We start from the raw sequence: 72089 nt of genomic DNA, 5'->3' as shown, positions 1-72089 counted from the left end.
CTCGGTCTCTCTCTCTGGTGCCGTGAATAAATTACAGCGAGCCGCGCTGTGTGTGTGTGTGTGTGTGTGTGTGTGTGTGTGTGTGTGTGTGTGTGTGTGTGTGTGTGTGTGTGTGTGTGTGTGTGTGTGTGTGTGTGTGTGTGTGTGTGTGTGTGTGTGTGTGACGTGCGCTGCATCTGCTGGTTATTGCAGTTCTGTTTTCGTCACATACACAGCTTAACTTCAGGAACGTTACACTCACCGATCCAGGTGATTGCAATAATAATCACTGTAGGCCTAGTGCATTGCATGTAAACGTCTGTCAAACGGGATGGTTAAAGTTGATATCGGTTTTAACTTTCTCCCCAATAATGTAATCCACATTTGTGCATAGGCCTATAGCCTACTGTAGGCTTTTTTGACTAGATTTAGAAGACATTTTCAAGCTCTTGCTACTGAAATGACCGATTATTTTTATGGAGAAATCATTTACATGCATCTCAATGGGATACAGTTTGCCCTCACAGAGTGGAGTGGGTGGGGCTTAAATAGTTAAGGACTAACACAAACATTAAATGCCATTGATAATGAATGGTCAGTTTCTAGTGTTTATCCCAACACAAACATTAAATGCCATTGATAATGAATGGTCAGTTTCTAGTGTTTATACCAACACAAACATTAAATGCCATTTATAATGGATGGTCAGTTTCTAGTGTTTATCCTAACACAAACATTAAATGCCATTGATAATGAATGGTCAGTTTATAGTGTTTATCCCAACACAAACATTAAATGCCATTGATAATGAATGGTCAGTTTCTAGTGTTTATCCCAACACAAACATTAAATGCCATTGATAATGAATGGTCAGTCTCTAGTGTTTATCCCAACACAAACATTAAATGCCATTGATAATGAATGGTCAGTTTCTAGTGTTTATCCCAACACAAACATTAAATGCCATTGATAATGAATGGTCAGTTTATAGTGTTTATCCCAACACAAACATGAAATGCCATTGATAATGAATGGTCAGTTTATAGTGTTTATCCCAACACAAACATTAAATGCCAGTGATAATGAATGGTCAGTTTCTAGTGTTTATCCCAACACAAACATTAAATGCCATTGATAATGAATGGTCAGTTTCTAGTGTTTATCCTAACACAAACATTAAATGCCATTGATAATGGATGGTCAGTTTCTAGTGTTTATCCCAACACAAACATTAAATGCCAGTGATAATGAATGGTCAGTTTCTAGTGTTTATCCTAACACAAACATTAAATGCCATTGATAATGAATGGTCAGTTTCTAGTGTTTATCCTAACACAAACATTAAATGCCATTGCTAATGGATGGTCAGTTTCTAGTGTTTATCCTAACACAAACATTAAATGCCATTGATAATGAATGGACAGTTTCTAGTGTTTATCCCAACACAAACATTAAATGCCATTGGCCAGTTTCAAGACGAGTGTTGAAATAAAGCCACTGTTGGACTTCATTTCTTTGTAGGCATTTTGAAAAGCATGTTGTACTTTTTACTTGTACTTTGTACTTGTACTTTGTAATTTTTACTTTTATACTTAAGTACATTTTACACCGGGTACTTTTTGTACTTAAGTACATTTAATTTGAGGTACTTTTGTACTTTTACTTAAGTAACTTTCTCAATGGGTACTTTGTACTTTTACTTAAGTAATTTTCAAGTAGAGAATCAGTACTTCTACTTAAGTAAAATATTTTTGTACTTTTTCCACCACTGGCTATAGCCCCTACTGTACGGCATACTATAGCATGCCGTTTTTCATCATTTTTGAGGATTTGAAAAAAATGCAAAATTTCAAAAAGCATGGGTTATAGCCCATCGTTTTTTTAATTTTTGAAAAAAATGTTATCCTCGTTTTTCATCGTTTTTGAACATGGGCTATAGCCCCTACCGTACGGCATACTATAGCACGCCGTTTTTCATCATTTTTGAGGATTTGAAAAAAATTTAAAATTAAAAAAAACATGGGTTATAGCCCATCGTTTTTTGAATTTTTGAAAAAAATGTTATCCTCGTTTTTCATTGTTTTTGAACATGGGCTATAGCCCCTACCGTACGGCATAATATAGCACGCTGTTTTTCATCATTTTTGAGGATTTGAAAAAAATTCAAATTTTCAAAAAACATGGGTTATAGCCCATCGTTTTTAGATTTTTTGAAAAAAATGTTATCCTCGTTTTTCATCGTTTTTGAACATGGGCTATAGCCCCTACCGTACGGCATACTATAGCACGCCGTTTTTCATCATTTTTGAGGATTTGAAAAAAAATCAAAAAAAAAAAAAAACATGGGTTATAGCCCATCGTTTTCTTAATTTTTGAAAAAAGAATTATCCTTGTTTTTCATCGTTTTTGAACATGGGCTATAGCCCCTACTGTACGGCATACTATAGCATGCCGTTTTTCATCATTTTTGAGGATTTGAAAAAAATGCAAAATTTCAAAAAGCATGGGTTATAGCCCATCGTTTTTTTTATTTTTGAAAAAAATGTTATCCTCGTTTTTCATTGTTTTTGAACATGGGCTATAGCCCCTACCGTACGGCATAATATAGCACGCTGTTTTTCATCATTTTTGAGGATTTGAAAAAAATTCAAATTTTCAAAAAACATGGGTTATAGCCCATCATTTTTAGATTTTTTGAAAAAAATGTTATCCTCGTTTTTCATCGTTTTTGAACATGGGCTATATCCCCTACCGTACGGCATACTATAGCACGCCGTTTTTCATCATTTTTGAGGATTTGAAAAAAAATCTAAATTTAAAAAAACATGGGTTATAGCCCATCGTTTTTTTTATTTTTGAAAAAAAAATTATCCTCGTTTTTCATCGTTTTTGAACATGGGCTATAGCCAGTGGTGGAAAATAACGAAGTACAATTACTTCGTTACTGTACTTAAGTACACGTTTTGAGAATTTGTACTTTTATTTACTATTTTTATTTTGCTGTACTTTTACTTTTACTTAGTTACATTTACAAGTAAAAAATCGTACTTTTAATCCGCTACATTAAAATTGGACACCTTTCGTTACTCGCTACACATTTCCGCGCAAAATATGAGAAATATGCGGGGCTCGCTTGATCGCCTCACTCATTCGTTCACATCAAGGGGCTGCTTCAAAACGCCACTGAGAAACTTCCACTGACATGAATAGCGGAGGGGCGGAGCTTCGCGCCAGTTCAGTCTCTATCCTTTTAATACTCTATCTATGGTTCACATTCACGCAGAAGCATGTTGGTGCTGGACAGAAGCGCCCGTCTATCTCTCTCGGTCTCTCTCTCTGGTGCCGTGAATAAATTACAGCGAGCCGCGCTGTGTGTGTGTGTGTGTGTGTGTGTGTGTGTGTGTGTGTGTGTGTGTGTGTGTGTGTGTGTGTGTGTGTGTGTGTGTGTGTGTGTGTGTGTGTGACGTGCGCTGCATCTGCTGGTTATTGCAGTTCTGTTTTCGTCACATACACAGCTTAACTTCAGGAACGTTACACTCACCGATCCAGGTGATTGCAATAATAATCACTGTAGGCCTAGTGCATTGCATGTAAACGTCTGTCAAACGGGATGGTTAAAGTTGATATCGGTTTTAACTTTCTCCCCAATAATGTAATCCACATTTGTGCATAGGCCTATAGCCTACTGTAGGCTTTTTTGACTAGATTTAGAAGACATTTTCAAGCTCTTGCTACTGAAATGACCGATTATTTTTATGGAGAAATCATTTACATGCATCTCAATGGGATACAGTTTGCCCTCACAGAGTGGAGTGGGTGGGGCTTAAATAGTTAAGGACTAACACAAACATTAAATGCCATTGATAATGAATGGTCAGTTTCTAGTGTTTATCCCAACACAAACATTAAATGCCATTGATAATGAATGGTCAGTTTCTAGTGTTTATACCAACACAAACATTAAATGCCATTTATAATGGATGGTCAGTTTCTAGTGTTTATCCTAACACAAACATTAAATGCCATTGATAATGAATGGTCAGTTTATAGTGTTTATCCCAACACAAACATTAAATGCCATTGATAATGAATGGTCAGTTTCTAGTGTTTATCCCAACACAAACATTAAATGCCATTGATAATGAATGGTCAGTCTCTAGTGTTTATCCCAACACAAACATTAAATGCCATTGATAATGAATGGTCAGTTTCTAGTGTTTATCCCAACACAAACATTAAATGCCATTGATAATGAATGGTCAGTTTATAGTGTTTATCCCAACACAAACATGAAATGCCATTGATAATGAATGGTCAGTTTATAGTGTTTATCCCAACACAAACATTAAATGCCAGTGATAATGAATGGTCAGTTTCTAGTGTTTATCCCAACACAAACATTAAATGCCATTGATAATGAATGGTCAGTTTCTAGTGTTTATCCTAACACAAACATTAAATGCCATTGATAATGGATGGTCAGTTTCTAGTGTTTATCCCAACACAAACATTAAATGCCAGTGATAATGAATGGTCAGTTTCTAGTGTTTATCCTAACACAAACATTAAATGCCATTGATAATGAATGGTCAGTTTCTAGTGTTTATCCTAACACAAACATTAAATGCCATTGATAATGGATGGTCAGTTTCTAGTGTTTATCCTAACACAAACATTAAATGCCATTGATAATGAATGGACAGTTTCTAGTGTTTATCCCAACACAAACATTAAATGCCATTGGCCAGTTTCAAGACGAGTGTTGAAATAAAGCCACTGTTGGACTTCATTTCTTTGTAGGCATTTTGAAAAGCATGTTGTACTTTTTACTTGTACTTTGTACTTGTACTTTGTAATTTTTACTTTTATACTTAAGTACATTTTACACCGGGTACTTTTTGTACTTAAGTACATTTAATTTGAGGTACTTTTGTACTTTTACTTAAGTAACTTTCTCAATGGGTACTTTGTACTTTTACTTAAGTAATTTTCAAGTAGAGAATCAGTACTTCTACTTAAGTAAAATATTTTTGTACTTTTTCCACCACTGGCTATAGCCCCTACCGTACGGCATATTATAGCACGCCGTTTTTCATCATTTTTGAGGATTTGAAAAAAATTCGAAATTTCAAAAAACATGGGTTATAGCCCATCGTTTTGTGAATTTTTGTAAAAAATGTTATCCTCGTTTTTCATCGTTTTTGAACATGGGCTATAGCCCCTACCGTACGGCATACTATAGCACGCCGTTTTTCATCATTTTTGAGGATTTGAAAAAAATTCGAAATTTCAAAAAACATGGGTTATAGCCCATAGTTTTTTTATTTTTGAAAAAAATGTTATCCTCGTTTTTCATCGTTTTTGAACATGGGCTATAGCCCCTACCGTACGGCATACTATAGCACGCCGTTTTTCATCATTTTTGAGGATTTGAAAAAAAATCGAAATTTCAAAAAACATGGGTTATAGCCCATCGTTTTGTGAATTTTTGTAAAAAATGTTATCCTCGTTTTTCATCGTTTTTGAACATGGGCTATAGCCCCTACCGTACGGCATACTATAGCACGCCGTTTTTCATCATTTTTGAGGATTTGAAAACATTTAAACATTTAAAAAAACATGGGTTATAGCCCATCGTTTTTTTAATTTTTGAAAAAAATGTTATCCTCGTTTTTCATCGTTTTTGAACATGGGCTATCGCCCCTACCGTACGGCATACTATAGCACGCCGTTTTTCATAATTTTTGAGGATTTGAAAAAAATTCAAAATTTCAAAAACATGGGTTATAGCCCATCGTTTTTTTATTTTTTGAAAAAAATGTTATCCTCGTTTTTCATCGTTTTTGAGCATGGGCTATAGCCCCTACCGTACGGCATACTATAGCACGCCGTTTTTCATCATTTTTGAGGATTTGAAAAAAATTCAAAATTTCAAAAAACATGGGTTATAGCCCATCGTTTTTTTATTTTTGAAAAAAATGTTATCCTCGTTTTTCATCGTTTTTGAACATGGGCTATAGCCCCTACCGTACGGCATACTATAGCACGCCGTTTTTCATCATTTTTGAGGATTTGAAAACATTTAAACATTTCAAAAAACATGGGTTATAGCCCATCGTTTTTTTAATTTTTGAAAAAAATGTTATCCTCGTTTTTCATCGTTTTTGAACATGGGCTATAGCCCCTACCGTACGGCATACTATAGCACGCCGTTTTTCATCATTTTTGAGGATTTGAAAAAAAATCAAAATTTCAAAAAACATGGGTTATAGCCGATCGTTTTTTTTATTTTTGAAAAAAATGTTATCCTTGTTTTTCATCGTTTTTGAACATGGGCTATAGCCCCTACCGTACGGCATACTATAGCACGCCGTTTTTCATCATTTTTGAGGATTTGAAAAAAATTCAAAATTTCAAAAAACATGGGTTATAGCCGATCGTTTTTTTTATTTTTGAAAAAAATGTTATCCTTGTTTTTCATCGTTTTTGAACATGGGCTATAGCCCCTACCGTACGGCATACTATAGCACGCCGTTTTTCATCATTTTTGAGGATTTGAAAAAAATTCGAAATTTCAAAAAACATGGGTTATAGCCCATCGTTTTTTTTATTTTTGAAAAAAATGTTATCCTCGTTTTTCATCGTTTTTGAACATGGGCTATAACCCCTACCGTACGGCATACTATAGCACGCCGTTTTTCATCATTTGTGAGGATTTGAAAACATTTAAACATTTCAAAAAACATGGGTTATAGCCCATCGTTTTTTTTATTTTTGAAAAAAATGTTATCCTCGTTTTTCATCGTTTTTGAACATGGGCTATAGCCCCTACCGTACGGCATACTATAGCACGCCGTTTTTCATCATTTTTGAGGATTTGAAAACATTTAAACATTTCAAAAAACATGGGTTATAGCCCATCGTTTTTTTTATTTTTGAAAAAAATGTTATCCTCGTTTTTCATCGTTTTTGAACATGGGCTATCGCCCCTACCGTACGGCATACTATAGCACGCCGTTTTTCATAATTTTTGAGGATTTGAAAAAATTTCAAAATTTCAAAAAACATGGGTTATAGCCCATCGTTTTTTGATTTTTTGAAAAAAATGTTATCCTCGTTTTTCATCGTTTTTGATCATGGGCTATAGCCCCTACCGTACGGCATACTATAGCACGCCGTTTTTCATCATTTTTGAGGATTTGAAAAAAATTCAAATTTTCAAAAAACATGGGTTATAGCCCATCTTTTTTTTAATTTTTGAAAAAAATGTTATCCTCGTTTTTCATCGTTTTTGAACATGGGCTATAGCCCCTACCGTACGGCATACTATAGCACGCCGTTTTTCATCATTTTTGAGGATTTGAAAAAATTTCAAAATTTCAAAAAACATGGGTTATAGCCCATCGTTTTTTTTTTTTTGAAAAAAATGTTATCCTCGTTTTTCATCGTTTTTGAACATGGGCTATAGCCCCTACCGTACGGCATAATATAGCACGCTGTTTTTCATCATTTTTGAGGATTTGAAAAAAATTCAAATTTTCAAAAAACATGGGTTATAGCCCATCATTTTTAGATTTTTTGAAAAAAATGTTATCCTCGTTTTTCATCGTTTTTGAACATGGGCTATATCCCCTACCGTACGGCATACTATAGCACGCCGTTTTTCATCATTTTTGAGGATTTGAAAAAAAATCTAAATTTCAAAAAACATGGGTTATAGCCCATCGTTTTTTTTATTTTTGAAAAAAAAATTATCCTCGTTTTTCATCGTTTTTGAACATGGGCTATAGCCCCTACCGTACGGCATATTATAGCACGCCGTTTTTCATCATTTTTGAGGATTTGAAAAAAATTCGAAATTTCAAAAAACATGGGTTATAGCCCATCGTTTTGTGAATTTTTGTAAAAAATGTTATCCTCGTTTTTCATCGTTTTTGAACATGGGCTATAGCCCCTACCGTACGGCATACTATAGCACGCCGTTTTTCATCATTTTTGAGGATTTGAAAAAAATTCGAAATTTCAAAAAACATGGGTTATAGCCCATAGTTTTTTTATTTTTGAAAAAAATGTTATCCTCGTTTTTCATCGTTTTTGAACATGGGCTATAGCCCCTACCGTACGGCATACTATAGCACGCCGTTTTTCATCATTTTTGAGGATTTGAAAAAAAATCGAAATTTCAAAAAACATGGGTTATAGCCCATCGTTTTGTGAATTTTTGTAAAAAATGTTATCCTCGTTTTTCATCGTTTTTGAACATGGGCTATAGCCCCTACCGTACGGCATACTATAGCACGCCGTTTTTCATCATTTTTGAGGATTTGAAAACATTTAAACATTTAAAAAAACATGGGTTATAGCCCATCGTTTTTTTAATTTTTGAAAAAAATGTTATCCTCGTTTTTCATCGTTTTTGAACATGGGCTATCGCCCCTACCGTACGGCATACTATAGCACGCCGTTTTTCATAATTTTTGAGGATTTGAAAAAAATTCAAAATTTCAAAAACATGGGTTATAGCCCATCGTTTTTTTATTTTTTGAAAAAAATGTTATCCTCGTTTTTCATCGTTTTTGAGCATGGGCTATAGCCCCTACCGTACGGCATACTATAGCACGCCGTTTTTCATCATTTTTGAGGATTTGAAAAAAATTCAAAATTTCAAAAAACATGGGTTATAGCCCATCGTTTTTTTATTTTTGAAAAAAATGTTATCCTCGTTTTTCATCGTTTTTGAACATGGGCTATAGCCCCTACCGTACTGCATACTATAGCACGCCGTTTTTCATCATTTTTGAGGATTTGAAAACATTTAAACATTTCAAAAAACATGGGTTATAGCCCATCGTTTTTTTAATTTTTGAAAAAAATGTTATCCTCGTTTTTCATCGTTTTTGAACATGGGCTATCGCCCCTACCGTACGGCATACTATAGCACGCCGTTTTTCATAATTTTTGAGGATTTGAAAAAAATTCAAAATTTCAAAAACATGGGTTATAGCCCATCGTTTTTTTATTTTTTGAAAAAAATGTTATCCTCGTTTTTCATCGTTTTTGAGCATGGGCTATAGCCCCTACCGTACGGCATACTATAGCACGCCGTTTTTCATCATTTTTGAGGATTTGAAAAAAATTCAAAAATTCAAAAAACATGGGTTATAGCCCATCGTTTTTTTAATTTTTGAAAAAAATGTTATCCTCGTTTTTCATCGTTTTTGAACATGGGCTATAGCCCCTACCGTACGGCATACTATAGCACGCCGTTTTTCATCATTTTTGAGGATTTGAAAAAAATTCAAAATTTCAAAAAACATGGGTTATAGCCGATCGTTTTTTTTATTTTTGAAAAAAATGTTATCCTTGTTTTTCATCGTTTTTGAACATGGGCTATAGCCCCTACCGTACGGCATACTATAGCACGCCGTTTTTCATCATTTTTGAGGATTTGAAAAAAATTCAAAATTTCAAAAAACATGGGTTATAGCCGATCGTTTTTTTTATTTTTGAAAAAAATGTTATCCTTGTTTTTCATCGTTTTTGAACATGGGCTATAGCCCCTACCGTACGGCATACTATAGCACGCCGTTTTTCATCATTTTTGAGGATTTGAAAAAAATTCGAAATTTCAAAAAACATGGGTTATAGCCCATCGTTTTTTTTATTTTTGAAAAAAATGTTATCCTCGTTTTTCATCGTTTTTGAACATGGGCTATAACCCCTACCGTACGGCATACTATAGCACGCCGTTTTTCATCATTTGTGAGGATTTGAAAACATTTAAACATTTAAAAAAACATGGGTTATAGCCCATCGTTTTTTTTATTTTTGAAAAAAATGTTATCCTCGTTTTTCATCGTTTTTGAACATGGGCTATAGCCCCTACCGTACGGCATACTATAGCACGCCGTTTTTCATCATTTTTGAGGATTTGAAAACATTTAAACATTTCAAAAAACATGGGTTATAGCCCATCGTTTTTTTTATTTTTGAAAAAAATGTTATCCTCGTTTTTCATCGTTTTTGAACATGGGCTATCGCCCCTACCGTACGGCATACTATAGCACGCCGTTTTTCATAATTTTTGAGGATTTGAAAAAATTTCAAAATTTCAAAAAACATGGGTTATAGCCCATCGTTTTTTGATTTTTTGAAAAAAATGTTATCCTCGTTTTTCATCGTTTTTGATCATGGGCTATAGCCCCTACCGTACGGCATACTATAGCACGCCGTTTTTCATCATTTTTGAGGATTTGAAAAAAATTCAAATTTTCAAAAAACATGGGTTATAGCCCATCTTTTTTTTAATTTTTGAAAAAAATGTTATCCTCGTTTTTCATCGTTTTTGAACATGGGCTATAGCCCCTACCGTACGGCATACTATAGCACGCCGTTTTTCATCATTTTTGAGGATTTGAAAAAATTTCAAAATTTCAAAAAACATGGGTTATAGCCCATCGTCTTTTTATTTTTGAAAAAAATGTTATCCTCGTTTTTCATCGTTTTTGAACATGGGCTATAGCCCCTACCGTACGGCATACTATAGCACGCCGTTTTTCATCATTTTTGAGGATTTGAAAAAAATTCAAAATTTCAAAAAGCATGGGTTATAGCCCATCGTTTTTTTAATTTTTGAAAAAAATGTTATCCTCGTTTTTCATCGTTTTTGAACATGGGCTATAGCCCCTACCGTACGGCATACTATAGCACGCCGTTTTTCATCATTTTTGAGGATTTGAAAAAAATTCTAAATAAAAAAAAACATGGGTTATAGCCCATCGTTTTTTTAATTTTTGAAAAAAGAATTATCCTTGTTTTTCATCGTTTTTGAACATGGGCTATAGCCCCTACTGTACGGCATACTATAGCATGCCGTTTTTCATCATTTTTGAGGATTTGAAAAAAATGCAAAATTTCAAAAAGCATGGGTTATAGCCCATCGTTTTTTTAATTTTTGAAAAAAATGTTATCCTCGTTTTTCATCGTTTTTGAACATGGGCTATAGCCCCTACCGTACGGCATACTATAGCACGCCGTTTTTCATCATTTTTGAGGATTTGAAAAAAATTCAAAAAAAAAACAAACATGGGTTATAGCCCATCGTTTTTTTAATTTTTGAAAAAAATGTTATCCTCGTTTTTCATCGTTTTTGAACATGGGCTATAGCCCCTACCGTACGGCATACTATAGCACGCCGTTTTTCATCATTTTTGAGGATTTGAAAACATTTCAAAATTTCAAAAAACATGGGTTATAGCCCATCGTTTTTTTTATTTTTGAAAAAAATGTTATCCTCGTTTTTCATCGTTTTTGAACATGGGCTATAGCCCCTACCGTACGGCATACTATAGCACACCGTTTTTCATCATTTTTGAGGATTTGAAAAAAATTCAAAATTTCAAAAAGCATGGGTTATAGCCCATGGTTTTTTTAATTTTTGAAAAAAATGTTATCCTCGTTTTTCATCGTTTTTGAACATGGGCTATAGCCCCTACCGTACGGCATACTATAGCACGCCGTTTTTCATCATTTTTGAGGATTTGAAAAAAATTCAAAATTAAAAAAAACATGGGTTATAGCCCATCGTTTTTTTAATTTTTGAAAAAAGAATTATCCTTGTTTTTCATCGTTTTTGAACATGGGCTATAGCCCCTACTGTACGGCATACTATAGCACGCCGTTTTTCATCATTTTTGAGGATTTGAAAAAAATTCAAATTTTCAAAAAACATGGTTTATAGCCCATCGTTTTTAGATTTTTTTAAACAAATGTTATCCTCGTTTTTCATCGTTTTTGAACATGGGCTATAGCCCCTACCGTACGGCATACTATAGCACGCCGTTTTTCATCATTTTTGAGGATTTGAAAAAATTTCAAAATTTCAAAAAACATGGGTTATAGCCCATCGTTTTTTTATTTTTTGAAAAAAATGTTATCCTCGTTTTTCATCGTTTTTGAACATGGGCTATAGCCCCTACCGTACGGCATACTATAGCACGCCGTTTTTCATCATTTTTGAGGATTTGAAAAAAATGCAAAATTTCAAAAAGCATGGGTTATAGCCCATCGTTTTTTTAATTTTTGAAAAAAATGTTATCCTCGTTTTTCATCGTTTTTGAACATGGGCTATAGCCCCTACCGTACGGCATACTATAGCACGCCGTTTTTCATCATTTTTGAGGATTTGAAAAAAATTAAAAATTAAAAAAAACATGGGTTATAGCCCATCGTTTTTTGAATTTTTGAAAAAAATGTTATCCTCGTTTTTCATTGTTTTTGAACATGGGCTATAGCCCCTACCGTACGGCATAATATAGCACGCTGTTTTTCATCATTTTTGAGGATTTGAAAAAAATTCAAATTTTCAAAAAACATGGGTTATAGCCCATCGTTTTTAGATTTTTTGAAAAAAATGTTATCCTCGTTTTTCATCGTTTTTGAACATGGGCTATATCCCCTACCGTACGGCATACTATAGCACGCCGTTTTTCATCATTTTTGAGGATTTGAAAAAAAATCTAAATTTAAAAAAACATGGGTTATAGCCCATCGTTTTTTTTATTTTTGAAAAAAAAATTATCCTCGTTTTTCATCGTTTTTGAACATGGGCTATAGCCCCTACCGTACGGCATACTATAGCACGCCGTTTTTCATCATTTTTGAGGATTTGAAAAAAATTCGAAATTTCAAAAAACATGGGTTATAGCCCATCGTTTTGTGAATTTTTGTAAAAAATGTTATCCTCGTTTTTCATCGTTTTTGAACATGGGCTATAGCCCCTACCGTACGGCATACTATAGCACGCCGTTTTTCATCATTTTTGAGGATTTGAAAAAAAATCAAAATAAAAAAAAACATGGGTTATAGCCCATCGTTTTTTTAATTTTTGAAAAAAGAATTATCCTTGTTTTTCATCGTTTTTGAACATGGGCTATCGCCCCTACCGTACGGCATACTATAGCACGCCGTTTTTCATAATTTTTGAGGATTTGAAAAAAATTCAAAATTTCAAAAACATGGGTTATAGCCCATCGTTTTTTTAATTTAAAAAAAAAATGTTATCCTCGTTTTTCATCGTTTTTGAACATGGGCTATAGCCCCTACCGTACGGCATACTATAGCACGCCGTTTTTCATCATTTTTGAGGATTTGAAAAAAATTCAAAATTTCAAAAAACATGGGTTATAGCCCATCGTTTTGTGAATTTTTGAAAAAAATGTTATCCTCGTTTTTCATCGTTTTTGAACATGGGCTATAGCCCCTACCGTACGGCATACTATAGCACGCCGTTTTTCATCATTTTTGAGGATTTGAAAAAAATTCGAAATTTCAAAAAACATGGGTTATAGCCCATCGTTTTTTTTATTTTTGAAAAAAATGTTATCCTTGTTTTTCATCGTTTTTGAACATGGGCTATAGCCCCTACCGTACGGCATACTATAGCACGCCGTTTTTCATCATTTTTGAGGATTTGAAAAAAATGCAAAATTTCAAAAAGCATGGGTTATAGCCCATCGTTTTTTTTAATTTTTGAAAAAAAAATTATCCTCGTTTTTCATCGTTTTTGAACATGGGCTATAGCCCCTACCGTACGGCATACTATAGCACGTCGTTTTTCATCATTTTTGAGGATTTGAAAAAAATGCAAAATTTCAAAAAGCATGGGTTATAGCCCATCGTTTTTTTAATTTTTGAAAAAAAATGTTATCCTCGTTTTTCATCGTTTTTGAACATGGGCTATAGCCCCTACCGTACGGCATACTATAGCACGCCGTTTTTCATCATTTTTGAGGATTTGAAAAAAATTCAAAATTAAAAAAAACATGGGTTATAGCCCATCGTTTTTTGAATTTTTGAAAAAAATGTTATCCTCGTTTTTCATCGTTTTTGAACATGGGCTATAGCCCCTACCGTACGGCATACTATAGCACGCCGTTTTTCATCATTTTTGAGGATTTGAAAAAAATTCAAAATAAAAAAAAACATGGGTTATAGCCCATCGTTTTTTTAATTTTTGAAAAAAAATGTTATCCTCGTTTTTCATCGTTTTTGAACATGGGCTATAGCCCCTACCGTACGGCATACTATAGCACGCCGTTTTTCATCATTTTTGAGGATTTGAAAAAAATTAAAAATTAAAAAAAACATGGGTTATAGCCCATCGTTTTTTGAATTTTTGAAAAAAATGTTATCCTCGTTTTTCATCGTTTTTGAACATGGGCTATAGCCCCTACCGTACGGCATACTATAGCACGCCGTTTTTCATCATTTTTGAGGATTTGAAAAAAATTCAAAATAAAAAAAAACATGGGTTATAGCCCATCGTTTTTTTTAATTTTGAAAAAAAAATTATCCTCGTTTTTCATCGTTTTTGAACATGGGCTATAGCCCCTACCGTACGGCATACTATAGCACGCCGTTTTTCATCATTTTTGAGGATTTGAAAAAAATTCAACATTTCAAAAAACATGGGTTATAGCCCATCGTTTTTTTAATTTTTGAAAAAAATGTTATCCTTGTTTTTCATCGTTTTTGAACATGGGCTATAGCCCCTACCGTACGGCATACTATAGCACGCCGTTTTTCATCATTTTTGAGGATTTGAAAAAAATTCAAAATTTCAAAAAACATGGGTTATAGCCCATCGTTTTTTTTATTTTTGAAAAAAATGTTATCCTTGTTTTTCATCGTTTTTGAACATGGGCTATAGCCCCTACTGTACGGCATACTATAGCACGCCGTTTTTCATCATTTTTGAGGATTTGAAAAAAATGCAAAATTTCAAAAAGCATGGGTTATAGCCCATAGTTTTTTGAATTTTTGAAAAAAAATTTATCCTCGTTTTTCATTGTTTTTGAACATGGGCTATAGCCCCTACCGTACGGCATAATATCGCACGCCGTTTTTCATCATTTTTGAGGATTTGAAAACATTTAAACATTTCAAAAAACATGGGTTATAGCCCATCGTTTTTTTTATTTTTGAAAAATATGTTATCCTCGTTTTTCATCGTTTTTGAACATGGGCTATCGCCCCTACCGTACGGCATACTATAGCACGCCGTTTTTCATAATTTTTGAGGATTTGAAAAAAATTCAAAATTTCAAAAAACATGGGTTATAGCCCATCGTTTTTTGATTTTTTGAAAAAAATGTTATCCTCGTTTTTCATCGTTTTTGAACATGGGCTATAGCCCCTACTGTACGGCATACTATAGCACGCCGTTTTTCATCATTTTTGAGGATTTGAAAAAAATTCAAAATAAAAAAAAACATGGGTTATAGCCCATCGTTTTTTGAATTTTTGAAAAAAATGTTATCCTCGTTTTTCATCGTTTTTGAACATGGGCTATAGCCCCTACCGTACGGCATACTATAGCACGCCGTTTTTCATCATTTTTGAGGATTTGAAAAAAATTCAAAATAAAAAAAAACATGGGTTATAGCCCATCGTTTTTTTAATTTTTGAAAAAAAATGTTATCCTCGTTTTTCATCGTTTTTGAACATGGGCTATAGCCCCTACCGTACGGCATACTATAGCACGCCGTTTTTCATCATTTTTGAGGATTTGAAAAAAATGCAAAATTTCAAAAAGCATGGGTTATAGCCCATCGTTTTTTTAATTTTTGAAAAAAAATGTTATCCTCGTTTTTCATCGTTTTTGAACATGGGCTATAGCCCCTACCGTACGGCATACTATAGCACGCCGTTTTTCATCATTTTTGAGGATTTGAAAAAAATTCAAAATAAAAAAAAACATGGGTTATAGCCCATCGTTTTTTGAATTTTTGAAAAAAATGTTATCCTCGTTTTTCATCGTTTTTGAACATGGGCTATAGCCCCTACCGTACGGCATACTATAGCACGCCGTTTTTCATCATTTTTGAGGATTTGAAAAAAATTCAAAATAAAAAAAAACATGGGTTATAGCCCATCGTTTTTTTAATTTTTGAAAAAAAATGTTATCCTCGTTTTTCATCGTTTTTGAACATGGGCTATAGCCCCTACCGTACGGCATACTATAGCACGCCGTTTTTCATCATTTTTGAGGATTTGAAAAAAATTCAAAATTAAAAAAAACATGGGTTATAGCCCATCGTTTTTTGAATTTTTGAAAAAAATGTTATCCTCGTTTTTCATCGTTTTTGAACATGGGCTATAGCCCCTACCGTACGGCATACTATAGCACGCCGTTTTTCATCATTTTTGAGGATTTGAAAAAAATTCAAAATTTCAAAAAACATGGGTTATAGCCCATCGTTTTTTTAATTTTTGAAAAAAATGTTATCCTTGTTTTTCATCGTTTTTGAACATGGGCTATAGCCCCTACCGTACGGCATACTATAGCACGCCGTTTTTCATCATTTTTGAGGATTTGAAAAAAATTCAAAATTTCAAAAAACATGGGTTATAGCCCATCGTTTTTTTTATTTTTGAAAAAAATGTTATCCTTGTTTTTCATCGTTTTTGAACATGGGCTATAGCCCCTACTGTACGGCATACTATAGCACGCCGTTTTTCATCATTTTTGAGGATTTGAAAAAAATGCAAAATTTCAAAAAGCATGGGTTATAGCCCATCGTTTTTTGAATTTTTGAAAAAAATGTTATCCTCGTTTTTCATTGTTTTTGAACATGGGCTATAGCCCCTACCGTACGGCATAATATCGCACGCCGTTTTTCATCATTTTTGAGGATTTGAAAACATTTAAACATTTCAAAAAACATGGGTTATAGCCCATCGTTTTTTTTATTTTTGAAAAATATGTTATCCTCGTTTTTCATCGTTTTTGAACATGGGCTATCGCCCCTACCGTACGGCATACTATAGCACGCCGTTTTTCATAATTTTTGAGGATTTGAAAAAAATTCAAAATTTCAAAAAACATGGGTTATAGCCCATCGTTTTTTGATTTTTTGAAAAAAATGTTATCCTCGTTTTTCATCGTTTTTGAACATGGGCTATAGCCCCTACCGTACGGCATACTATAGCACGCCGTTTTTCATCATTTTTGAGGATTTGAAAATAATTCAAAATTTCAAAAAACATGGGTTATAGCCCATAGTTTTTTGAATTAAAAAAAAAAATGTTATCCTCGTTTTTCATTGTTTTTGAACATGGGCTATAGCCCCTACCGTACGGCATAATATAGCACGCCGTTTTTCATCATTTTTGAGGATTTGAAAAAATTAAAAAAATTAAAAAAAACATGGGTTATAGCCCATCGTTTTTTGAATTTTTGAAAAAAATGTTATCCTCGTTTTTCATCGTTTTTGAACATGGGCTATAGCCCCTACCGTACGGCATACTATAGCACGCCGTTTTTCATCATTTTTGAAGATTTGAAAAAAATCAAAATTTCAAAAAACATGGGTTATAGCCCATCGTTTTTTGAATTTTTGAAAAAAATGTTATCCTCGTTTTTCATCGTTTTTGTACATGGGCTATAGCTCCTACCGTACGGCATACTATAGCACGCCGTTTTTCATCATTTTTGAGGATTTGAAAAAAATTCAAAATTTCAAAAAACATGGGTTATAGCCCATTGTTTTTTGAATTTTTGAAAAAAATGTTATCCTCGTTTTTCATCGTTTTTGAAAATGGGCTATAGCCCCTACCGTACGGCATACTATAGCACGCCGTTTTTCATCATTTTTGAGGATTTGAAAAAAATGCAAAATTTCAAAAAGCATGGGTTATAGCTCATCGTTTTTTTTATTTTTGAAAAAAATGTTATCCTCGGTTTTTCATCGTTTTTGAACATGGGCTATAGCCCCTACCGTACGGCATACTATAGCACGCCGTTTTTCATCATTTTTGAGGATTTGAAAAAAAATTCAAAATTTCAAAAAACATGGGTTATAGCCCATCGTTTTTTGAATTTTTGAAAAAGATGTTATCCTCGTTTTTCATTGTTTTTGAACATGGGCTATAGCCCCTACCGTACGGCATAATATAGCACGCCGTTTTTCATCATTTTTGAGGATTTGAAAAAATTTCAAAATTTCAAAAAACATGGGTTATAGCCCATCGTTTTTTGAATTTTTGAAAAGAATGTTATCCTCGTTTTTCATCGTTTTTGAGCATGGGCTATAGCCCCTACCGTACGGCATACTATAGCACGCTGTTTTTCATCATTTTTGAGGATTTGAAAAAAATTCAAAATTTCAAAAAACATGGGTTATAGCCCATCGTTTTTTAAATTTTTGAAAAAAATGTTATCCTCGTTTTTTATTGTTTTTGAACATGGGCTATAGCCCCTACCGTGCGGCATACTATAGCACGCCGTTTTTCATCCTTTTTGAGGATTTGAAAAAAATTCAAAATTTCAAAAAACATGGGTTATAGCCCATCGTTTTTTGAATTTTTGAAAAAAATGTTATCCTCGTTTTTCATTGTTTTTGAACATGGGCTATAGCCCCTACCGTACGGCATAATATCGCACGCCATTTTTCATCATTTTTGAGGATTTGAAAACATTTAAACATTTAAAAAAACATGGGTTATAGCCCATCGTTTTTTGAATTTTTGTAAAAAATGTTATCCTCGTTTTTCATCGTTTTTGAACATGGGCTATAGCCCCTACCGTACGGCATACTATAGCACGCCGTTTTTCATCATTTTTGAGGATTTGAAAAAAAATCTAAATTTCAAAAAACATGGGTTATAGCCCATCGTTTTTTTAATTTTTGAAAAAAATGTTATCCTCGTTTTTCATCGTTTTTGAACATGGGCTATAGCCCCTACCGTACGGCATACTATAGCACGCCGTTTTTCATCATTTTTGAAGATTTGAAAAAAATCAAAATTTCAAAAAACATGGGTTATAGCCCATTGTTTTTTGAATTTTTGAAAAAAATGTTATCCTCGTTTTTCATCGTTTTTGAGCATGGGCTATAGCCCCTACCGTACGGCATACTATAGCACGCAGTTTTTCATCATTTTTGAGGATTTGAAAAAAATTCAAAATTTCTAAAAACATGGGTTATAGCCCATTGTTTTTTGAATTTTTGAAAAAAAATGTTATCCTCGTTTTTCATCGTTTTTGAACATGGGCTATAGCCCCTACCGTACGGCATACTATAGCACGCCGTTTTTCATCATTTTTGAGGATTTGAAAAAAATTCAAAATTAAAAAAAACATGGGTTATAGCCCATCGTTTTTTGAATTTTTGAAAAAAATGTTATCCTCGTTTTTCATCGTTTTTGAACATGGGCTATAGCCCCTACCGTACGGCATACTATAGCACGCCGTTTTTCATCATTTTTGAGGATTTGAAAAAAATTCAAAATAAAAAAAAACATGGGTTATAGCCCATCGTTTTTTTAATTTTTGAAAAAAAATGTTATCCTCGTTTTTCATCGTTTTTGAACATGGGCTATAGCCCCTACCGTACGGCATACTATAGCACGCCGTTTTTCATCATTTTTGAGGATTTGAAAAAAATTAAAAATTAAAAAAAACATGGGTTATAGCCCATCGTTTTTTGAATTTTTGAAAAAAATGTTATCCTCGTTTTTCATCGTTTTTGAACATGGGCTATAGCCCCTACCGTACGGCATACTATAGCACGCCGTTTTTCATCATTTTTGAGGATTTGAAAAAAATTCAAAATAAAAAAAAACATGGGTTATAGCCCATCGTTTTTTTTAATTTTGAAAAAAAAATTATCCTCGTTTTTCATCGTTTTTGAACATGGGCTATAGCCCCTACCGTACGGCATACTATAGCACGCCGTTTTTCATCATTTTTGAGGATTTGAAAAAAATTCAACATTTCAAAAAACATGGGTTATAGCCCATCGTTTTTTTAATTTTTGAAAAAAATGTTATCCTTGTTTTTCATCGTTTTTGAACATGGGCTATAGCCCCTACCGTACGGCATACTATAGCACGCCGTTTTTCATCATTTTTGAGGATTTGAAAAAAATTCAAAATTTCAAAAAACATGGGTTATAGCCCATCGTTTTTTTTATTTTTGAAAAAAATGTTATCCTTGTTTTTCATCGTTTTTGAACATGGGCTATAGCCCCTACTGTACGGCATACTATAGCACGCCGTTTTTCATCATTTTTGAGGATTTGAAAAAAATGCAAAATTTCAAAAAGCATGGGTTATAGCCCATAGTTTTTTGAATTTTTGAAAAAAATGTTATCCTCGTTTTTCATTGTTTTTGAACATGGGCTATAGCCCCTACCGTACGGCATAATATCGCACGCCGTTTTTCATCATTTTTGAGGATTTGAAAACATTTAAACATTTCAAAAAACATGGGTTATAGCCCATCGTTTTTTTTATTTTTGAAAAATATGTTATCCTCGTTTTTCATCGTTTTTGAACATGGGCTATCGCCCCTACCGTACGGCATACTATAGCACGCCGTTTTTCATAATTTTTGAGGATTTGAAAAAAATTCAAAATTTCAAAAAACATGGGTTATAGCCCATCGTTTTTTGATTTTTTGAAAAAAATGTTATCCTCGTTTTTCATCGTTTTTGAACATGGGCTATAGCCCCTACTGTACGGCATACTATAGCACGCCGTTTTTCATCATTTTTGAGGATTTGAAAAAAATTCAAAATAAAAAAAAACATGGGTTATAGCCCATCGTTTTTTGAATTTTTGAAAAAAATGTTATCCTCGTTTTTCATCGTTTTTGAACATGGGCTATAGCCCCTACCGTACGGCATACTATAGCACGCCGTTTTTCATCATTTTTGAGGATTTGAAAAAAATTCAAAATAAAAAAAAACATGGGTTATAGCCCATCGTTTTTTTAATTTTTGAAAAAAAATGTTATCCTCGTTTTTCATCGTTTTTGAACATGGGCTATAGCCCCTACCGTACGGCATACTATAGCACGCCGTTTTTCATCATTTTTGAGGATTTGAAAAAAATGCAAAATTTCAAAAAGCATGGGTTATAGCCCATCGTTTTTTTAATTTTTGAAAAAAAATGTTATCCTCGTTTTTCATCGTTTTTGAACATGGGCTATAGCCCCTACCGTACGGCATACTATAGCACGCCGTTTTTCATCATTTTTGAGGATTTGAAAAAAATTCAAAATAAAAAAAAACATGGGTTATAGCCCATCGTTTTTTGAATTTTTGAAAAAAATGTTATCCTCGTTTTTCATCGTTTTTGAACATGGGCTATAGCCCCTACCGTACGGCATACTATAGCACGCCGTTTTTCATCATTTTTGAGGATTTGAAAAAAATTCAAAATAAAAAAAAACATGGGTTATAGCCCATCGTTTTTTTAATTTTTGAAAAAAAATGTTATCCTCGTTTTTCATCGTTTTTGAACATGGGCTATAGCCCCTACCGTACGGCATACTATAGCACGCCGTTTTTCATCATTTTTGAGGATTTGAAAAAAATTCAAAATTAAAAAAAACATGGGTTATAGCCCATCGTTTTTTGAATTTTTGAAAAAAATGTTATCCTCGTTTTTCATCGTTTTTGAACATGGGCTATAGCCCCTACCGTACGGCATACTATAGCACGCCGTTTTTCATCATTTTTGAGGATTTGAAAAAAATTCAAAATTTCAAAAAACATGGGTTATAGCCCATCGTTTTTTTAATTTTTGAAAAAAATGTTATCCTTGTTTTTCATCGTTTTTGAACATGGGCTATAGCCCCTACCGTACGGCATACTATAGCACGCCGTTTTTCATCATTTTTGAGGATTTGAAAAAAATTCAAAATTTCAAAAAACATGGGTTATAGCCCATCGTTTTTTTTATTTTTGAAAAAAATGTTATCCTTGTTTTTCATCGTTTTTGAACATGGGCTATAGCCCCTACTGTACGGCATACTATAGCACGCCGTTTTTCATCATTTTTGAGGATTTGAAAAAAATGCAAAATTTCAAAAAGCATGGGTTATAGCCCATCGTTTTTTGAATTTTTGAAAAAAATGTTATCCTCGTTTTTCATTGTTTTTGAACATGGGCTATAGCCCCTACCGTACGGCATAATATCGCACGCCGTTTTTCATCATTTTTGAGGATTTGAAAACATTTAAACATTTCAAAAAACATGGGTTATAGCCCATCGTTTTTTTTATTTTTGAAAAATATGTTATCCTCGTTTTTCATCGTTTTTGAACATGGGCTATCGCCCCTACCGTACGGCATACTATAGCACGCCGTTTTTCATAATTTTTGAGGATTTGAAAAAAATTCAAAATTTCAAAAAACATGGGTTATAGCCCATCGTTTTTTGATTTTTTGAAAAAAATGTTATCCTCGTTTTTCATCGTTTTTGAACATGGGCTATAGCCCCTACCGTACGGCATACTATAGCACGCCGTTTTTCATCATTTTTGAGGATTTGAAAATAATTCAAAATTTCAAAAAACATGGGTTATAGCCCATAGTTTTTTGAATTAAAAAAAAAAATGTTATCCTCGTTTTTCATTGTTTTTGAACATGGGCTATAGCCCCTACCGTACGGCATAATATAGCACGCCGTTTTTCATCATTTTTGAGGATTTGAAAAAATTAAAAAAATTAAAAAAAACATGGGTTATAGCCCATCGTTTTTTGAATTTTTGAAAAAAATGTTATCCTCGTTTTTCATCGTTTTTGAACATGGGCTATAGCCCCTACCGTACGGCATACTATAGCACGCCGTTTTTCATCATTTTTGAAGATTTGAAAAAAATCAAAATTTCAAAAAACATGGGTTATAGCCCATCGTTTTTTGAATTTTTGAAAAAAATGTTATCCTCGTTTTTCATCGTTTTTGTACATGGGCTATAGCTCCTACCGTACGGCATACTATAGCACGCCGTTTTTCATCATTTTTGAGGATTTGAAAAAAATTCAAAATTTCAAAAAACATGGGTTATAGCCCATTGTTTTTTGAATTTATGAAAAAAATGTTATCCTCGTTTTTCATCGTTTTTGAAAATGGGCTATAGCCCCTACCGTACGGCATACTATAGCACGCCGTTTTTCATCATTTTTGAGGATTTGAAAAAAATGCAAAATTTCAAAAAGCATGGGTTATAGCTCATCGTTTTTTTTATTTTTGAAAAAAATGTTATCCTCGGTTTTTCATCGTTTTTGAACATGGGCTATAGCCCCTACCGTACGGCATACTATAGCACGCCGTTTTTCATCATTTTTGAGGATTTGAAAAAAAATTCAAAATTTCAAAAAACATGGGTTATAGCCCATCGTTTTTTGAATTTTTGAAAAAGATGTTATCCTCGTTTTTCATTGTTTTTGAACATGGGCTATAGCCCCTACCGTACGGCATAATATAGCACGCCGTTTTTCATCATTTTTGAGGATTTGAAAAAATTTCAAAATTTCAAAAAACATGGGTTATAGCCCATCGTTTTTTGAATTTTTGAAAAGAATGTTATCCTCGTTTTTCATCGTTTTTGAGCATGGGCTATAGCCCCTACCGTACGGCATACTATAGCACGCTGTTTTTCATCATTTTTGAGGATTTGAAAAAAATTCAAAATTTCAAAAAACATGGGTTATAGCCCATCGTTTTTTAAATTTTTGAAAAAAATGTTATCCTCGTTTTTTATTGTTTTTGAACATGGGCTATAGCCCCTACCGTGCGGCATACTATAGCACGCCGTTTTTCATCATTTTTGAGGATTTGAAAAAAATTCAAAATTTCAAAAAACATGGGTTATAGCCCATCGTTTTTTGAATTTTTGAAAAAAATGTTATCCTCGTTTTTCATTGTTTTTGAACATGGGCTATAGCCCCTACCGTACGGCATAATATCGCACGCCATTTTTCATCATTTTTGAGGATTTGAAAACATTTAAACATTTAAAAAAACATGGGTTATAGCCCATCGTTTTTTGAATTTTTGTAAAAAATGTTATCCTCGTTTTTCATCGTTTTTGAACATGGGCTATAGCCCCTACCGTACGGCATACTATAGCACGCCGTTTTTCATCATTTTTGAGGATTTGAAAAAAAATCTAAATTTCAAAAAACATGGGTTATAGCCCATCGTTTTTTTAATTTTTGAAAAAAATGTTATCCTCGTTTTTCATCGTTTTTGAACATGGGCTATAGCCCCTACCGTACGGCATACTATAGCACGCCGTTTTTCATCATTTTTGAAGATTTGAAAAAAATCAAAATTTCAAAAAACATGGGTTATAGCCCATTGTTTTTTGAATTTTTGAAAAAAATGTTATCCTCGTTTTTCATCGTTTTTGAGCATGGGCTATAGCCCCTACCGTACGGCATACTATAGCACGCAGTTTTTCATCATTTTTGAGGATTTGAAAAAAATTCAAAATTTCTAAAAACATGGGTTATAGCCCATTGTTTTTTGAATTTTTGAAAAAAATGTTATCCTCGTTTTTCATCGTTTTTGAGCATGGGCTATAGCCCCTACCGTACGGCATACTATAGCACGCCGTTTTTCATCCTTTTTGAGGATTTGAAAAAATTCAAAAAATTCACAAAACATGGGTTATAGCCCATCGTTTTTTGAATTTTTGTAAAAAATGTTATCCTCGTTTTTCATCGTTTTTGAACATGGGCTATAGCCCCTACCGTACGGCATACTATAGCACGCCGTTTTTCATCATTTTTGAGGATTTAAAAAAAAATCGAAATTTCAAAAAACATGGGTTATAGCCCATCGTTTTTAGAATTTTTGTAAAAAATGTTATCCTCGTTTTTCATCGTTTTTGAACATGGGCTATAGCCCCTACCGTACGGCATACTATAGCACGCCGTTTTTCATCATTTTTGAGGATTTGAAAAAAAATCGAAATTTCAAAAAACATGGGTTATAGCCCATCGTTTTTTTTATTTTTGAAAAAAATGTTATCCTCGTTTTTCATCGTTTTTGAACATGGGCTATAGCCCCTACCGTACGGCATACTATAGCACGCCGTTTTTCATCATTTTTGAAGATTTGAAAAAAATCTAAATTTCAAAAAACATGGGTTATAGCCCATCGTTTTTTGAATTTTTGAAAAAAATGTTATCCTCGTTTTTCATCGTTTTTGTACATGGGCTATAGCTCCTACCGTACGGCATACTATAGCACGCCGTTTTTCATCATTTTTGAGGATTTGAAAAAAATTCAAATTTTCAAAAAACATGGGTTATAGCCCATTGTTTTTTGAATTTTTGAAAAAAATGTTATCCTCGTTTTTCATCGTTTTTGAGCATGGGCTATAGCCCCTACCGTACGGCATACTATAGCACGCCGTTTTTCATCATTTTTGAGGATTTGAAAAAAAATCAAAATTTCAAAAAACATGGGTTATAGCCCATCGTTTTTTTAATTTTTGAAAAAAATGTTATCCTCGTTTTTCATCGTTTTTGAGCATGGGCTATAGCCCCTACCGTACGGCATACTATAGCACGCCGTTTTTCATCATTTTTGAGGATTTGAAAAAAATTCAAAATTTAAAAAAACATGGGTTATAGCCCATTGTTTTTTGAATTTTTGAAAAAAATGTTATCCTCGTTTTTCATCGTTTTTGAGCATGGGCTATAGCCCCTACCGTACGGCATACTATAGCACGCCGTTTTTCATCCTTTTTGAGGATTTGAAAAAATTCAAAAAATTCAAAAAACATGGGTTATAGCCCATCGTTTTTTGAATTTTTGTAAAAAATGTTATCCTCGTTTTTCATCGTTTTTGAACATGGGCTATAGCCCCTACCGTACGGCATACTATAGCACGCCCTTTTTCATCATTTTTGAGGATTTGAAAAAAATTCAAATTTTCAAAAAACATGGGTTATAGCCCATTGTTTTTTTAATTTTTGAAAAAAATGTTATCCTCGTTTTTCATCGTTTTTGAGCATGGGCTATAGCCCCTACCGTACGGCATACTATAGCACGCCGTTTTTCATCATTTTTGAGGATTTGAAAAAAATTCAAAATTTCAAAAAACATGGGTTATAGCCCATTGTTTTTTGAATTTTTGAAAAAAAAATTATCCTCGTTTTTCATCGTTTTTGAGCATGGGCTATAGCCCCTACCGTACGGCATACTATAGCACGCCGTTTTTCATCATTTTTGAGGATTTGAAAAAAAATCAAAATTTCAAAAAACATGGGTTATAGCCCATCGTTTTTTTAATTTTTGAAAAAAATGTTATCCTCGTTTTTCATCGTTTTTGTACATGGGCTATAGCTCCTACCGTACGGCATACTATAGCACGCCGTTTTTCATCATTTTTGAGGATTTGAAAAAAATTCAAAATTTCAAAAAACATGGGTTATAGCCCATTGTTTTTTGAATTTTTGAAAAAAATGTTATCCTCGTTTTTCATCGTTTTTGAGCATGGGCTATAGCCCCTACCGTACGGCATACTATAGCACGCCGTTTTTCATCATTTTTGAGGATTTGAAAAAAAATCAAAATTTCAAAAAACATGGGTTATAGCCCATCGTTTCTTTAATTTTTGAAAAAAATGTTATCCTCGTTTTTCATCGTTTTTGAACATGGGCTATAGCCCCTACCGTACGGCATACTATAGCACGCCGTTTTTCATCATTTTTGAAGATTTGAAAAAAATTCAAAATTTCAAAAAACATGGGTTATAGCCCATTGTTTTTTGAATTTTTGAAAAAAATGTTATCCTCGTTTTTCATCGTTTTTGAGCATGGGCTATAGCCCCTACCGTACGGCATACTATAGCACGCCGTTTTTCATCATTTTTGAGGATTTGAAAAAAATTCAAAATTTCAAAAAACATGGGTTATAGCCCATTGTTTTTTGAATTTTTGAAAAAAATGTTATCCTCGTTTTTCATCGTTTTTGAGCATGGGCTATAGCCCCTACCGTACGGAATACTATAGCACGCCGTTTTTCATCCTTTTTGAGGATTTGAAAAAATTCAAAAAATTCAAAAAACATGGGTTATAGCCCATCGTTTTTTGAATTTTTGTAAAAAATGTTATCCTCGTTTTTCATCGTTTTTGAACATGGGCTATAGCCCCTACCGTACGGCATACTATAGCACGCAGTTTTTCATCATTTTTGAGGATTTGAAAAAAAATCGAAATTTCAAAAAACATGGGTTATAGCCCATCGTTTTTTTAATTTTTGAAAAAAATGTTATCCTCGTTTTTCATCGTTTTTGAGCATGGGCTATAGCCCCTACCGTACGGAATACTATAGCACGCCGTTTTTCATCCTTTTTGAGGATTTGAAAAAATTAAAAGAATTAAAAAAACATGGGTTATAGCCCATCGTTTTTTGAATTTTTGTAAAAAATGTTATCCTCGTTTTTCATCGTTTTTGAACATGGGCTATAGCCCCTACCGTACGGCATACTATAGCACGCCGTTTTTCATCATTTTTGAGGATTTGAAAAAAAATCGAAATTTCAAAAAACATGGGTTATAGCCCATCGTTTTTTTAATTTTTGAAAAAAATGTTATCCTCGTTTTTCATCGTTTTTGAACATGGGCTATAGCCCCTACCGTACGGCATACTATAGCACGCCGTTTTTCATCATTTTTGAAGATTTGAAAAAAATCAAAATTTCAAAAAACATGGGTTATAGCCCATCGTTTTTTTAATTTTTGAAAAAAATGTTATCCTCGTTTTTCATCGTTTTTGTACATGGGCTATAGCTCCTACCGTACGGCATACTATAGCACGCCGTTTTTCATCATTTTTGAGGATTTGAAAAAAATTCAAAATTTCAAAAAACATGGGTTATAGCCCATTGTTTTTTAAATTTTTGAAAAAAATGTTATCCTCGTTTTTCATCGTTTTTGAGCATGGGCTATAGCCCCTACCGTACGGCATACTATAGCACGCCGTTTTTAATCATTTTTGAGGATTTGAAAAAAAATCAAAATTTCAAAAAACATGGGTTATAGCCCATCGTTTTTTTAATTTTTGAAAAAAATGTTATCCTCGTTTTTCATCGTTTTTGAACATGGGCTATAGCCCCTACCGTACGGCATACTATAGCACGCCGTTTTTCATCATTTTTGAGGATTTGAAAAAAATTCAAAATTTCAAAAAACATGGGTTATAGCCCATCGTTTTTTTTATTTTTGAAAAAAATGTTATCCTCGTTTTTCATCGTTTTTGAACATGGGCTATAGCCCCTACCATACGGCATACTATAGCACGCCGTTTTTCATCATTTTTGAGGATTTGAAAAAAATTCAAAATTAAAAAAAACATGGGTTATAGCCCATCGTTTTTTTAATTTTTGAAAAAAATGTTATCCTTGTTTTTCATCGTTTTTGAACATGGGCTATAGCCCCTACTGTACGGCATACTATAGCACGCCGTTTTTCATCATTTTTGAGGATTTGAAAAAAATGCAAAATTTCAAAAAGCATGGGTTATAGCCCATCGTTTTTTTAATTTTTGAAAAAAATGTTATCCTCGTTTTTCATCGTTTTTGAACATGGGCTATAGCCCCTACCGTACGGCATACTATAGCACGCCGTTTTTCATCATTTTTGAGGATTTGAAAAAAATTCAAAATTTCAAAAAACATGGGTTATAGCCCATCGTTTTTTGAATTTTTGAAAAAGATGTTATCCTCGTTTTTAATTGTTTTTGAACATGGGCTATAGCCCCTACCGTACGGCATAATATAGCACGCCGTATTTCATCATTTGTGAGGATTTGAAAAAAATTCAAAATTTCAAAAAACATGGGTTATAGCCCATAATTTTTTGAATTTTTGAAAAAAATGTTATCCTCGTTTTTCATTGTTTTTGAACATGGGCTATAGCCCCTACCGTACGGCATAATATAGCACGCCGTTTTTCATCATTTTTGAGGATTTGAAAAAAATTCAAAATTTCAAAAAACATGGGTTATAGCCCATCGTTTTTTTAATTTTTGAAAAAAATGTTATCCTTGTTTTTCATCGTTTTTGAACATGGGCTATAGCCCCTACTGTACGGCATACTATAGCACGCCGTTTTTCATCATTTTTGAGGATTTGAAAAAAATGCAAAATTTCAAAAAGCATGGGTTATAGCCCATCGTTTTTTTAATTTTTGAAAAAGAAATTATCCTCGTTTTTCATCGTTTTTGAACATGGGCTATAGCCCCTACCGTACGGCATACTATAGCACGCCGTTTTTCATCATTTTTGAGGATTTGAAAAAATTTCAAAATTTCAAAAAACATGGGTTATAGCCCATCGTTTTTTGAATTTTTGAAAAGAATGTTATCCTCGTTTTTCATCGTTTTTGAGCGTGGGCTATAGCCCCTACCGTACGGCATACTATAGCACGCTGTTTTTCATCATTTTTGAGGATTTGAAAAAATTTCAAAATTTCAAAAAACATGGGTTATAGCCCATCGTTTTTTTAATTTTTGAAAAAAATGTTATCCTCGTTTTTTATTGTTTTTGAACATGGGCTATAGCCCCTACCGTACGGCATACTATAGCACGCCGTTTTTCATCATTTTTGAGGATTTGAAAAAAATTCTAAATTTCAAAAAACATGGGTTATAGCCCATCGTTTTTTTAATTTTTGAAAAAAATGTTATCCTTGTTTTTCATCGTTTTTGAACATGGGCTATAGCCCCTACTGTACGGCATACTATAGCACGCCGTTTTTCATCATTTTTGAGGATTTGAAAAAAATGCAAAATTTCAAAAAGCATGGGTTATAGCCCATCGTTTTTTTAATTTTTGAAAAAAATGTTATCCTCGTTTTTCATCGTTTTTGAACATGGGCTATAGCCCCTACCGTACGGCATACTATAGCACACCGTTTTTCATCATTTTTGAAGATTTGAAAAAAATCAAAATTTCAAAAAACATGGGTTATAGCCCATCGTTTTTTGAATTTTTGAAAAAAAAATTATCCTCGTTTTTCATCGGTTTTGTACATGGGCTATAGCTCCTACTGTACGGCATACTATAGCACGCCGTTTTTCATCATTTTTGAGGATTTGAAAAAAAATCTAAATTTCAAAAAACATGGGTTATAGCCCATCGTTTTTTTAATTTTTGAAAAAAATGTTATCCTCATTTTTCATCGTTTTTGAACATGGGCTATAGCCCCTACCGTACGGCATACTATAGCACGCCGCTTTTCATCATTTTTGAGGATTTGAAAAAAATTCAAAATTTCAAAAAGCATGGGTTATAGCCCATCGTTTTTTGAATTTGTGTAAAAAATGTTATCCTCGTTTTTCATCGTTTTTGAACATGGGCTGTCGCCCCTACCGTACGGCATACTATAGCACGCCGTTTTTCATAATTTTTGAGGATTTGAAAAAAATGCAAAATTTCAAAAAGCATGGGTTATAGCCCATCGTTTTTTTAATTTTTGAAAAAAATGTTATCCTCGTTTTTCATCGTTTTTGAACATGGGCTATAGCCCCTACCGTACGGCATACTATAGCACACCGTTTTTCATCATTTTTGAAGATTTGAAAAAAATCAAAATTTCAAAAAACATGGGTTATAGCCCATCGTTTTTTGAATTTTTGAAAAAAAAAATATCCTCGTTTTTCATCGTTTTTGTACATGGGATATAGCTCCTACTGTACGGCATACTATAGCACGCCGTTTTTCATCATTTTTGAGGATTTGAAAAAAAATCTAAATTTCAAAAAACATGGGTTATAGCCCATCGTTTTTTTTATTTTTGAAAAAAATGTTATCCTCGTTTTTCATCGTTTTTGAACATGGGCTATAGCCCCTACCGTACGGCATACTATAGCACACCGTTTTTCATCATTTTTGAAGATTTGAAAAAAATCTAAATTTCAAAAAACATGGGTTATAGCCCATCGTTTTTTGAATTTAAAAAAAAAAAAATATCCTCGTTTTTCATCGTTTTTGTACATGGGCTATAGCTCCTACTGTACGGCATACTATAGCACGCCGTTTTTCATCATTTTTGAGGATTTGAAAAAAAATCTAAATTTCAAAAAACATGGGTTATAGCCCATCGTTTTTTTAATTTTTGAAAAAAATGTTATCCTCATTTTTCATCGTTTTTGAACATGGGCTATAGCCCCTACCGTACGGCATACTATAGCACGCCGCTTTTCATCATTTTTGAGGATTTGAAAAAAATTCAAAATTTCAAAAAGCATGGGTTATAGCCCATCGTTTTTTGAATTTGTGTAAAAAAAATTATCCTCGTTTTTCATCGTTTTTGAACATGGGCTATCGCCCCTACCGTACGGCATACTATAGCACGCCGTTTTTCATAATTTTTGAGGATTTGAAAAAAATTCAAAATTTCAAAAAACATGGGTTATAGCCCATCGTTTTTAGATTTTTTGAAAAAAATGTTATCCTCGTTTTTCATCGTTTTTGAACATGGGCTATAGCCCCTACCGTACGGCATACTATAGCACGCCGTTTTTCATCATTTTTGAGGATTTGAAAAAAATTCAAAATTTCAAAAAACATGGGTTATAGCCCATCGTTTTTTTTATTTTTGAAAAAAATGTTATCCTTGTTTTTCATCGTTTTTGAACATGGGCTATAGCCCCTACTGTACGGCATACTATAGCACGCCGTTTTTCATCATTTTTGAGGATTTGAAAAAAATGCAAAATTTCAAAAAGCATGGGTTATAGCCCATCGTTTTTTTTATTTTTGAAAAAAATGTTATCCTCGTTTTTCATCGTTTTTGAACATGGGCTATAGCCCCTACCGTACGGCATACTATAGCACGCCGTTTTTCATCATTTTTGAGGATTTGAAAAAAATGAAAAAAAAAAAAAACATGGGTTATAGCCCATCGTTTTTTGAAATTTTGAAAAAAAAAAATCCTCCGCAACACTCCGCAATTCCTCCGCATCCTCCGCAACACTCCGCAATTCCTCCGCAACACTGCTTTGAATGCCAGCATCAGAGTTTTGTATTCTGTGACTACCGGCCGTTAGCAAATTGCGGAGTGTTGCGGAGGAATTGCAATTAACCTCGTTTTTCATCATTTTTGAACATGGGCTATATAGCCCATACCGTATGGCATACTATAGCACGCCGTTTTTCATCCTTTTTGAGGAAAAAAATGAAGAAAAAAAAACAAAACATGGGTTATAGCCCATCGTTTTTTGATTTTTTTTATTGTATAGCAGTGGCTCACAGCCTCAGCCTGATGACCTCAAAAGTCTCATATCTCCCCTGAGCCATAGGCAGTTGCTTTGGCTTAGTGGTTAAGATGTTGTCCTTCAGTGCAGGTGACCTGTGTTCGATTCCTGGGTGTTACACTCTGATGAACGTGATTCTATGTTCAACTCTTGATTCTTTCAACTTTACTATCTGAAGGCTAACATACAAAAGATCGCTTCAACAGTACAAAGAGGCAGATGTTACTGAGTGATGGTGTAGTAGGGGTTATTCCGCACAGAGAGTTCATTTTCAAATCCCACTCTTCCTAAAGTTTAATGCTAGTTATTGAGCTTCATTTACTGCTATTCTAGCAGTGGCTCACAGCCTCAGCCTCATTACCTCAAAACTCTAATTGTCGTAGTGGTTGAGATGTTGGCTTTCCACGTGGGAGACCAGGGTTCGATTCCCGGCTGTTACACTATCATATAAAAGAAGACCTCAACAGCGCTAAGAAACATCTGATTAATATGATTCTGTGTTATTTAAACTTTACTAACTGAAGGCTAACGAACAAAAGATCACTTAAAAATGACCAGGAGACTTTGCCTGAGAGTGTCTGACTGATGGTGCAATGGTCTAATCATCAGGCTTTCAGTACAGACATTCCATGTTCAAGTCCTGTTCCTCCTACAGCTCAATGCTGCAGTAATTTGAACTTTTCAAGGCTTGAATGAAAAATAAAAACTCAAAAGCACCAGGAGACATCTGCTGAATGCCCAAAGGTGCCTTGGCGTAATGGTGTGGAGCGCTTGACCCGTTGCCTCTGCTACAGGCAGTTGGCAGGTTCAAGTCCCATGTCATGACATCAAGGTGCTGGAGGACCATCGGGAGAGGGTGCTCTCTCCCCCTGTTTCCTGAGATGTAACGGTTGGGGCTTATGTCTGAAAGAACCCTGTCCAGCTAACCTTTTACCATGAAAATGTCCAATTTAACATACTCTTACCACCTCTCAGTTTGCCCTTTTCCAACTGGCCTGGAAGCCAGACATAAAAGAGGGACTTTCCAACCAAGTTTTGGCCCAGTATGCAAATACACAGACTATTCTTTCTGTCAGATGATGGGCCAAATTGCTATTTTATTTTTAAACGTTTGACCTAATTCTTATCTGTAAAATTTTAGGTGGACAGGGTTCTTTCAAACATAACCCCCAACTGCTACTTTTCAGGAAACAGGGGGAGAGAGCACCGTCTCCCGATGGTCCTCACTAGTACCTTGCATGGGACTTGAACCTGCAGGCAGGTGGTAGCAGAGGCTACCGATCAAGCACACCACACCATTGAGCTAAGGCACCTTGGGGCAATCAGCAGATGTCTCCTGGTGCTTATGAGTTTTTATTTTTTATTCTAGCCTTGAAAAGTTCAAATTACGGCAGCATTGGTTGAGTATTAGTTTTGAACCAGTAACCTTTGGATTATGAAACTCAGATTTATCTTTTGAGCCACATCGGCATGTAAGGTACAATCGGGAACTTATATTTAACCATCCGTTTAGAATTTAGATGGACAGTTCTGTTTATAAATGTCTAAAACAAGTCTAAAAATAGACGTGTTTTAGACGTCTGTTTTGAGGATATGAAAAAAAAACAAAAAAAACATGGGTTATAGCCCATCGTTTTTTGAAACTTTGAAGAAAAAAAAAAAAACTCGTTTTTCATCATTTTTGAACATGGGCTATAGCCCATACCGTACGGCATACTATAGCACGCCGTTTTTCATCATTTTTGAGGATTTGAAAAACAAAAACAAAAAAAAACATGGGTTATAGCCCATCGTTTTTTTTTTTTTTTTTTTTTCAAATCCTCAAAAATGATGAAAAACGGCGTGCTATAGTATGCCGTACGGTATGGGCTATAGCCCATGTTCAAAAATGATGAAAAACGAGGTTAATTTCTTTTTTCAAAATTTCAAAAAACGATGGGCTATAACCCATGTTTTTTTTTTTCTTCATTTTTTTCAAAACTTCAAAAATGATGAAAAACGGCGTGCTATAGTATGCCGTACGGTATGGGCTATAGCCCATGTTCAAAAATGATGAAAAACAAGGTTAATCTTTTTTTTCAAAATTTCAAAAAACGATGGGCTATAACCCATGTTTATTTCTTTCTTCATTTTTTTCAAAACCTCAAAAATGATGTAAAACGGCGTGCTATAGTATGCCGTACGGTATGGGCTATAGCCCATGTTCAAAAATGATGAAAAACGAGGTTAATTCTTTTTTTCAAAATTTCAAAAAACAATGGGCTATAACCGATGTTTTTTTTTTTCTTCATTTTTTTCAAAACCTCAAAAATGATGTAAAACGGCGTGCTATAGTATGCCGTACGGTATGGGCTATAGCCCATGTTCAAAAATGATGAAAAACGAGGTTAAAAAATCATTTTAAATTTAAAAAAAACGATGGGCTATAACCCATGTTTTTTTGTTTTTTTTTTCAAAACCTCAAAAATTATGAAAAACGGCGTGCTATAGTATGCCGTACTGTATGGGCTATAGCCCATGTTCAAAAATGATGAAAAACAAGGTTAATCTTTTTTTTCAAAATTTCAAAAAACGATGGGCTATAACCCATGTTTTTTTCTTTCTTCATTTTTTTCAAAACCTCAAAAATGATGTAAAACGGCGTGCTATAGTATGCCGTACGGTATGGGCTATAGCCCATGTTCAAAAATGATGAAAAACGAGGTTAATACTTTTTTTTCAAAATTTGAAAAAACGATGGGCTATAACCCATGTTTTTTTTTTTCTTCATTTTTTTCAAAACCTCAAAAATTATGTAAAACGGCGTGCTATAGTATGCCGTACGGTATGGGCTATAGCCCATGTTCAAAAATGATGAAAAACGAGGTTAAGTTTTTTTTTCAAAATTTCAAAAAACGATGGGCTATAACCCATGTTTTTTTTTTTTTTTTTTTTTTTTTTTTCAAAACCTCAAAAATGATGAAAAACGGCGTGCTATAGTATGCCGTACGGTATGGGCTATAGCCCATGTTCAAAAATGATGAAAAACGAGGTTAAAAAATAATTTCAAAATTTCAAAAAACGATGGGCTATAACCCATGTTTTTTTTTTTCTTCATTTTTTTCAAAACTTCAAAAATGATGAAAAACGGCGTGCTATAGTATGCCGTACGGTATGGGCTATAGCCCATGTTCAAAAATGATGAAAAACAAGGTTAATCTTTTTTTTCAAAATTTCAAAAAACGATGGGCTATAACCCATGTTTATTTCTTTCTTCATTTTTTTCAAAACCTCAAAAATGATGTAAAACGGCGTGCTATAGTATGCCGTACGGTATGGGCTATAGCCCATGTTCAAAAATGATGAAAAACGAGGTTAATTCTTTTTTTCAAAATTTCAAAAAACAATGGGCTATAACCGATGTTTTTTTTTTTCTTCATTTTTTTCAAAACCTCAAAAATGATGTAAAACGGCGTGCTATAGTATGCCGTACGGTATGGGCTATAGCCCATGTTCAAAAATGATGAAAAACGAGGTTAAAAAATCATTTTAAATTTAAAAAAAACGATGGGCTATAACCCATGTTTTTTTGTTTTTTTTTTCAAAACCTCAAAAATTATGAAAAACGGCGTGCTATAGTATGCCGTACTGTATGGGCTATAGCCCATGTTCAAAAATGATGAAAAACAAGGTTAATCTTTTTTTTCAAAATTTCAAAAAACGATGGGCTATAACCCATGTTTTTTTCTTTCTTCATTTTTTTCAAAACCTCAAAAATGATGTAAAACGGCGTGCTATAGTATGCCGTACGGTATGGGCTATAGCCCATGTTCAAAAATGATGAAAAACGAGGTTAATACTTTTTTTTCAAAATTTGAAAAAACGATGGGCTATAACCCATGTTTTTTTTTTTCTTCATTTTTTTCAAAACCTCAAAAATTATGTAAAACGGCGTGCTATAGTATGCCGTACGGTATGGGCTATAGCCCATGTTCAAAAATGATGAAAAACGAGGTTAAGTTTTTTTTTCAAAATTTCAAAAAACGATGGGCTATAACCCATGTTTTTTTTTTTTTTTTTTTTTTTTTTTTCAAAACCTCAAAAATGATGAAAAACGGCGTGCTATAGTATGCCGTACGGTATGGGCTATAGCCCATGTTCAAAAATGATGAAAAACGAGGTTAAAAAATAATTTCAAAATTTCAAAAAACGATGGGCTATAACCCATGTTTTTTTTTTTCTTCATTTTTTTCAAAACCTCAAAAATGATGTAAAACGGCGTGCTATAGTATGCCGTACGGTATGGGCTATAGCCCATGTTCAAAAATGATGAAAAACGAGGTAAATTCTTTTTTTCAAAATCTCAAAAAACGATGGGATATAACCCATGTTTTTTTTGTCTTTTTGTTTTTTCAAAACCTCAAATATGATGAATAACGGCGTGCTATAGTATGCCATACGGTATGGGCTATAGCCCATGTTAAAAAATGATGAAAAACGTGGTTAAAAAAAAATCTAAAAACGATGGGCTATAACCCATGTTTTTTTGTTTGTTTTTTTCATTTTTTTCAAATCCTCAAAAATGATGAAATGACTGCCATCATTTTTGAGGATTTGAAAAAAAAAATATATATATCCTCTTTTTTCATCATTTTTGACTATGGGCCCATATCGGACGGCATACTATAGCACGCCGTTTTTCATAATTTTTGAGGATTTGAAAAAAATACGAAAATCACTCGAGACAATGGACTATTAACAGCTGCCACGCACAGCAGCAGCAGTCTACATCAGTAGGCTGTCCGACCTAAAATAAACATTATATATCACAGTTGTGCCCAGGCGGTGGCGTAACCGTCTGGGCACCCGACTGGTAGTCGCAGTGTGCCGCGGATTCGACTCCCGAGGCCGACACGGCCTTTACTGCATGTCTTCCCCCATCTCTCTCCCGTTTCCTGTCAGCCTACTGTCTGTCCCTTCAAAAAACCAATAAGAGGCGTAAGCCGCAAAAAAATATCTTAAAAAAGAAAAGAAAAAAACTGTTGTAATCTCAACACAGCTTCTTTACACTCTTATTTATTGAAATTGTGAATTTGACGTTTGATGTAAACTAACATGCATCAGGACTAAAGTGACGCAGCAAGGTTGAGCATCGCAGAGAGTTGCACTCTGTATATCATACAGTATGATATATAGTACTACCACCGGTGCTTTTTTTGTGCTTTGTGACACTTTTGTCTAAGTTACTTGCATGTGAATAGGCCTACAGTCCAATCAGCAGTACAATATACAATCTGCACAGTATGACATAATTCTAATTCTAATCATCTAATTAACCTTATACATTGCCAATATGCAATGAGCAGATCTACAAGATCACAACATTGTGAGCTCAAGGTTCAAGGTTTCTTTATTTATGTCTCCCGAAGGAGAAATTTGACTTGGACACAAGGACCCGTCCTGCAGCATACAGATACAATACAATACACAATACAGGTACACAGTGACTCGTACTGTGTCTGTCTCGACGTCTCATACCTGTCTGCCTTCTGCAAGGACTCTGTTAAGGAGTGTGATTGACAGAGGGACAAAGGAATGCTTGTACCTATTATATTTGCACGCTGGACCTCGTACCTCCTACGACCTACCTGATGGCATTAGCCGATACTCAGGTACATGGGAAGGGTCGGACACAATTTTCTTAATCTGCCCAATGGTGGCCTGCTCAAAGATGACCTGGGGGCTGTTGTTTTTTAAAACACTATCCTGGTGTTTTTAAAAACACTATCCTGGTGTTTTTAAAAACACTAGTATATAGACTATAGTCCATGGACTATAGTCTATAGACTATAGTCCATGGACGGACTATAGCAGATCTACAAGGTCACAATGCGTTATGATACGACTAAACATGTATAGCGCTGGTTACTCAGTATGCTTTGTAATAATAATAACTTGTACATACAATTGTGTAACATTATGGAGTAGCCTATACATTGATGGTCTTCATTGTTTCTCGTCTGGCATTAATTGCACTGGAATTAGGTGTGTAAAATTGGATAGTTTGTCCATAACGTAATACAAAGTAACACAACTAGTGCACATAATTGTGTGTGTGTGTGTGTGTGTGTGTGTGTGTGTGTGTGTCCATATAGTCCACTAGTCCATGGACTATAGACAAGCCAGCATGGTGCTGTAATCTTTTATAGCCTGCATTAACTTTCTTTAAAGGGCAAATAACATGCATTTTAAAACTGCTTTTAATATTTAATAATCATATTGTCTATGTCCCTCAAAGTTATTTCTAATGGTTTGAGCCTCAATCACCACTCTGATATAACCAGGCCTTGTCATTTCTTTCTGGACTTTGAAAGCAGTTTTAGCTGCAGTACCACAATGTCCTGAGGTGGTGGGGGTGCTGATGCAGATTATTTAATATTTGAGTCATTATAATACTGATGCTAGATAAAAATCATAAAACCAGGCTTGTATCCATTCCATGCCAGCTTGGAAAATCAACAATGGTGGACATTGTAAACAAGTGGAAATGCAAATTTGGAACTGAAGACTGAAGAAGAGGAGGAATTATATAAGTAGGGTGACATTGATGACATCACGATGAGGCCAAAATCAGTCGAGCTGTTCCTGAGAGCAATTTCCATTAAAACACCCATATGACATGAAAGCCTGATTGTTCAAAATTGGTTATTTGTGGGGATAGAAAACACACATGGGAGCCCCAGAAACACAAAAGAAATTGAAAAAGTTGAATTTTATATTATAGGTCCTTTAAATCACTTTCCAAAAGCTGTACCCCTGCCTATTGCTGCTTTTGTCCACTTGAGGGCGACACGGACCATAGAATAAAAATACAGGCACTCTGACTCACTCTGACTTTAGTGTAGAGACAGCCATTGATCATTCATTTAAACAAAAGTCAAATATTATCAAAACATTCTGTGGTTACCTCGCATCACCAGGCTTGCAATTCTACGGCACCCACCCCTGGACTTGCGTCATGGCACCTGCACTCCACAGTCCACACTCCTGTGTGGATTTAATTCATTTTCAAAAATGCTATATCAGTAGGCCTAATGCCGCGGCACCATCTACAAGGTCTCCTGACCAGCATGGTTTCTATGATATTCTTGAGTGGTGCTTAGCTGAGAATGAAGGCGTAGAGAAAATCCTTATTGGTGTCGACTGCCAATCAGCTAATTATCCAACCCACAAGGGTACGTGTGATTCTACTCAAACTATCATTGATCTCATTCTGACCTCGGATGAATTAAAAATCTATGTATGCCGATTGTATGATGATTTATTTATGATATTCTGTACCCGCGAAAAAACAAAAACGACAGGCCAGCTGTCACGAAACTGTCACATCTAGGGACCTCAAAACCTACTCGTGAGCCCTTTAACCATGAACTGGAGAATCTTGGTCCGATGAGCTCAGGAGCTCAGTAATCGAAGAAACATGGCAAGAAATTCCTTGCAGGTGATTATTTTGTGTTGGAGTTTGGAAGTGCTCACTTTCATTAAAGCAACGTTCTGCTGCCTCCTGCATTCAACACAAGTGGTACGCAGGGCCGTTGAGTGATATCCAACGAGCACATCCAAACTCCAACACTCCACACAAATAATCACCTGCAAGGAATCTGTTTGTTTGACAGAAAGTGGCTCATAACCAGTGGTGGAAAATGTACTCAAATGTTTGACATAAGTAAAAGAATCAATGCTGCAATAGAGAACTATAGAACTAAAGTAAAAAAGTACTGGCTTCAAAATGTACTTAAAGTACCACAAGTAAAAGTAATCATTATGCAGAATGTCTCTTCACAAGTTTTCAAAAAATCTTTTGAATATAGCAGATCTACAAGGTCACAATGCGTTGTGATGCGACTAAACATGTATAGCGCTGAAGTGGTTACTCAGTATGCTTTATAATAATAATCTAAGTAACTACTAACTTGTACATAAAATACATTTGTACTTCAGTATAAATGTACTATAAGTTGCCAACACTGCTCATAACATGGTGGATTTTTATGAAACAAACACTTTGCAGATAGAGGATAATTCAAGCTTTTCGTACTGCTGCAATGTTGGTGTGTTTGACGTTGTTTAACTTAATTGCCATTAACTTAATGGCAAGATGGTCGCATAAGGTCAATTTACCGCAATGAAGAGAGTGTCTGTACATTGATCCATTTAACTGCGAAAAGAAAGACATTAGTTTTATATAGTTTATATTATTTTATATAGCCTAGGCCAATGATATGCCACCCACATTTTAACATTATGGGTTAGTGTAATAGAATGATATTTCTGCATGATAGTGAACTGCATAGGCCTACAGTGAAGATAATTGACTAGTAATGTCTGTGAGATCGATCGATTGCTCATGCCTTCAGCTTGCCTGTAGGGGGAACCGCAGCACCGTACTCCATTCAATACAAAGCTTTGAATGAGAGAACACGTCTGTGTATTGTTTCACATACTATTCTCCCCTGTTCCAGGCATGGGTGGAGCTTGGGGGGGTTCAGGGGGTGCAGTGTGCACCCCCTGAAAAAAAAAAAAAAAAAAAAAAAAAAACGTTTTTTTTTTTTTTTTTTACTTTAATACCTTCTGGCTTCTGACTGTAGTTTGTAATCATCTCTCTTATCATGATATGATGACTTGCTGTATGGCTGTAGTGCATGTGTGTGAGCTGCTGTACTACCTAAATAACTAATTTTGAGGGGTTAGGGCATTGTAAAAACGCTAAAATAATAAAATAAAGGTTGTCGTTGGCCAAGCAGTCGCACCCCCCAGCGTCAACTTCAAGCTCCGCCTATGGTTCCAGGGGTATAACATTAGCCTATACATTGATGGTCTTCATTGTTTCTCATCTGGCTTTCTTGTATTATTTGCACTGGAATTAGATAAATAGTAAAATTGGATAGTTTGTCCATAACGTAATACAAAGTAACACAGTGCATAGAATTGTGTGTGTGTGTGTGTGCGCGTAATATATAGGCCTATGTGGATATATAGGTTTTTCAGCAATATTATTATTAATAGACGTCAACTGCCAAATGTTCAATCTTGCTCTAATCATGTATACTACCGGTAATTACTTAAACTAGACGGTGCCCAGCTGTAGAGCACCGAGTCGGTAACGATGGAAGTTGGAGATCCATGCCCCACCTGGCTATATGCAATACCCGTTGTACCCGTGACAGAGTTCCACCCATGTGTCCCTTTTATGCCCATATATGGAGATTTCTGTATCTGTCTCTCAGTGTCCCTTTATGGAGTTCTGTGTCAGGCATGCCCAAATATGGAGTGTTGTGATGTCAGAACAGGCCAGCTTCATATATGGACACTAGGCAGGCACCCTGTCCAGGCTGGGCAGAGGCCTTTTGTGGCGGTTCTGGACAACCGTGGGTCCGACAGACAACACCGGGCATTGCACTCCCTGTGGGGGTGCGGAACTCATGCGTCGGATTTGAAGTCGGTGGGGCGAACGGTTCTCGAGTTAAGTGCATTACAGACGTATGCATACAGAGACGTGGTGCATTTATAGGTTTTTTTTGTCTTCCTTTTTTTTTTACATTTTGGACCAAATGGCCGTCAGGTGACCACTCTTCCTTGCAGCCCACTCTCTCAGAAATATTGTCAATCTGCTAGTTATTGTTATTCTAATTCGAAGGCATCGCTGAAGGCGAGCGTAAATTATGAATTTGTCGTGTGAATTTAATTATAATTCAATGGAAGTGCGTCTTTGCAGTTTTCACAGCTGGGACCTGGGATAAATTAACTGTCTACATCTACACTCTACTACAGGGACGCAAGCCCAGAGCAACAGTCTATCTTGATGGGCTATGATGGGTTGGTGTAATTCCTTCATCATTATTCAACAACAGTGTCTCTGTCAGAGGTAGGCTACATTAAAATGTTTATAGAAACGTTATCATTGTACAGAGAATCCGCTCATAAAAAATACATTACAAAGATAACACATCTTACATAATTGGATTTGTTATAGATATTCAAAATAACTACAACACAATTTGCAAGAAGAAAAACATAATTTGGCTTGTTTGTTGTGCAAATAGAGCAAGAAAGGAAAATAAAAATATATATACCGGTATAAAATTTAAAAAGAAAACACTGCAATAAGACATACTGCAGTAGGCCATGTCCAGTAGCCTGCTGTCCTAAACACATTCCATAACAGTCTGGGTCTCATTTTCAACCTTGTTCAGCAGAGCTTGGCCCATGCCTTACCTATATGCTTAAACAAAGGAGCCAACCTTCCTGGGATTTTCCATGTAGTTATTTCCCAAACCAATCAGAGTGCAGAGGGGCTGGGGCTTATATCAAGCAAGCAAGAACATCTCTGTTTGATAACAAACTTTATATCTAAACACAGGTGCTGAAGTCTGTGATATACCAGAGTTATATTCAAAATGTGTCATATACTTCTATTGCCACAGAGTGTCGGCGGGCAAGGGCAGAAGAGAGACAGACAGATTGATTAACCAATAGGGAGGCTCCGCTGGCTCCGCGTGACAGGCGAGGCTCCTCCCTCCCCCCCCCCCCCCCCCCCCCCTGAAAGTGCATGCGTGCCCCCAGACTGCTGTGGGACGGACAGTGTCGTTCTCCGAAGGATAAATATGTATACAATGCATATAATGCACACAGTATTTTTATCTCATTACATATTTGTTTTGTCTTCCGAGGTATTTGGCACGTTTAGCGTCCTTGCGGCGAAGATTTAAATTAGCCCCGCTCCAAACCAAACCCCCACAACCCAGAGTAGGTGGGGTATAGACAAGGCCCCCCGCCCATTCGCGGGTGTCCAAGGGAGTGGGGTGGGGCTTAGGCCAGGCGAGGGGGCGTGGCTTGCCACCACGTCGGCGGCCTTCCGCAAGCGGAAGTGATGGACGAGGGCTGAGTAGTCGTCAGGGCCGTAGGGGACGGACAGTGTCTCTCTCAGAACGTCATGTCCAGGATATGACACCTGTCAATCAAACACAACAGTGACTCTCAACCTTTTTCATCAGAAGGGTACACTTATTTTATTATTATTATTATTATTATTTATTTATTTTACTACCTGCCAATCTACACTGTAAAATCCTCTGTGTTTGTTTAAGTGTTAACCAGAAAGGTAAATTCTGTCGGGTGGAAACACTATATGACCAAAATAGTTACTTTCCAGGATAAAAAAATAAAAATTAGCAAAAGTAGCAGATCTACAAGCTTGAAACGTATCGTGAGTTTGTGGATCTGCTTCTTTTGATGCTTTTGTGTGCTGCAGGCTGAAAAGCCATTTGTATGTGCGTGCATGCTTGCTTGTGCTTGCTTGCGTGTGTTTGTGCGTTACCCTGAACGTGTAGCTTCCTGGAAGAAGTAATCTGTAATATTCTCCTCTCCTGTCAGTTTTAAATGGAAACAGGTTGTTTCTGCCCAGAACCTCGACAACAGCGCCCTCTAAAGGAAGACCTGACCATGACAACACACGACCCTTGACTCCTAGATAGGAAGAGAGACACAGAATGGTCATATGTCCATCCTACACAGACACACATGGACACGCATGCGCACGCACAGACACACGGTAACACACGATGTGGCTGGTAACAACTAACCCGTGGCCAGTTGTGTGTGTGTGTGTGTGTGTGTGTGTGTGTGTGTGTGTGTGTGTGTGTGTGTGTGTGTGTGTCACACACACACACACACAAAGGGGGCGTCACTATCAGCTAACATTATGCTAACCATTGACTATTAATGAGTGATCCAGTGTTGCTCTAGGGTTTCAGACCCTTTCCAGAACTTTGATTAACAACAAAGGTGGCCCAGTTGGGGTGCATACTTAGTTTAGACTAGTCATTTGTTAGACATGGGTTAAGGTTAGGTTTAGGTGTGCTGCCCTGTGGGAGGTTAGGTTTAGGGTGAGGGTTTGAGATAGGTTGTAGTTGTAGGACTAATGACTGGTCTAACCAATGACTAGTCTAAACCAAAAACTGTCTAAACTAAGTACTGCACCCGCCCAGTTTCTGAATGACAGACAGACAGACAGACAGACAGACAGACAGACACTAACCTAGGTGAATTTGTTTAATATAATCCAGCAGAGCCTGTTTGTTCTCCTTCCACAGAGCTGGAAGCTGATTGGCTGGTGGATATTTACAGCAGGACAGTTCAAGGGTCAACTCCAAACACTGGGCCCAAATGTAGTTATAGTCCTGCATTCCACCTGCAACATATATAAGCATATATATCTCTGCTGCCGCCTGTTGTGCACAAACCAAAATATTCTCCAAAATATTAAAGATGGAGTGCCGTGATTTTTATATTTTTTATATTTTCTCCAGTTTTTCATGAGCTTCATGAGCGACGACACCAACCTGACAGAGGGTACCACTGGTAACCGTTGGTGATGCCGTCTGGGAATGCCAAGTTGTCACGGCAACGGTTGCCCTGGTGCATGCTGGCATGGCTGTAGGAGAACACCTTGGCCAGGTAAACAAACTCGTCGTTGTCAGGGGTAACGCTGGCCCTGCCCACCAACTCAACACCTGCACGGGGACAGTGGTGGGAAAAGTACTCAAATGTTGTACTTAACCGTATTCAAAATGTACGTAAGTAAAAGTACAAAAGTATCGGTATCAAAATGCACTTAAAGTAAAAGTACTCATATTGTAGAAGTACAAAATATTTTTAAAATAGCCGGTCTACAAGCTCACAATGCGTTGCATCGCGACGCATTGTGAGCTTGTAGATCAGCAATTTTCAAATGGCCGAAATGTATATAGTGCTGAAGTGGTAATAATCAAAATCTACAAAGTAACTAGTAACTAACCAAATAGAAGTAAAAGTAGAGTAGAAGTAAAAGTACTGAAAATGTGACATACTCAAGTAAAGTAGCCTATACCTCAAATGTGTAGGCTACTTAAATAAATGTACTTAGTTACTTTCCACCAATGAAAATAGAAATGTATCCGTCCGCTCTCAATTGTGGCGGTTTGTTACATGTACACTACACACCTGCATATGATTAGAAATCTAAACGTTGGTCCTTCCCTTTATCTGGGAATACAAAAAACATAGGATCAAAAAATCCCATCTATGTAAACCGAAGCAGGTTGGTGGGCTTGCTCTGCCAGATTTCTGCCTATATTACTGGTCATCCAATGTTAGAGCAATTTCGGCCTGGTTAAACAACACAGCTGAACCTCCCCGTTGGCTACAATGGGAGCAGGAGAAATGTCGCCCATACTGTTTAAGTTCAATAATATTATCCCCCGTGAAATTAGATAAATCCATTTACAATGGATCCCTTGTTATTCACAGTATGATAAGAATCTGGAAACAAATCAAAACATATTTTAGGAACAACTCACTATCTTTTCTGCTCCCTATAGCTGATAACCCCTCATTTCTACCATCCCAACTGGATGATACGTTTGCACAGTGGAAGGGTTTGGGTATACGCACAATTGGAGACTTATATATGGGTGGAACTTTTGCCTCATTTGCTCAACTGCAGGAAAAATATAGACTCCCTAGGAGTAACCTTTTTAGGTTTCTACAGGTTAGGAACTACATCCGTAACTTTTCTCCCACTTTTGAGAGAGCTACACCTTCATCCCTAGATAGGTTCCTTCTTAATAATACAGTACCAGACGTGAGGGTGTCACATCTTTATGAATCATTTCAAGTGGCAAACCTACCTACTACATCAGCTATTAAGCTGGCATGGGAAAATTAGCTGGGGACTTCAATTTCAGACGAGCTCTGGGAAGACAGCCTTGAAGAAATTAATGCGTGCTCTATCAATTCCAGACATTGCCTTATCCAGTTTCGAGTCATACATAGACTCCATTATTCCAAATTAAAACTACATAACATATACCCAGATATTTCTTCGCATTGTGACAAATGAAATACAATAGATGCAAATCTTCTTCATAGCTTCGCCCTTTGCCCTCGGATACAAAGATATTGGATTAAGATATTTGAGACGCTCTCTGATATTTTGAATATTCATATTGACCCCGATCCTGTACTAATAACTCTGGGTTTGTCAGACTCCATGCCTATGTTGACAAGAGCACAGAAACAACTCTTCTCATATGGTCTGATTACAGCGGAAAAACTAATTCTGACACACTGGAAGAAGGAGGAGGCTCCTGCATTTAAGCACTGGTTAAATGAAATGACTAGTACACTTCATCTTGAGAGAATAAGGTATTTCCTGATAAACAGGGAGAGCCAGTTTGATAAGGTTTGGCTGCCCCTTGTCCATTACCTGAGTAGAAACGATTAATAGACAGGATACCATTGATATGGTTGACTGTACGCCATTTTCTTTTCAGATGTTTTCCATGAGCTTTCTATCATCTTATTATAGTATGCAGTGTCACTGAGCAGTATGGGTGGGAGGGTTAAGGGATTTCTTTCTCTTTTTGTCTCCACCAGGCCAAAGGCATGTGGGGAGAGTATGTTTTGCACTCCGTCCGTCCGTGTGTCCGTCCGTGTGTCCGTCCGTCCGTGTGTCCGTGAGCAGCTAATCTCGGCCACCGTTAACCCGGTCGATGCCACATTTTGCACACACACTCCCTGGATGCCAACGATGAACCTCTGCCCCAAACTTTCCAGAACGGCCTGTTATAGCGCCACCAGGAGGCCGCTTTGTGCAAAACAAGTTTTTGCACAGTACACCTACAGATTTTGTCCAAACATCACGCAAATTGGTACACAGTCTCTCTAGAGCCATTCAACGAAACCGGTCTTTCAGATTTCTCACACTCCATCCTGATTGGTTAAGATTGGCTTCCAAAGTTCACAGGAGTGCTCAGTTTCAAACAAAATGCTGCAAATCATGAACACATCGCGTGATTTCCGTGAAATTGTGCACCCACATTCCCACTAGGCCGAGGACGAAATGCCACATCAACAATTTCAACTCAGACTCAAGGTGGCGCTATAACTGGCCGAAAAGTGTTTTACCTCTAACTGCACGGATCTGTGGATAACTTTGTATGCCAACTCCCTAGAGGCCAAGGAAAAACCTTTGCCTGGAATTTTTCACATCTGCTCTTTATAGCGCCACCAGGAGGCCCACATATGTAAAACACATTTTCTATTATTACTCCTTCAGATTTTATCCAAATTTCACGCAAATCGTTATACACTATCTCCATAGTCATGTGATCAACACGGAGCGCCACCATTTCCCATCTTCCATCCTGATTGGCTAAGATTGGCTTCCAAAGCTCACACGATTCGTCCATTTCGAAAAAAGGCCACAAATCACAAACACAGTGTGCAATTTCCGTTAAATTATACACGCACATTTTCACTAGGCCGAGGACGACATGCCACAATTTTTTCCTCAAAATCAGCCTCACGGTGGCGCTATAACAGGCCAATTCCTGTTTTTAGCTATAACTGCATCGATCTGTATACAACTTATGTATGCACACATGGAAAAACATTGTACCTGCATCCCTCCAACACGAACCTCCGGCCCAAATCTTCCTCAACAGCCTGTTATAGCGCCACCATGAGGCCACAACCTGACCTGCCCTGGTGGAGACCTGTGCCGATTGGCACTTTGTCTAGTTTGTCTTGTTTCTTTTTTCTTTCATTTTGTTTCATAAAAAAAGTATTTCATATCATAATGTTTGTAATAATTTATAATCTGTTCAATAAAAACATATTTGACAAAAATAAAATAAAAAAATAAACGTTGTACTTAAAGGATCGGTTCGCCACTATAACCTTGCCTTTGTCATGCTAACGGCTCATGTAACGAGCCAAGGCACGGTGCGCTCATTTCCTACATTACCCACAGTGCATTGCGCGACAGACAGACAGACAGCCCCAGGCCCCCCAGGAAGCTGAAAGTTTCTCGTGTTGTTGTTATTTGGAGCAACAGAAGCAGCGTGTAGCAGCATGACAAGCAGAGATCCAATGAAGGAGGAAGCCCTATTTAAAGTGCTCGCCCTGCAGAGAGCGCAAGCTATCACGTGTTTAGAAAGGCAATGGAAACTAAATGAAAACTAAGCTATGACTAAAACGAAATACATTGACAATTCCGTCAACAAATTAAAAACTAGACAAAACTGTTAGGAAGGGACTAGTGGACAAGAGATCCAGTATTAGTATAGTCGAAGAGACTATCACCTAACTAAAATAAAAATGTGCTGTCAAAATCGACACTGGCTGTTTGTAAACAATCGGCAGAGTGAGCTGATGACATCTGTATTATACGCATGAAGTAGCACGATGCATTATTAATTAATAAAGATTAATGCAAAGGACAATATCAGTCAGCAGAAGCAGGAAAGTGTGTTATGAAGTTGGATGAGCTTAAAAGTGAGCTGATCTAATGAATGTCAAATATCTAAATATTGAATCAAGCAACTTGAAAACGGTCTGGGGTGCACACAAAAAGAGGGAAGCCAGAACAGATGTTAAGTGTTTTAAAGTGAAATTACTCAACTCAATTCCAGAAGCCCTGAATGAGTCATGTCGATCAATAGCCCTGATGTATGTGTTGGTCCATTTATTACCATGACAACGTAAGATGCAGTGTGTGTGTGTGTGTGTGTGTGTGTGTGTGTGTGTGTGTGTGTGTGTGTGTGTGTGTGTGTGTGTGTGTGTGTGTGTGTGTGTGTGTGTGTGTGTGTGTGTGTGTGTGTGTGTGTGTGTGTGTGTGTGTGTGTGTCTGTGCGCGCGTGCGTGCGTGCGTGTATACCTCCATTACTGTTGTCATAGGGGTAGCTAACGACTAGCGCTCCACCGTGGAGGTTCGCTGAAAGAACGAAACTTTCCGTGTTCAGCCAGCCCATCATTGCCTGGACCTTCAAAGATACAACACCATCACACAGGGGGTTACATCACCACCAGACACACAACACCATCACACAGAGTGGTACATCACCACCAGACACACAACACCATCACACAGAGTGGTACATCACCACCAGACACACAACACCATCACACAGAGTGGTACATCACCACCAGACACACAACACCATCACACAGAGTGGTACATCACCACCAGACACACAACACCATCACACAGAGTGGTACATCACCACCAGACACACAACACCATCACACAGAGTGTGTGTGTGTGGGGGGGTCTTGTGGGGGTGGTCTTGTTCCTTTAGTGTATTTGCTTATTTGGGCTTGCTTCCACATTTTTGTATTGTTATTTAAACCAGTGGTTCTCAAATATTTCCATGTTATGGACCCCCACATAAAATGTGTATTTGTTCCTAACCTCCCTTTGAAAAACGTTTCAAAAAACAAATCGTCCAAATATTACACTTCTTTTGTTGAAAATGGCAGATCTATAAAGATATGGCATGGTACAGTACACATATTGTCTCTGTCGGGTGGCAGAAACCTCATATGTCCAAAATTGCTACTTTTCAGGATTCAAATTCCAAAGTAGTTAAAGTAGCGGATCTACAAGCTTGTGACGCTGTAGTGTAGTGTGATTACGTAGGGCGTGCCGTTAATGTACGGAAAAACACAAAAAGTTAGAATATGGAGATAAGAGGTTTCTGCCCGACAACATTGATATATACCTCAGTGGTTGGTATGAGTAGATACAGTAAGGGGAGGGGTTGTTATGAGGTGTGAGTCATGAGGTTGGGGGGGAGACATGTTATCATATGAGATTGTGTCTCACACACACACACACACACACACACACACGCACACACGTGTCATAGATAGCCTCTATACCTCCAGCTCTCTTCCCTCCCCACCCTGTCGGCGCAGTCTGTGACCGGCGAAGAAATCCGGAAAGTTCCTGTTCAGGTCCACACCGTTGTGATTAAACCTGAAAGAGAGAGAAAGAGATCGGGGGGGGGAGACAGAGAGAGAGAGAGAGAGAGAGAGAGAGAGAGAGATGGAGATGGAGATGAATAGATGGAAAGAGGGGAGGGGGCAGAGAGAAAGGGGGGGAATCAACGGCTATCACACAAACTATCTTTAGATAAGATAAGATTGCCTGATCACGCATGGCGCTGCCAACGGGGCTACGAAGAGACATGGAAATGATCAGGTTAAGGAAACACAAAGCTGTGGGGGGAAAGGCGGCTTCCTCGTCCAAGTTAATCTAGGGAACATCCTGTCACTGAATAATAAATGGCATGAGTTTAGAGTATACGTGTAGCATGTGAGAAAGCTGTTCAGTGATTACAGTCCAGATCTAGGACTGCAACCAGATCCTTGACTTGAGCCCAGGTGGTGCTAATTGGCATCAGCAGCACCTCCTATCAAGGTAATTAAAAAGAAGCTACGGTCATCATCATTTTCTCTATCCAGCAATTCGAGCCGGCAGATTCGGGGAAGCAAACTCCTTTTTTTTTCGTGACTCGAACCAGGCTACAGTACATTGCAGCCTAGGTGCCCAGACCGATAGGGGCCACAAACACCATTTCTGAACTATTGAGACCTTTATAAAAGACTGGGCCCAGGAAGAAGACATCACACATTGTTTTCTGTTGGGATTTTTTTTAATGTGTGCCACTGTATATATGTTTAATGGGGTATTAAAGAGCTCAAAGTATGTTGCTGAACATGCCAAAGTATCGCGATTACCAAATCCCACGATTCTGGCGCTGTTTAGATGCTTCAATAAATGTAGACAGTGTGCACATTGAAAAACAAGTGATTAGAAAACAACATGTGATATGTCTTTATATTCCTGAACCGACAGTTTTCTGAAAAACCTATGTTTCTATGTCTCAAACTATTTCATGTCAAGGACCCCAGAAATGTAATTGGCTGAAAATATGTTGTTGTTAAGGCGGCCCCAGAAGCAAAGATTTGAGTTAAAAACGTTTGCTGTGAAAGAATATATATTCAAAGACAAAGATTTGCTCCACCTTTTCACGGTTTTTCAGAAATAGCAGATCTGCAAGCTCGCAGTGCGGCACTCAGTGCCACTCTATGAGATTGTAGGTCTGCTATTTTTCAATATCTATTCTAAAGTATAACATAATGCTTAACCCATTTTGGGTGGGAACCCCTTTTGGTGTTAGCATTATGCGTTATGCTTTAGCCATTGAAAAATAGCAGATCTACAAGTTCATAGCGCGCCACTGAGTGGCGCACTACGAGCTTGTAGGTCTGCTATTTTTGAAAAATCTAAGAAATGAACTACAAAACTGTCACTGTCTGCGATGGTGCTTTACAGATGTGTTGTGCCATATGTAAAACACCCTGAACCTTGACAGAGACCGCGAGAGAATAAATAGCATTTCTTTTCCAATGATAAAAAAACTATCTGATGAAGCAGCAGACCATGAAATAACAGGTCTCTTTCTGTGTGTGTGTGTGTGTGTGTGTGTGTGTGTGTGTGTGTGTGTGTGTGTGTGTGTGTGTGTGTGCTTGTGCGTGCGTGCGTGCGTGTGAGCAAGTGGTGTTAGCCACGTCAAAACATCCCTACATCACTTCACACAACATGTCCCGACACATACATAGGCGCACACATAACACAGGCGCACACATACTGTACACACACACAGGACTTTGTGAATAAGAGACATCATTCTCTGTTGTCACGTTCCGTCCTCCTAATAAGTAGTATTTCACTGGCACCGACTCAGTGAGGCTTACCGTGTCACAAGTTCGACCAACCCCTTTAGACCTGAGGCCAATTCTAAGAAAAAGACTTCTAACAGTTTTCTGAAAAACCTATGTTTCTATGTCAGTGGTGCTCAACCTTTTTCATGTCAAAATATGTTGTTCCAGGGACCAGGGACCAGGGAAAGATTTGAGTTAAAAACATTCACTCTGTAACAATATATATTCAAAGATTTGAGGCACATTTTCATGATTTTTCAAAAATAGCAGATCGAGTGCCGCACTATGAGCTTGTAGATCTGCTATTTTTTTATTTATCTACTACAAATACTATTAACATTGAGTGACTGCAGTTTCTACCAGTGGTGAAAGGTCCCTTTAAAGGACGAATTTTCACTTCATTTTCATCTTCATATGATTGGTCCTCTCCTCACTAATGCTCATTTACTATGGAATCTTGTGTTTCCAGTCAGTGTGTAGCCCCCAAGTCATTGTGTCATCACGTGACTTCAGCCACTATATATGGTGCCCAGGTCATCGTGACATCACGTGACGTCATGGTAAATGTGACCTACTGTCGCATTTAAGGAGATCCCTGATGCCATCAATATTGTTGATCCTTCCCGAATCCCCATCCATCCTTCCTCTTCGATGTCGCCCTTTTGACTTATACCTCAATTCAAACTCTAGACGGGTCTGCTCCAAAGTTATTAGTTCAGCCGCACCAGGCAGCCGACGAAAACTAGAGTTCTCAACAGGCCCACCGGTCCATTCAAACTCTAGACGGGCCTGCCCCAAAGTTATTAGTTCAGCCGCACCAGGCAGCCGACGAAAAGTTCTCAACAGGCCCGAAAATCAAAGCCTGGCCCTACCTGGGCCCTCATCAAACCCTGTACACTCAAGAGAATGTCCCCGCTACCACCCATAGATATCCATATACTGTATGGAGCTGACCTGTTCTGACATTCCATATGTTGATCTGGCCTCATCAAGCCCTGTACACTCAATACATGCTCCTTATAAAATTATGGCCGGTAAGTTCTCAACAGGCCCACCTGGTACATTCAAACTCTAGACGGGCCTGCCCCTTTTTCTACTCGGTATATGCCTCATAGGGCACGCTGGGCAAGACCTACAGTACACTGTAGACGCTATCATTTCTTTGGGCGGAAGTTGCAGGATTTGGAAATGACGTTGATACTTTACAAATCTGCGTGAATGTGATTGGTCAAAAATATATCGTATCCGGGGGAAATACAGGGGGGCTGTGGACACTTCAGAAACCCGCAATCAAAACAATCTGAGATATTAGCGTTCAAAAAGCTGCGTCCCCATAGACAGCATAAGCCAGTGAAATTTCCATTTTTTCAACAGACTTTTTCTGATTTTTTCAACAGAGTGTTATGAGGGCATACTGGACGCAGTTTATCACCGTAATCAATTGATATCCAAAAAGGCGCCAAAAGGCGCAATTGGCGACAGGTGAGTTAACGGGAGAACAATGGCTTCCATTATAGCATGCTACTGTACAATTCCAGTTTCTATTAGCTTGGATTCCCCATCGATGTTGTCACTGGCAGGGGGGTTTCTGAACTGTCCACAGCCCTCCTCTGAGACACACATGAGGTTAGACAAAAATGGTACAATAATGAACATTATTGAAGAGCATTTAGAGGAAAAAGATTGGTTGAAAATGGGCAAAAAGTACCAAAGAACTCCATAAACTGTGTGTGTGTGTGTGTGTGTGTGTGTGTGTGTGTGTGTGTGTGTGTGTGTGTGTGTGTGTGTGCGTGCGTGCATACCTGCCCTGGCTGTACACACAGTGAGTGTCCGAGGCCTCAAAGCCATCTGGGTTCATGGAGGGCATGATGTGAATCCTGGTACTGTTCAGTAACTGTGACAATCCAGGGTCGTTGTCGCGGTGACCCTGGACCAAGTGCTCGATCAGCTGCAGGAGTAACACCCTGCCGACAACCTACACACACACACACAGTCAACATATATACACAAGAATGGAAACAGCAGCGTGCTAAAACTAGTACCGCCTCTGGCTTTCCTGTCATCACACACACACACACACACACACACACACACACACACACACACACACACACACACACACACACACACACACACACACACACACACACACACACACACACACACACACACATGCACACACACACACACACACACACACACACACACACACACACACCCCGCCTCCAGCGTTCCCACCCTTCTACGTTTCTCTCAGGAGGTTTGTTATTCATTAAGCCCTTCTCTTCTCACAACTCAGCTCTGTACTTTATATCTGTGATCTCGCAAACCATTCTCCAAATCAGCGCCTAATCTTTAGTGCACTCAGTCAGTCGGCCAACTCCCTATATCTGCCTCAGTAGATTGACTGCCATTTTTCATTTTCTGCTATACACAAACTTTTTGTTACTCCCTCTACACAGTTTTAATATTCCATACCAATGGGCTCTATGCACACAGCATTACTCTTCCTACTTCCGGGCCACTTCCCTACTTCCTTCAGAGGTGTTATACAGATGATATTACTACTACTACTATGATTAATGCTCTGTTCCATTTAGTGTACAGTGGTTCTCAAACACGCTGGGAGTGTACACATCTCAGAGTTACACATAGAGGTGTTCCGATACCGATACTGGTATCGGTTACTCGGAACCGGCCCCGATACTTTGACCCGAGTACCAAAACATCCAATTGACACTAGGCTGAACGAATGCAACGGGAGGAAGTCTGATCCAACACTGCAGCAGATCGCCAAAAACTGCTGATCTACAAGCTTAAATGACAACTGACAAGTGAGATCGGAGATCAGTCTGCATCTATGAGAAAAAGGGGCTCAAATAAGTGGTTACTCAACAAAAAGAAAGTACTTGTATCGGTACTCGGTATCGGCCAGTACTAAAAATAAGTAAGGCCTACTTGTACTCGTACTCTGTCTGAAAAAAAAGGTACAACTCTATAGTTACACATCCAGTCAAGGACACTTTGAGACCCACTGGTGTAGCAGAGTTTCCAGTGAGCCAACATGCACAATAGCAGCAGCCTGACTCTGTTTGACCAGAAAGGTACAGACCTTTCATTAGTAGCAGCGGTAGCGAGTCATTCAAAACCCCAATAGGGTTGCATATAAAGACCCGCCCCTGCCTGTCTGTACTGTGTGCACACGCTGTCCAGGGCGCTGCCCAGGGCGTCCAGGTGCGTGTGTGCGTGCGTGCGTGTGTGCGTGCGTGCGTGTGTGTGTGCGTTTACACACCTCATTTCCATGCATGTTAGCAACGTATTTGAACTCGGGAATTCCCTCTGTGTGTTGTCTGGGATTTGTACCCACAGCCATGACCCACAGCTCTCTACCTAGAGACACAAGACAATGAGTATCATTAGAGACACGCACGCACACACACACACACACACACGCACACGCACACGCACACGCACACGCACACGCACACGCACTGTTCTGGGAGAACTTAGTGTTGAGTGGATGCATGCTGCCCTGTCATGGTCCATGGATGAGAGTGGATCAAAGGTTGGCTTGTAGCCTTGTGACATTTCTGTTTAATATATATCATTCTGGTAAACCTACACAGTTGTTTCTACAGATACAACCCACCAATACTAGACATAGCTATGCCACCGCCCACCAGACAGGCTATTGGTCGTCACTTTACTCCACCTTTAATACCTAGAACAAATGCACTTAAGAGAACAGTAATGTAAATGTACAGTATAGAGCAGGAGCATATTGGAATGAGCTCCCGCCACATATTATAAACATAGAGAATAAAACAAGCTTTAAAAAGAAATTGAAGGCAGCAGTGATTATGAAAGAAATGTTTTAGTTAGATTGGTGAGTGTTTGATTTCAATTATTAATAATAGGATATACAATGTTTAGTTTGTACATTTGTAATGTAATATATTTTCTAGAATGCATGAAGACTGAAAGCTTAAATTATTTTTGTTTTGTTTTGTTTTTAACGACAGAATTACAGTGTATTATGTTTTAATTTGATTGTATGAGTGTTTGGACCCCAGGAGGAGTAGTCTTCACTGTAGTGAGGACTAATGGGGATCCGTAATAAACAACACACACACACACACACACACACGCACACACGCACACGCACACACACACACACACACACACACACACACACACACACACACACACACACACACACACACACACACACACACACCAGCTGGCATCCAAGCTTAACTATGATTAGCTTGTGTGTGTGTGTCATATATGTATTGTGATATGACAGCGGGCCGTCAGAGCGCCACCCCAACGAGAGTCAGTGGAGCGTCAGAGGCGGAGCACAGCTCAGAAGACAGCGACCCGCCCTGGGTCACGTGATTGACCACACGTACCTACCCGTCTTCCTCCTCAATCAAAGCAATTACGCAACAGCCGCGCTGCGCGCGTAAGGTTTGAAAGGTAGGAGACAGAGGAACGCTCCGCCTCATTCTCCACTGACTCACGGAGGGAGCACTGACGTGGCAATCTGGCGGTAGGTCTCCACACAAACACACATCCCCTCACTGTTGCCACTTGTTCAGACTCTGTAATAATCGCATTTCTCATTACACAGGCAACCCCGGGATGGAGAGATCCTGAAGAGGAACCCAGATCATATTACTCCTGAAGGAATAGGAGGGAGAGGAAAACTATAGACTGTTATACTGTACCCTGGAAATAGGAAGGACCTGAGTTAACCAGCTGTGTGTGTGTGCTGGATTTCATTTGACATTGAACGTATACAACTGAACCAATTCCTCAATAAATGCCCGAGTAGGCAAAGCTTGCTATGTCTCCTGCCTATCGTTGTCCAGTGGCGCCCACAGTATTATGTATGTATGGGTGTGTGTGACTAGTAGTGACAGATTAGGCAGATTAAACTGTCCTGGATTACAGATTAGAGCTTCTTAACTCCTCCTGCTGTCATTTTGTCAGACACACATGCTATAGGCCTGTAGCCTATTGTAGATGCAAAAAACCCTTCAAGGTCTATATCATTACATTTTCTAGGAATCATTTAATCGTTCCAAGCATGGTTATGTTTGTAAAACAAAATATCAGTATGTCATTTTGAGCAAAATCATACAATTACAATTCACAATATGCAGCATTTCCCACTATTTGTTGTTTGATGGAATTCAGTATTGCACCTTTTTTTAACCCATTAAAACCGATTGTTGTGTTTGTCTGTAACCTACAACATTGTTTGAAACAGAGGACAGCTTCTTTCTTTCTTTTGTGTGTGCGTGCTTGCATGCGTACCTTGTACTGATTGTCCTATGCTGTACAGGTGCGTGATATCAGGGAAGGTGGTGTTGATGTCCAGTAGGTAGCGCTCTGTCTGCAGGCTGTCATGGTAATGGAAATCTAAGCCACAGCATCCAGAGATGAACAGCAACACAGGGAGGACGACCAGAGAGAATGTCATAATGACTGCCCCCTGAAAAACATGAAGAATGTATTGTTAATCTTCTTTTCTATCTATCTATCTAATGTATTTTCAGACATTTAAACCACTGGCCTTAAACTGTTTCCCCTCCACACCAACAAACCTCTGTGCCGAAAATACTGTAATGATCTACATACAAGCTCACAACGCCTTGCAGTGAGCTTGCAGTGAATCCTGAAAAGTCAGTTTGACATGTTCTTGAGAGGGATTGGCACATTTTATCTATCATCTAGCCCTGTATTCCCGGAAGAACCTACCATTCATGTCCGTAGCGACCACTGAGGACACTGAAGTCATGTCCTCTGTATTTTTCTGGTGATTTGGGGTTTTAACTTAAGCGACCTGAAGTGCGGCTACTCCTATTTTTACTATAATTTCCATGAATCCCTAACTGCTTTGCATGACATTTTTGAGAGAGGTACGATTCGTACGAACGAGGCCTAACTTATACCATGTTTGACCGGAGAGAAATACAGACCAAATGCTCAGCAACAGCCATTACAATAACAAACTAGTAGCATCATCTTAATAATTTATATTATTTATAATATAAAGTTGCACTTCAGTTCAAACAATCTTCACATAAAGCTGCATTAACTAAAATTACAAACTACATCTTCATAGCTTGCAATAAGTAAAATTACCCATTACAACCTATGTTGATATGAAGCTTGCATCGGGGCTAAAATCCTAAAATCCACACCACACTGCTACCATTGCCTACAGCAGTGGTTCTCAAAGTGGGGTCCAGGGACACCCAGGGGTCCTTGGGGGGGATTCCATTAATACAGCAGCACAATCATTTGAGTGAATCAAATATGAAGGAGTAATTTCATTTAAATTTTCTTTTTTCTTTTTACAATGTCAGCCTCCTGCGATATAAAAGGCAGTGAAAAATGCAATGCAAAGGGTTTTCCTTGGCCTCTAAGGAGAGCACATACAAGATCGCACACAGATCAGTGCAGTAAAAAACAAATTGGCCTGTTATAGCGGCACCATGGGGCTGATTTGAAATATATCTATCTATATTACTATGCCCTAGTGGGAATGTGCATGCAAATTTCCATGGAAATCGAACGCTGTGATCATGATTAGGGGCATTTTTGTTCAAAACGGATAAAATTGGGCTTGTGGTGGCGTTATAACAGGCCGTTCTGGAAGATTTGGGGCAGAGGTTCGGATTTGGCATCCAGGGAGTGTGTGTGCACAGTTTGGCATCGACCAGGCCAACGGTGCTGGAGCTTAGCTGTACACGGACGGACGGACACACACGCGCGTGCACAGTGCACACACTCGCACACACGCGCAGCCGCACACTCCAACAAAGGTGGCCGGTGGCGTTCCGGAGGCCAAAGGGCATGACCTTAAACTGCCACAGCCCTTTGGCCGATGGAGAAGCCAGAGTCATAGCAAGGGTCAGCTGGTACAGACCAGGCTGAAAGAGAAGTCCCAGAGTCATCGAGGGCTTGGACACCCTTCAAGAAACAGTTTTAAGTATAGCTCTTCAGCTTGGCCCGCCCGACTGAGACTACGGGAGAGACGGCTTGGCGAGCGCTCCCCTCACTGTGGTGCACTTCTGTAGTTAACATCGACGATGACGGCATGGGCAATGACGCGGTCACCGGGTTCGCCACATGAGTAGAAGCCAGACTAGCGACAGCAGCCCCTTCCGCGCCTCGTTGCCCTCCGCTGGTGAGGGGAGAATAGAGACACCTGCTGCACTGTCTCCTGGCCATCGTGTGCTTGTGTTTTACGTGTGCATTCAGAGCCCGGCTGGTAGAACGTTGAATTGGTTCTGTTCTTTTAACTGACCTGAAGTGCAGCTACTCCTATGTTTTACTAGCCTATTACTTTCAATGAATCCCTAACCGTTGCTTTGCGAACGAGGCCTAAGCTACTGTGTCTGACTGCAGAGAAACAGACCACACGCTCAGGAGCAGCAGAAGTTTATAATTACAAACTTCATCTTCATATAAAGCCACATTAAGTACAATTGCAAACAACACGTTGCAATGCAATGTGTCGTGAGCTTGCAGATCAGCAATTTTTCCTTTCTTTTCCTTTCCTCATGTTTCTTTTTTTTAATGATGTATAGGCTACATTCCCAGTTCTAGATATTAATGGAAACGTAAACGTACAAGTAAAAAAGAGAAAAAGGCTGCACACTCGTAGCCACGATGCTGTATTTTTATTAGTAACCAACGTTTCTGCCTTTCGGCCTTCTTCAGGGAATACACAAGCACAATACACAATATGACAAACACACACTTATAGGGGGGCAACAACAGGTGGATTCCATAGGGGGTGTGGTCGTCATCAGGAAAAACGACCACACCCCCTATGGAATCCACCTGTTGTTGCTCCCCTATAAGTGTGTGTTTGTCATATGGCTTGTGTATTCCCTGAAGAAGGCTGAAAGGCCGAAACGTTAGTTACTAATAAAAATACAGCATCATGGCTACGAGTGTGCGGCCTTTTTCTCTTTTTTACTTATTTACTGCCTTAGGCCAGCACCTCACCAACACTGGTGTGCGCCCTTTCCTGTTTTGTCTAACGTAAACGTACAAGCCATGACAGAACTTCACGAGTTCTGGACAGTTTCAGGTTATGGAAGGTTCTGGGGTTTACCCTTCCTAGTTGAAAAGGGGTTTGGCACCCTGGGGCCTGTTTCACGAAACTTGGATTAACTAATCCAGGATTTAGGCCAAAGCCAGGCTTTTAAAATCCTGATCTTTACAGCCTGGTTTATTCCATTCCACTAAAGCCAAGCGAGGCTCAGAATTGGTGGATTTGGCGAGCCGGGATCAGCAAGCCTGGCTTAATAGACAGTCTGGCTTTTTGTCTCTAGACCCATTATGTGGATCACAGATTTACTGATCCTTCTTCTTCATGGGGTATTAAGGCAGTTTGCATCCTTAATAGTTGCATTACAGCCCCCTTCTGTATATCTCATTATCTTTACTAATCTATTCATCGTACTTACACCTGTAAATAATTTTCATGTTTTTTGAGGTATCTTCTAAAGTTCTCAAACTCTGCCCGAACCCGACCAGGCCCGACCAAGCCCGACCCGACCCGACGTTTTAGGGCCGGGCCGGGCCCAAAAAATATGCTAATTAGTCGGGCCGGGCCGAGCCTCGGGCTCTGTGATTTTCCGCAATTTTATTCTTTTTTTTTTTTTTTTTTAAGTGTTATTATAATAAAAATAGCAATTCTGTTATTTGTGTAATGTGATTGTGTATACGTGTATGTATTTATTATGAAGAGGGCTGCGCTAGGGGATTCACTTGTGACAGGAGGAGGACTGGAGACGGGGGTCGCATCGCACTAGCATTTCAGACTCGGAGGCCTCGTACACACATGTCAAACCATGTGACTTCCATTGGAAAAGCATTGAGAATGAGGCGGCCATGAAACAGACAGAACAGATCATGTCAGTCCAGCATGTGTGTACGAGGCCAGGGCAGCATTGCAGCCTGCCCCGCGCGCAGGCAGTAGAGAACAGTGGACGGTGAGAGACTTGCGTGCCTTGCTACCGCTGGTTTCCCTCTGGTTTGCGCACCAAACGAGCTACTAACCACCAGTTAACTTGCCAAGTTGCCATATGCTTAAATATTTTATAAAATCAATCGGATTATCACAGCTGAAGAAGCGTCAGGTTTTCGTCATGTTGCACCGAGTCTCGTTAACCCAGCTGGCTGCGATGAATAAAACCTAATTATTAATCAACGTTACCAAACGATCCAGTGATATATAACTTAGCTACACGTAAAGCAACTTCACTTCAGAGGAAACTAAGGGAGGGAGCTGCAGCTGCTATTCGTGTTTACTCACCAGTCACCACCACCACTGTATGGAATCCATTAGAATGATTGGAAATGGAAGTTATGGAACATTAATAGCCTATTCTAACGTGAGTTACATACATCCTTTATTTCGATTAATCCGTTGATCTCCGTTCTCACTTTCACACTGAAACACGGCGCCGCTGCATGCGCTGCTATTTAGTGCTGCTTTTTTTTCTCTCTCTTTTTTTCCTGTCGGGCTTTTGTCGGGCTTCGGGCTTAACATTATGGCAATTTTTAGGGTAGGGCCGAGCCTCGGGCCCACCCAGTTAGGGTAGGGTCGGGCCATAATTTTTGGGCCCGTTGAGAACTTTAGTATCTTCAATTAATGTCATCATTGTATTGTGAATGAATGCATTGGGACCCGAATGGAAACAAGACCGCAAGGTCTTTTTTCGGTGCTATCCTTTTGGATAAATGTGCTTTTGACTGTACCATGTACTGTTTTTTGCATTTGATATTGTCTAATAATATAATCAATCAATCAATCAATCAAGACTAACTGATACAAGGACTTAAGCTTCTAAAATAAATACTGCTGCTATAATTAAAGAGAGAACATACTCTCAATAGTAGATAGACTGAATGATTAACTACCCCAAAAATATAGTTTACATTTTACCACTACTATTAACTTAAAACAGAATTCTTAATATTGTAAGCATAATGATATTGTCACATTGTGATATTTGGCCATAACTCCCTCCTCTGAGGGAGCTACCTTTGGGGAAGGGGGTTGTTGTCCAGACTGGTGAGGGTCATGGGTTCATGTAGCATGCCAATGTTTGTGCTATTGCCATTGAGAATGCATTGGGCGTTTAAGTTAAATAACTCAGAAACTACAAAACATTTAAAAGTAAAAGGTTCCAGCATGTGTCTCCACAGTAAGCTGAATTTTACAAAGTGTGAATGGAGTTTCTAGGTGAAAGTGATTTTTTGAAGTGCCACTATCTGCCTATAAATGTCTCAAATTTGAAAGCACTATATTTCTAAAACTATGAAACATTTCAAAGATTCCTTTTCAGGCACACATGTCCACCTAAATACCTAAATAGGTTTGAATGGGGTAATATTTGGTAATATTTAGTGGTTTTCACTTTTACAAAAGAAATAAATCCACTAAATTGTGTGTAAACAACATCGGTTCCCAAGCTCTCCTTTTCTCCGCCTGTTCTGATAGACACTACATTCATGGCATCTTCTTAGAGAGACCGCCGAGATCTCTGCTTTGGAGTTATTCTAACGCCGGTGGTGCAGATTAGTTGTTCCTTTCGGCAGAGGTCTGACGTCTGTAGTGCAACGCAGAGGTTCTCACACTTTTACACGTCAAGTTGATATAAATTTGGCTGCGGAACCACACTTACTGTATTAATCACACTGATTAAAGCATTATTCAAGCTGCTTACACTTTATTCAGGTTCCATAGGACGTGATCATCACAATGTTAAAAACCTACAACCAAACAATCCTATTGTTACAACTCCTGTGAAGTGAGGGGTGCAAGATTAATTTATGTGGGCCACAAACATTAAAGTCCAGAGACTTGGCTGGCAGACGACTTATGACATAAGTGCTCTAAATGCCTTGGATAAAGGCGCTATATAAATGCACCATTTACCCCAGTCACATCATGTGCTACAATGTTTGTTTAGAGTCTAAACAAACAACATTGGAGCACATGATGTGACTGGGGTAAATGGTGCATTTACCCCAGTCACATCATGTGCTACAATGTTTGTTTAGAGTCTAAACAAACAACATTGGAGCACATGATGTGACTAGGGTAAATCAATGGTGCATTTATTGGCGCCTTTATCCAAGGAGCTTTACATAGATTATGCATTACATTCACCCATTCACACACACATTCATACACCGATGGTGGCGGAAACCATGCAAGGCACCAACCACATCAGGAGCAATTAGGGGTTCAGTGTCTTGTTCAAGGACACTTCGACACCAACTCTGGGGGAGCCCGGGTTCGAACTGGCAACCTTGCGGTTACGATCCAGCCACTCTACCCCTGAGCCACCAGGGGACTTGCTGATACATGTCCATGGACTTAGACAGCCACATGACGTCATGTCTGAAAGCAGATGTACAAGCTGGAACCCCCACCATACGGACCCCACTTTGAGAACCACTGTAGTGCCTGCCTTTCCAATGCCAGTGCGAGGTGGATGGCATGAATCTCGCTGTAGGACCAGAGATGTTGAGTCAAGGCCGGCCACCTGGACGTGGATGAGGTAGATGTCATCCGGATCACGTCTTAAGTGGCCTTCAAATTAAGGGTATTCACTGAAAAACACTGGCAGTGGTGGAATAATCAATCAATTAATTAATTAATTAAGACCTGGCCATGTGTTAATTATCTTCGTATTCATCACCATCTCTGTAGCATACTTTTAACATAAAACCTTTACATTGTGTTTCTTGTCTGATGTGGTTGGTCTCTTTGACTGAAAATGTCACCCTTTAAAAAAGAGCACTATAATATAGTGCTCTTGTGCAAACACTCTTACATATTATGTAAGAGTGTTTGCACATGGATTGTCCATTACTTGGATTTCGTACCTCTTTTCCTGGTTGTTTAAACTCAAATTATTTTGGAGCTAAAGCCCTCTACATCACTCATTCATATAGAGTCAACAGCAGTGGTTCTCAAAGTGTGGTCTCACAGTCACTCACTGGTCTGGGGTCCTTGGAGAGGTATACCAGCAATAATGTGTTAATATAGCTTCACAATCATATTTTAACCACTTTAAACATATTTTTGGCTATTCAAAAATAGCAGCTATATAAGCTCATAGCGCTCGCTGTGAGCTTGTAGATCTTCTACTTTTGAATAATGTGTGCAATCTTTAATTTTTAAGGAGAATATATTTTTTTAACTCAAATCTTTGCTTTCCAAAATTGAGATGGTAGCCAAATAGCCATACCATTGTGGGGGTCCTTAACATGAAAACTTTTGAAACCCATAGCATGGGTCTACGCATGAATATACAAGCATAAAATAAATACACGGAATAACAAAATAAAATACGATTTTAACATCTTACTTTGTGTTGGTTATCAGGTTGAAGTCGTCAGTGAAGAAAATCCATCAGAAATAATAGGTTACAGTTACGCAACTGGTGTCGCTGCATGCAGCCAGGTAAGTAAATAAAAGCACTCTAGCCTAGCCTACTACAGAGACGCGGGATTTATCTGATGTAGAGTTATAGTGAAATGTTTCATTGTCATTGAAGACTGCGACCTGTTGATCTAACTAACCTATTGTTCCGCTGACCTTAAATCAAACCCAACTCCAATCTGCTCTTCAATGACGCTTCCACCGGGGCGACTGTAAAATAATCTCTCTCTCTCTCTCTCTCTCTCTCTCTCTCTCTCTCTCCCAGTCTCCCGCCCTCTCTCTCTCTCTCTCTCTCCGCCCAGAGGGTCTCTCTCTCTCACACGCGCGCTCAAATTGTGTCAAGTAAAAATTGTCCACTAGCTTAAATACGTATACATATAGCCTATATATATATATATATATATATATATATATATATATATATATATATATAGGCTATAGCCTATAGTCAGCACATTTTCAGAGTAAAAGCAATATTATTAATCTGTCAGTATAGCTTGCAATCCTTGCATGATGATATATGTCATTTTTTTTATTTTTTTTACACTGATTTGTGTAGGGCTGTAGGCTATTAACGCCCAACATGAAAAATGAAACTAGGCCTATATTCCAGCAACAGCTGAGACAGCTGAGCTGACAGTCGCAAATGTCCATGTATATAGGCCTACTACATTAGCCTATACAACACAGTGGAATTACGAATTTTAGACTTATTCACATTTCATTTTGATTATCCTACATTATGCATACATTTGGATGTGTTGTAGCCTAGTCTTCACTCGTGTAGAATATTACATAATACAAAATTATAATGTATTTTCTTAGCCCCATCATTTATGTTATGTTACTGTCGAACCCATGGGCGCCTGTTGCTATATAGAGATGTCGATATTCAGGAAGCCATGCAGCTATTACTCATCTAGTCTCGTGCAGAATGTGATAGTCTAAATGCAGTGCAGTATGACAGGTTTGTGAAAGCATCAGGAATTCATCTCGGCCGGGCTCAGATAGGCGCTGTAACTGCTGTAATTATGGCCATTGAACTAAAAGTACCCTGGGTGATCCGTTTATATAGAAATGCCGCCATCTAGTGGAGATCAAGATGACTTACTAATACTGGACAGAGTAGCAGCAGCACTGCAGCAGGCCAGGCGGTGACTCTGTCTCTGACTGTCACAGACCGCAGGGACATCTCTACTGTCCTCCTGAGACACAGCAGTCAGTCAGTCTATGGTCAGGACACACAGCTCATCCTATCACACAGTGAGGTGGTAGAGGACAGTGGGCTGGGCCTGTCGTTCTTTGTCCTCAACAGAGTGCATCTTCTGAGAACAATAGATTAAAGTTCAAGTTTCTTTAGAAAACATAATTGCGTAACAATATGAATTATGGTTCTTACAATTCAAGAGGACAGCTCTATAAACAAATCAGCACACATCAAGACACATCAAACAAAGCAAAAACAAAAGTGTAACAGACACTTTATTTATTGTTTGATGTGTAAATTGTTTTCTGGTAAAACTTGGAAGCTCTTGGGAGGGATGACATCTGGTTCCTTTGGCGTGTGACTCACAGGTTGTGTGAGTGTCCTCCCATTTCTTAAATTGTAGGCATTGTTTGTAGGCAGGCCCAGAACCTGTTACCAGTGTTGTTTTTGGCAGCAAATTTAGATTTTAGTTTTATAGTCATAGTCTCTTGAATAGTTTATTTAGTTTCAGTCACCTGGAATGTTTTAGTGTTAGTCTACTTTTAGTCGACTAAATATCATAAGATTTTAGTCGACTTAAATCTACAGTTGTCGACTTAAATCTAGTTGATTTAGTCGACTAAAATGTATTTTGGCGGGCCTTGATGCCGTCGTAATGACCTAATGATTTGCTATTTTCAGCATGCAACCAAATGTAAAATGACTTATAGGCTACTGGATCTCTTGTCCACTAGTCCCTTTAATAGCATTTTAGTCTAGTTTTTGTTGACAAAATTGTCAATACATTTAGTCTTAGTTTTAGTCATCATAGCTTAGTTTTCATTTAGTTCCCATTTAGTTTTCGTCAGTGAAAAAAGGTAGTCGACGAACATTTTTGGTCTTAGTATTAGTCGACAAAAACAATACTGCTTTTTACAAAATGTAATACAAATTCTTATTTTTGAGTGGCGCTCCTTATATGCACAGCTTTGTGTATGCGTGTCTGTATTTGCACACGGAATGTGCTCAGCTGATTGGCTGAGAATGGAATGTGATGATAAGAGCGCTGCTCACTTCACACAAGTGTGATTTTTCTCCCTATACAACAAAATCCAAAGGAAAAAAATAACACGTGAGGGGCGCTCTCATCATCATACATCAACTTATTCCGTGCATGGTCAGCCACTCAAATCAGCCAAAACGTGGTATGCACAAACCAGGGGGGCAGTCAGCCAGATATTTCGTGAAGCCTCATTTGAAATCGGTAGTTCATATAATGGCCTGTTATGGCGCTGGACTGGACCCAAAAAGCCCCATAGCTCCATAGAGGCCCATGTATTTTGGCCCAACTTCACCTAGACTGTATTACCTTAATAAACATGGTCATGAATACTTTCTTCTTCCAGTCACTAGTTTAAAGTCTCATTTCTAATGTCATAATATTCTTTTTGGAAAATTATGGTCCCATTAATTAAAAAAATGACCATAAAGAAAAAAAAACATCGCGTATGTTCTGAGGGGCGTGGCTACCGTTACAGTCTATGATCGGGATTCCCCTCCCACTCGAGTCAAAATAAAAACCAACGGAGAAGAAGGGGGGAAGTCCCGCCTCGTTGTCTGGGCAGCCAATGGCCAGCTGGTCCAAAACGGAGCCAGCCAATGGCCAGCTGGTACCAAACGGATCTAGAAAGATGGCGACTTACAGTGCAGGAATAACAGGCTTCATTTTACGTCCATGTTAGACCCGGCGAACGCTTTGTCCATATTTTTTACAGTCTATGGCACAAACACACAAAGCTGGACATATGAGGGTCTAGCGCCCCTCAAAAAAAGACAAAAAAGAAACGAAAACCCACACATTGTTGCCTGCATGGAGAACAAAAACGATATTGTGAAGGTGATGATAGACATTCGACCACACTAATGGTGTCCTTACTGTTATTATTCAGGTATAAGGAACGATCGAGGGGCAGCCAAACCTTTTCAAATTGTGTCTCAAATTTTGAATATTCTTTTTAGGTTAAGTGCAGGCTACTAGTAGGGACGTGCATATACATCAAAGAGGGCTTCAGCCCCTGCCCTTTTACCCGTCTGTAAACCAACTGCCCTTTCCAGACCATGAATGCAGCATTTAGTTATGATGAAAGAAATGCAAATGCCACTCCTTTCCATGCCATGCCGGAAGGCAGTATTTTGCGCTGAACAAATTTGTTTAGAAATCCATGTCGTACACCACATCTCCACTAGCTAAAGAGTGCTGGGTTGCGCCCCAAAAATAGCTGATCTACAAGATCTCAACGCGCTGCAGCATGACGCGTTGTGAGCTTGTAGATCTGCTATTCTTTTGTCCAAAAGTGCCCTCTTATGGGATTTCAGCCCCTGCCTCTCGGACACTGCCTGCCTGCTACTAGTCATTTCAATGCTGTCGCTGTGCTCCCGTCAAAATAGAGGTGGAATCTGACATTCCCAGAATATTTAGAACCGTATCGGGAGCCTGCTATGTTCTATTTTGAAGGGAGTAAGCCCCTCGTATCATATGTCCAGCTTTGAGGGTTTGTGTGTACCACGGTTTGGCTGATTTGATTGGCTGAGCACGGAATGTGATGTAAGATGATGTATGATAAGAGCGCCCCTCACTTCACACAAGTGTCCATCTACGCAAAAATAACGTGTTTTTTTTGTGTGTGTCTCCATTTAAAAGTGTCAACGGACAATGGATGTTTTACAAATCAGTTTACATTCTCCGTAAGTGTTGTGATTGGTAAAAAAAAATATTGTATCCGGGGGAAGTACATCTGACGGATGTTCCGGTCCGAACATCCGCCGATACTGTCTCTGCCTTAGGTTGTGACCAGGCTTTTCTCTTCGCAGATGAGTAAGGCTGGGACAAAGGCTATATCAATCTTGTTGCGCCAACGACATTCATCTCAATGTTCGGCTCGTTGTTCTGCAGTTCTTCTCCGGATGCAGCAAATCCCTCCAGCTCCTATCACTGGTCTCTGTGGGCAGCAGTGGAAGCATGTTCCCTGCAGGTTGGAGCCCTGAGTGGAGAGCTAGACAGTGAGACCATTATACTGAGACCATACTGTAGAGTAGAAGGCCTGAACACTTTGAGGGACCGACAGTCTTAAAAAATAAAGTGGTGTGCTCATGTGCACATGAGGAAACTATTCCTTTGTCCTCTCTCTTCCTTGTGTTGTTGTTGTCTATACATCATAACTCACTGATGCTCTAGGGGACAAGTTCAGCTGCTCTCCATCCATATATCCACCCAAACTGTACAGTGAGTAGAATTGACACACATCATACCTGTTTTGATGTCTTTCCAGACTCTTCAACAACTGCTTCATGGACATGAATCCCTTCCTGAAAGACAAACACAAACAAGGAAGCTTTGAGAAGGAAAGGAAATGGTCACGTGACTGGGCTGCGCCATGAGACTTTCATGGACACTTTCATGGGAGCCAAACTCACACCGGAAGTTCAATGAATACATGGCAGTGAATGGAGCCGGCTGGACCAGCTCATAAGCATAAAAATATTATTTCTGAACAATTGAGATATATAATCGGTTCAGGAATATATATATATATATATATCACATGCAGGTTATTTATAATCACTTGCTTTTCGATGTGCACAGTGCACAGTATATACTTTTATCTGAGGATCTAAATGGCAGCAGGTATCGTTTCTGGCTCTGAGATATCGTGAGATTTAGCTGCCAGACAGGAAACGGTGGGAAGTCTCGCGATACTTGGTGCATTCAGAAAGGTACTTTGTTTCTTTAGATACCATACCTCTATAAAAATTACACAGTGTACACATCAAAAAGCAACACAACAGACAATAATGTGTTATATGTCTTCTGTTGTCTTCCAGAAGCGATTACTATATAGTACAAAAGGTCTCAGTCATTCAGAAATAGTGTTTGTTCATGAGCTGGTCACTGAGCTCTCATCGACTCCAATGCATTCTGCCAAACTTCCGGGTGTAGTTTTGCTCCCATGAAAGCATCCATGAAAGTGTCATGCCCAGTCACGTGACCATGTCCTTTCCTTCTCAAAGCTTCCTTGAACGCAGGAAAAGCAGGAAATGTGGTGAACCAATCAACAATTCAAATGTTAAAAGTATAGGGTAATAAGTGATATTTCTTTGGTTAAAAATTTAAATTTTTGTTCTTTTATTTTTTTTATTTTTTTGTTAAAAAAGTAAAATGACTATATTCTGATGGTAATCATTGCTATAGTGTTTGTTCAGTATCAGGGGTCTCCCTGTCTCTCCAGCTCTTTAATAAACAGAACATACATTGGCAGGCAGGTGACAGAATTTCAGCCAATCAGGAGAATCTTTATAGTGTTTCAGTTCCAATTTTGTCTGCTCTCTGCTTTGTGTCATCACATAATTCCACATGTTTAATCTGTATCCTCCAGTTCTCTATCCTGATTGGATAAAATTGGAATCCCGACCTGAAAAAATAGCCCTAGAACACTAAACATACATTTTGTCACACCATCACTAAACATGAGTATATATTTTACATAATGTTTAAAATATTCCATGAAATAAAATATGTCTCATGAAAATATATTGCTGTAGGCCCTACAGGAATACATGGCAACTTGAGGTCCTCTCAAACAATGAAAGGATTAAATTAATTCCGCTCCTATGCCACTAAAATGTGGAATGCCCTACCAACAGACATTAAGACATGTGAATCTCTTGACTCCTTCAAACCGCTCTCAAAGAGCACCTATCCGGACGGTTGCAATTTAAAACTGGCCCCTGTAAATTAAGTCTGAGTCGTCGTCCCCCACCCCCTCCCCCGCCCCTTTCTCCCCATACTGTACATGTTTTTCCCTTTTTTACTTTCTTCATATGATGACTTCCTGTGTTTTCTTTTATAGAAGTGTATTTTTGTACGTCAAATGTTCTGATTAATTTAAAAAAGGTGGACCCTGTTGTAAACAAGCGTAAATGCTTAATCATGGTTCGTCCACAAAGTAACAGGTTTTGTATTGACCTCGTTTGAAATGTACCCATGCTGTGCAATAAAATATAAATCAATCAATCAATCTCTTCCTTACTATTTCATCCTGACTTCACAAAAAAATAAATCATAGGGGGTCAAAATCGGTAAAAAAAAAGTATTATTTTTTTAAATATTCCTAAAAAAAAGTTAATAAAAAGCTGGAGAGACATGGAGGCTCCTGTTACTGAACAAACATCACAATATGACAATATAGAGCTTTTTAACACTTATCTTAACCAAAGAAAATCACTTACCTGCTTTTAAGAGTCATGAGTCAACAGGGTGTGACAGTGACTCAGGGGTAGAGTGGCCGGATGGCAACAGCAAGGTTCCCAGTTCGATCCCAGGCACCCCCAGAGTTAGTGTCAAAGTGTCCTTGAGCAAGACTCTGAACCCCTATTTGCTCCCGATGTGCAGGTTGGTTCCTTGCATGGTTTCCTCCGCCATCGATGCACAATCTAGCATTGGATATGAAAGTTTTAATCTGAAATGAGTTAAAGTTGCACTATGTAACTTTGCTCTTCTACCAGGGATTTGAATCTTTACAATTATTGATCTAATTGAGCCTGCCTGCTTGCTCAGGGCATACATGGAATCTTGACCATCAGGTCAAAATTCAAATTCAGTCAGATCCTGTGTCTTGGTGAGACTTAGAAGAGCAGGGAGACAAAATGCAACCACCATAATTGTATAATTGATATCGTTTATAAATTTACATTGTATTCCTATACACGCGGCACGCACACACAGAAACACACACACACACACACACACACACACACACACACACACACACACACACACACACACACACACACACACACACACACACACACACACACACACACACACACACACAGTATGTTCTATGAAGAGTCCACAGCAGTATAGTGCAAGAACACTAAAAGTAGCAATAACACTATTTAAACATACTCTTCTTACAACTAAAAGGTCTGAATAAAAAAATTCTAAAGTGTTAGAATGGAGCAGAAATATAAAGCTTAGGCCTTCTTGATTAAAAGTATTTAGTTAATTTCCACTATTGGTAAACAGAATGAATATGTTTTGACACTGTGAAAAAATGGGTTGCAAAATCGTGGGATAAATATTTATATATATATAAAAAAGAATGCATATGTTTTATTGTCCATAAGTCAAATCTTTAGTCACATTGAATTGCTGTCTTTAAATGACCGCCAGAGGGCGCTGATGCCTCATATATATCAGAGTAAGGACCTTGATCTGCTGTAGTCGACATTTACATAGATTGTTTTTAGCATCCTTCTCCATGTCTGTCTGTCTGAGCATGGGCAAATTGGGCATTCATCACTGCTAAAGCTGGAAAAGATGTTATAATTTGGCACTCTCACAAATAACACTTTAAGATGATATAAATCTTGGAGGTTTGAACAGCTAAGCTGCCCTGCCCCCAAAATTCAGAAAACATCCAGTAATAGTGTTGTGATATCAAGTATCGTATAAACAATCGAGGAAACGTATTATCAATTACACAATTAACAGTAGAGAAGCTGCCAGAGCTGGTTTTCAATGTAGTCCTATAGAACAATAAATGAATGCTGTCGAGTGAAAATCGTAGGCCGATATGTCCAAAACCTTTCCTTTTTTACTGCCATTTTAAAAACATTTGAAAATAGTTCCGCTGAGCCTTCCCGCGTCCAAACGGTCGAGAAATGACGTAGTTATTGTGTTGCAGCTTTCCGTGCTGGGACGCATATACTTACGTACACA

The 72089-nt window shown here is 37.8% G+C and overlaps 1 protein-coding gene across 3 annotated transcripts; it reads right to left on the bottom strand.

Annotated features, from left to right (window-relative positions):
- Positions 1–42663: 42663 nt before the first annotated feature.
- On the bottom strand, positions 42664–65991 carry cpm (carboxypeptidase M). 3 transcript variants are annotated; one of them, XM_083757905.1, is made up of 10 exons: positions 65234–65991; positions 56958–57135; positions 54928–55025; positions 53438–53610; positions 49788–49884; positions 48784–48889; positions 44426–44596; positions 44122–44274; positions 43402–43550; positions 42664–43035 (listed from the first exon to the last, which is right to left on the bottom strand). In XM_083757905.1, exons 1-10 carry the CDS (start codon positions 65312–65314, stop codon positions 42790–42792), a joined length of 1452 nt encoding a protein of 483 aa, XP_083614031.1. In that variant the 5' UTR covers positions 65315–65991; the 3' UTR covers positions 42664–42789. The 3 variants fall into 3 exon arrangements, with proteins under 3 accessions (XP_083614031.1, XP_083614032.1, XP_083614033.1); XM_083757906.1 differs by lacking the exon at positions 65234–65991 and adding an exon at positions 64049–64299; XM_083757907.1 differs by lacking the exon at positions 44122–44274.
- Positions 65992–72089: the final 6098 nt, after the last annotated feature.

Source organism: Protomyctophum parallelum, assembly GCF_964188405.1.
Source record: "Protomyctophum parallelum genome assembly, chromosome: 22".
NCBI classification, from domain to species: domain Eukaryota; kingdom Metazoa; phylum Chordata; class Actinopteri; order Myctophiformes; family Myctophidae; genus Protomyctophum; species Protomyctophum parallelum.
The sequence above is the reverse complement of the archived record's forward strand: the minus strand, read 5'-3'. Positions and strand labels throughout refer to the sequence as shown.

Bases quoted from the DNA above. Each gene is read 5' to 3' on its own strand.
- cpm (XM_083757905.1), bottom strand. From the start codon at position 65,314: ATGTCCCTGCGGTCTGTGACAGTCAGAGACAGAGTCACCGCCTGGCCT. The intron at 48,890-49,787 runs GTATAGAGGCTA...GTATCTTTGAAG, and splicing joins GGGAGGGAAGAGAGCTGGAG to GTCCAGGCAATGATGGGCTG. The intron at 43,551-44,121 runs GTTAGTGTCTGT...CTTCCTATCTAG, and splicing joins TATTAAACAAATTCACCTAG to GAGTCAAGGGTCGTGTGTTG.